Below are 72,089 nucleotides of genomic sequence, written 5' to 3' on the forward strand. Positions count from 1 at the left end.
CTGGTCGCAAGCACTGGATCCACGCTTCTCACGTAAAGCGTGTTCCACTGCCGCTGCCCTACGACGACTGGGTGAAGAAGGGAATTGGTGCCTCCGAATCTGAAATAACTCCAAAATTTGTCCCTTTCAGCGATGCCGATTTGATTTCTGACACTTTGAAACGTGACTCTCCTCTTGAAAAGACTACTTTGAACATTGAACATTTGTCTCCAGCATCAAAAGAAACTTTGCCATCTGCGAACTTAAACTCTGCAACAGCTGCTAGTGATACACTATTTTCCGATCAAACAGTACCAGCAAGGAAAAGATACCACCTTAGAAGCCATAAAACGAACTTATAAAGCAGGCAACTGCATATTGTGATTTTGATATTTATATACATTGGACCTTTTTGCTTTTCAGCCAGGAAGTTTGCTATTGTTTATTGTTTTTAATAAATTGCCTTGCCGTCTGGGTAGCCGTAGGGTCGTGGCTGTGTGCCTAGTTTGAATTTGCAGGGGTCTGACACAAGGTCGATCTTTCTGTTAGTACTGGGAACTCCCAGGGCTGACAGAGGCATTTTCATCTACGTACACATCATCAGTGGTCGCGAGCGGATTGTAGAAGATGGAGCTTCCTGCGCTGCAACGAAAGAATGTGATTTACGTTCGCAGAAACAGACTTAATAGAATTCTTCACAGCAAATGTTTCTTGATGCAATGTGCCATTACATTTTTGATTGTTTTAGCAACATTGGTGGGTGGAATTGTCTTTAGCATAAATTTGATTTTTGTGCCAGTTTCTACAGTGCCTCCCCTTGATCCAGCTATTTCTACTGTTTCTTCTATACACTCTTTTCACTCGTTTCCGGAACATGAGCAAGCTCGACGCTCAGAATTCATTAATAATACTTTTGTACAGCTCTTGCACCAACACCAACTGGTAGTTAACACGACAGACTGCTGGGTGTGTGGCTTGATACCCCACACTATGGATAAAGGTATTCCCTATCTGGTTTTGCCTTTCAGCTACAATGGATCATTTCAGGCCCTTCAAACCATCTTTGCTTATGCCCTTGAAACCTATCCTCCACGTCCACCACGTTCCACTAAATATAACTCTGCCAACAAAGCCTTAGTCCAGGGAATTATTGACATGGTTAAAGACGTCAATAATACTCCATCTTACCCTAGAGACGAATTGCGAGTATATTTAAGTTGGAATACTTCAGAGTATCGCCTTAGTTTAGGAGAAAGCAAGCGTAAAAGCTCAACTCCAATCTGGGTCGTACCTCACCGAGGTCAGGTCTGTTTGCAAGGTAATGGGAGAAATCCGAGAGCTCAGCTAGGGAGGAGTGAGTGCGTAGAGACTTATGTGTTTCCGGCTAACTCTTCCCCTGCCTTCCTTACTGCCAGGGGTACCTACTTCATCTGTCGAGACAGAGCTTATACATGGTTGCCTGCCGACTTCTCAGGATCATGTTATATTGCTCGATTATTGCCTCCGACATACACTGCTTCACCTGATTACCACAGAACGAGAGTAGCTAGAGGTGTTTTCAGTAAGGAAGATACCGCTGGTCAGGAAGCTGGAGACTTCTTCAAAGGCTTCCTTCCGTTCTGGGGGCCTATGGCCAATAGTAGAAACATACGTCAGCTAACACGGGTAGTTGAATCTACTATTACCGAAACTGCTGGTGCCCTTAGCAATCTGACAGCTGAGCTTCAGGCGGATAGGCTCATGACATTGCAGAACCGTATGGTTCTAGATGTTATACTTGCAGATCGAGGTGGGGTATGCAGAATGATCCAATCGAGCTGCTGTGTCTTTATTCCTAATAATGCTCCAACAGTTTACGAGGCGATCTCTAAGTTGCACAAGATTTCGGACTCCATACATGTAGATGAGGGAAACTGGTCCTTTATGGAGTGGGTTTGGACTCTGATCTCAGCGTGGGGATGGAAGGTTCTAATGGTCATTGGTGTCATCTTAATATTACTATTCTCATGTTGTCTGATTATCCAGTGTGGTCCTGCTCTGTGTAGTCTTTGTGCTACAACCTGTTTTAGGAAACCACCTGCGTTTGGAGAAAAGACACGAGAAAGGATGATGATACAACAGCATGTCACTGACCTGATGAGCATAGAACTAGATTCTGACATAGACTGAGTAATTGCCTATGTAAGGGCAAAAGGAGGGTCTGAGGTTCCGTGACGGTTCCGTGACGACTTGAACCCGTGTTTTTAAGTTTGTCGGAAATACATAAAATTAGTATCAGCGAACCGCAAATGATCCATTTAGTATATCCTAGTGTTTTCGCTACGCTACGAGCAAGAGCACTCCTTCCACTGACACATTTCTGATATACACACGGCATCCATCTTAGATCGTGGCCGCCATTTTGTGGTTCCTTGCCCTCACATATGCAATAGCCTCTGATCATTTCATTCACTTCACTTTGATTAAAGACACGTAGCCTTAGCCGGAGATTCACCTCTTACGTGACACGTGCACCTTAAACCAGATCACGCTGTAGCTGCATGACTCGACAAAGGCTGCCTCCTCTGCCCGAGGCCAGTCCTGCCAAACTGGTCTTCGTGTCCATTGTACCTGATCATGATTAGGCGGCCGAAGCCGGTAGCCTTGCCCATTTACAACCCACAAACATCTCTTATCCCGCTTTTCTATCTTCTGCACCTGGCTCTGCTCCTTTCCTTCTGGGCCTTTATTAGGGGGAGGTAACGAACTTTACGATGAGGCGGTCCGGGTCTTGAATGCAATATTGACAAGGGATTGTGATGGACTGGTGGGAACCCCTCTTCGTGATGTTTGGTATCAGATATTATCGACAGTTCCTGTGTAACGCCAAATATTTATTGTTTAGAGACACAAAGGTTTGGGAATGTACCGACATGTGAAATATTTGCCTAGAGCACAATTTTTAGTATATAAGGAGCAACCCACTTTGTACAAATCGAACAGTCTCCTAGATTCTGCCCGTGTGTAGATTCTGTGACTTCTGTGTCCCTGCAGTAATAAACCTTTGGTCTTTGACGCCACCATCGAGAAGCCCGTGTTTCTGTTCATTTGTGCACCAAGGCAGGTGGAACTCCGGGGTCTTCGGGTGTTGTACCCTGACACCTCTGGACGGAACCAAAAAAGTCCAGAACTCCAGTAGAAGGTCATGAGGGAAAACATTTGAAATTTTGGGACACACATGCCAAAAAGAGTGTCCACTTTTCTCCTCTGTTACCAAGTAAAAAAAAATCTTAGCGAAAAAAAAAACATTCACTTTTTGAAAATTTCCACCTTGGGATACCTCTACAGCATTGGCAGGATTCGAACCCTGGCCTGTGAGGGCTGTCCGCACCAAAGGTACAAGACTTACCTTTGAGCTATAGCTCCTTAGTGGTTTACAGGATTGCAGTAGTAACTATAAGCAACATACAGGCCTTGGTGTCCTTCCCTGCGGCTTCCATTGCACATGAAAAGGATGACCATGACATAAGGACAATTTGATAGGCTACTTACATGGAAACCAGTGTGGTCCAGTGGGTAAGTACCTGCCTTCCATGCAGGCAACCAGGGTTCAAATCCCGGGTTCGGCACCAGCTGACTGACGGTGGCAGAGCAGAGGTAAGTTGGAGGTGGGCCTAAATGGCCAATTGGTAAGTAAAATGTGTCTGTGTATTGTGTAAGAGTGAAATCATGCCTAGTGAATGAGGGATTGCAGATTGGTTGGTAAGTAAAATAGGTGTGGCCTGAATAGAGAGAGGTGAAAGAAAGGGAACAGGTGTTGTGAGGAGGAGGAGCCAAGTCAGAGTGGGTGGGGTCAGAGGAGGAGGAGTATAGGAGGAGCTGGGTCAGAGAGGAGGGGTATAGGAGGAGCCTAGTCAGAGTGGGTGGGGTTAGAGAGGAGGGGTTCAGGAGGAGCCTAGTCAGAGTGGGTGGGGTCAGAGAGGAGGAGTATAGGCGGAGCCTGGGCAGAGAGGAGGGGTATAGGAGGAGCCTAGTCAGAGTGGGTGGGGTCAGAGAGGAGGAGTATAGGCGGAGCCTGGGCAGAGAGGAGGAGTATAGGCGGAGCCTGGGCAGAGAGGAGGGGTATAGGAGGAGCCTAGTCAGAGTGGGTGGGTTCAGAGAGCAGAGGAATAGGTGGAGGAGGATCCTGACTTATTGTGGGGTACTGCAAATACTTTTTTACTGCACCCCCCCTATACTCTCTGATTTCTGTTGGGAGGGGGCAGTCAAAATTTGGGGGAGCAGTATTAAAAGGTGCTTGGGCGCAACGTGAAGGCGATGAGGTGCACACAATGGCTTGGCTTCCAGGTACTTTTTGAGGGGCTACCATTAGTTTTTATTGCTCTGATCCTCCCTCATGGGGTGTACTCCAAATGGTTAGGGGCAACGGGGGGGCAAGAAGCTGTTTGACAGTTTCTATTAACAACAGGGGTCACCATACGATTCTGCTGCAGTTATGGTATTGAAAGGTAAAACAAGGAGCATTTGGCTGTATTTTTGCAGGTGGGGTGCCCCAAAATGTTACTGCCAGCAGCAGCCCCCTTCCTCCCCACCCTGCAGATTGGTATAGGTACCTTTAGGACATTTCTGTTGAAAACAGAGGCTATAGCGGATCGTGCTACAAAATCCGAGAGCACTAACACTTGCTAAATAAAGGTGGCATCGGAGCATACGAATGAGGCAGGGAGAGGCTACTGTTGCAATTGGTTTGGTGGTTCATAGAGAATATCCTCAGCATGCGAATAGGCAAAAGTGTGAGGATTGGCAGTGTCTGTAGAGAATTTTGGCATGCTCTTCAGTTGATGTTTTCCTCCTTACGTTGGCCATGAACTACAGAGGAAAGGCCTGGCCTTACTGTTGGGCAAAACATGTATTTATGATTTTAAGAAGTGTAGTCTGGCTGTACTGAGAGGGCCTGTACAGTACTGTAAATGCCTGTATACCCCTGCAATGTGCATCCAACTGTCACTTGAGATTGAGCAGCGAACGAAGCAGCTGGGTTACTGACTGAATGTAAATGGAAGGCACATAGGAAGGGTGTTTGTGGTCACTCAAATGATTGAAACCTGGTTGATGCACTACCAAAGCTGGGGTACCAGGGGGGAACATTTGAGGGGTATTGAGATGGTGGTGTCCAGAGGTCAAAATATGTTTCAGAGACACAGAGCTACTGCGGTCCTGGTCCCACATTGGGGGTAGACAAAAGTCCCTGCTAAAGATTTCTGTCCAACTGTTACCACATTTTGTGAAGCCTGGCTCCCTCTGTAACGATTCCCCAGTGTCTTTCGATCCTACAGATGACTGTAGCAAACTTCCCAAATTTTTTCTTGGACTCATACTCCCAAAGGAGTGCCTGACATTTGGCAGCCTAACGATACTCACATTCTGGGAAAAACCTCACTAATTATGCATATTTATCTACCACACATGGCAAATCCTTACAATTGCAGAACATCATATCGCACTTGTCATCTTTGAGGTACTGTAAGTATTAGGATTTGAGGGAAATATTCATCCTTGCTTGCTCTCTCCCATCTGAAGTCTATGGTGCTGCTGTTCCTTTCTCACATGTCCCTTCAAAGAGACAAGTGACACACAGACTCAATCACTCAGCAAACATATGTGCTTTGACGTTTTCATCTTGATGTTTACCTTCCAAATATTCCCCCTTCACCACAAATACAGGCCTGCCATTCCTCATCCCCTCAGTCAAAGCAGTCCTTCACACCTTAGGCCCTGCAAGACCACCATGAACAAGAATCATGTCAGCAAGCAGAAGAAAAGCCTCAGTGTGCTCTTTTGTTCATACTGCTGCCCTCTAGTAACACTTCATGGCAACTGCAGCATAAGAATGGGACTGAGAAGAGGGCTGTCCTATGCAAATAATATCCTCCCATGCATACTTTCTTCTGAGACGGTCGGCGGCTGGTGCCGTGATACCGCCTCCAACATATGGTCTTCAACCAAATTTTAAAAAAGCCCACCTGCCTTAGACGAAGGATTTTGCCACTCGAAGGAAGCACATGGGGACATCACCCTCATTTAGCAGGGTCTTAAATTGCCTGCTGTCAGCCTGTATACAGAACAAGGGCGTTCGTGGGCGTTCGTGAGCGTTCCTCAAAGGAAGGAGGTGGGTGATTAATTCACAGTGCCAGGGCAGGCCCAGCCCAGCCCAGCCCAGCGCAGCCCAGCCCAGCCCAGCCCAGCCCAGCCCAGCCCAGCCCAGCCCAGCCCAGCCCAGCCCAGCCCAGCCCAGCGCAGCCCAGCCCAGCCCAGCCCGGCACAGCGCACTGCTGTGGAGGTCCATTCCTTCACATCCTGCAGCAGGCATGATGCAGACCTACTAGAGCAAAGGCTTGACTCTGCCCTTGTCTGTCTCTTAAAGGAAACAATCTTTCTAGCTTCTTATTGCACCTAATAAATGGACTCTAGCTTGCCTCAAACTTGACCCATCATTTCATTAGCCAGAGCTCATACTTGACCTTTATTTCTATCCAAGCTCACTGGCACCAAACCCCTGATTTGAGCGAGTGGCTCACACCAAAATGAAAAATCACCATCATCCAACCTATTTTACAATAAGTGTAGCACCTACCTCGCCTTCTTGTGCTCAGTTATAACCCCCAATACCACAATTGCACTCTGCAATTCACCAAACTTAGAGGACAAAGAGTGAAGACATTGATAAAAGAAGATAATGCCTTGTCCCTATTGCACCTACTTGAGAAATAGGGAGGTTGGTAGAAGGTCATGAGGGAAAACATTTGAAATTTTGGGACACACATGCCAAAAAGAGTGTCCACTTTTCTCCTCTGTTACCAAGTAAAAAAAAATCTTAGCGAAAAAAAAAACATTCACTTTTTGAAAATTTCCACCTTGGGATACCTCTACAGCATTGGCAGGATTCGAACCCTGGCCTGTGAGGGCTGTCCGCACCAAAGGTACAAGACTTACCTTTGAGCTATAGCTCCTTAGTGGTTTACAGGATTGCAGTAGTAACTATAAGCAACATACAGGCCTTGGTGTCCTTCCCTGCGGCTTCCATTGCACATGAAAAGGATGACCATGACATAAGGACAATTTGATAGGCTACTTACATGGAAACCAGTGTGGTCCAGTGGGTAAGTGCCTGCCTTCCATGCAGGCAACTAGGGTTCAAATCCTGGGTTCGGCACCAGGTGACTGACGGTGGCAGAGCAGAGGTAAGTTGGAGGTGGGCCTAAATGGCCAATTGGTAAGTAAAATGTGACTGTGTGTTGTGTAAGAGTGAAATCATGCCTAGTGATTGAGGGATTGCAGATTGGTTGGTAAGTAAAATAGGTGTGGCCTGAATAGAGAGAGGTGAAAGAAAGGGAACAGGTGTTAGGAGGAGGAGCCAAGTCAGAGTGGGTGGGGTCAGAGGAGGAGGAGTATAGGAGGAGCTGGGTCAGAGAGGAGGGGTATAGGATGAGCCTAGTCAGAGTGGGTGGGGTTAGAGAGGAGGGGTTCAGGAGGAGCCTAGTCAGAGTGGGTGGGGTCAGAGAGGAGGAGTATAGGCGGAGCCTGGGCAGAGAGGAGGGGTATAGGAGGAGCCTAGTCAGAGTGGGTGGGTTCAGAGAGCAGAGGAATAGGTGGAGGAGGATCCTGACTTATTGTGGGGTACTGCAAATACTTTTTTACTGCACCCCCCCTATACTCTCTGATTTCTGTTGGGAGGGGGCAGTCAAAATTTGGGGGAGCAGTATTAAAAGGTGCTTGGGCGCAACGTGAAGGCGATGAGGTGCACACAATGGCTTGGCTTCCAGGTACTTTTTGAGGGGCTACCATTAGTTTTTATTGCTCTGATCCTCCCTCATGGGGTGTACTCCAAATGGTTAGGGGCAACGGGGGGGCAAGAAGCTGTTTGACAGTTTCTATTAACAACAGGGGTCACCATACGATTCTGCTGCAGTTATGGTATTGAAAGGTAAAACAAGGAGCATTTGGCTGTATTTTTGCAGGTGGGGTGCCCCAAAATGTTACTGCCAGCAGCAGCCCCCTTCCTCCCCACCCTGCAGATTGGTATAGGTACCTTTAGGACATTTCTGTTGAAAACAGAGGCTATAGCGGATCGTGCTACAAAATCCGAGAGCACTAACACTTGCTAAATAAAGGTGGCATCGGAGCATACGAATGAGGCAGGGAGAGGCTACTGTTGCAATTGGTTTGGTGGTTCATAGAGAATATCCTCAGCATGCGAATAGGCAAAAGTGTGAGGATTGGCAGTGTCTGTAGAGAATTTTGGCATGCTCTTCAGTTGATGTTTTCCTCCTTACGTTGGCCATGAACTACAGAGGAAAGGCCTGGCCTTACTGTTGGGCAAAACATGTATTTATGATTTTAAGAAGTGTAGTCTGGCTGTACTGAGAGGGCCTGTACAGTACTGTAAATGCCTGTATACCCCTGCAATGTGCATCCAACTGTCACTTGAGATTGAGCAGCGAACGAAGCAGCTGGGTTACTGACTGAATGTAAATGGAAGGCACATAGGAAGGGTGTTTGTGGTCACTCAAATGATTGAAACCTGGTTGATGCACTACCAAAGCTGGGGTACCAGGGGGGAACATTTGAGGGGTATTGAGATGGTGGTGTCCAGAGGTCAAAATATGTTTCAGAGACACAGAGCTACTGCGGTCCTGGTCCCACATTGGGGGTAGACAAAAGTCCCTGCTAAAGATTTCTGTCCAACTGTTACCACATTTTGTGAAGCCTGGCTCCCTCTGTAACGATTCCCCAGTGTCTTTCGATCCTACAGATGACTGTAGCAAACTTCCCAAATTTTTTCTTGGACTCATACTCCCAAAGGAGTGCCTGACATTTGGCAGCCTAACGATACTCACATTCTGGGAAAAACCTCACTAATTATGCATATTTATCTACCACACATGGCAAATCCTTACAATTGCAGAACATCATATCGCACTTGTCATCTTTGAGGTACTGTAAGTATTAGGATTTGAGGGAAATATTCATCCTTGCTTGCTCTCTCCCATCTGAAGTCTATGGTGCTGCTGTTCCTTTCTCACATGTCCCTTCAAAGAGACAAGTGACACACAGACTCAATCACTCAGCAAACATATGTGCTTTGACGTTTTCATCTTGATGTTTACCTTCCAAATATTCCCCCTTCACCACAAATACAGGCCTGCCATTCCTCATCCCCTCAGTCAAAGCAGTCCTTCACACCTTAGGCCCTGCAAGACCACCATGAACAAGAATCATGTCAGCAAGCAGAAGAAAAGCCTCAGTGTGCTCTTTTGTTCATACTGCTGCCCTCTAGTAACACTTCATGGCAACTGCAGCATAAGAATGGGACTGAGAAGAGGGCTGTCCTATGCAAATAATATCCTCCCATGCATACTTTCTTCTGAGACGGTCGGCGGCTGGTGCCGTGATACCGCCTCCAACATATGGTCTTCAACCAAATTTTAAAAAAGCCCACCTGCCTTAGACGAAGGATTTTGCCACTCGAAGGAAGCACATGGGGACATCACCCTCATTTAGCAGGGTCTTAAATTGCCTGCTGTCAGCCTGTATACAGAACAAGGGCGTTCGTGGGCGTTCGTGAGCGTTCCTCAAAGGAAGGAGGTGGGTGATTAATTCACAGTGCCAGGGCAGGCCCAGCCCAGCCCAGCCCAGCGCAGCCCAGCCCAGCCCAGCCCAGCCCAGCCCAGCCCAGCCCAGCCCAGCCCAGCCCAGCCCAGCCCAGCCCAGCCCAGCCCAGCCCAGCCCAGCGCAGCCCAGCCCAGCCCGGCACAGCGCACTGCTGTGGAGGTCCATTCCTTCACATCCTGCAGCAGGCATGATGCAGACCTACTAGAGCAAAGGCTTGACTCTGCCCTTGTCTGTCTCTTAAAGGAAACAATCTTTCTAGCTTCTTATTGCACCTAATAAATGGACTCTAGCTTGCCTCAAACTTGACCCATCATTTCATTAGCCAGAGCTCATACTTGACCTTTATTTCTATCCAAGCTCACTGGCACCAAACCCCTGATTTGAGCGAGTGGCTCACACCAAAATGAAAAATCACCATCATCCAACCTATTTTACAATAAGTGTAGCACCTACCTCGCCTTCTTGTGCTCAGTTATAACCCCCAATACCACAATTGCACTCTGCAATTCACCAAACTTAGAGGACAAAGAGTGAAGACATTGATAAAAGAAGATAATGCCTTGTCCCTATTGCACCTACTTGAGAAATAGGGAGGTTGGTAGAAGGTCATGAGGGAAAACATTTGAAATTTTGGGACACACATGCCAAAAAGAGTGTCCACTTTTCTCCTCTGTTACCAAGTAAAAAAAAATCTTAGCGAAAAAAAAACATTCACTTTTTGAAAATTTCCACCTTGGGATACCTCTACAGCATTGGCAGGATTCGAACCCTGGCCTGTGAGGGCTGTCCGCAACAAAGGTACAAGACTTACCTTTGAGCTATAGCTCCTTAGTGGTTTACAGGATTGCAGTAGTAACTATAAGCAACATACAGGCCTTGGTGTCCTTCCCTGCGGCTTCCATTGCACATGAAAAGGATGACCATGACATAAGGACAATTTGATAGGCTACTTACATGGAAACCAGTGTGGTCCAGTGGGTAAGTGCCTGCCTTCCATGCAGGCAACCAGGGTTCAAATCCCGGGTTCGGCACCAGGTGACTGACGGTGGCAGAGCAGAGGTAAGTTGGAGGTGGGCCTAAATGGCCAATTGGTAAGTAAAATGTGTCTGTGTGTTGTGTAAGAGTGAAATCATGCCTAGTGATTGAGGGATTGCAGATTGGTTGGTAAGTAAAATAGGTGTGGCCTGAATAGAGAGAGGTGAAAGAAAGGGAACAGGTGTTGTGAGGAGGAGGAGCCAAGTCAGAGTGGGTGGGGTCAGAGGAGGAGGAGTATAGGAGGAGGTGGGTCAGAGAGAAGGGGTATAGGAGGAGCCTAGTCAGAGTGGGTGGGGTTAGAGAGGAGGGGTTCAGGAGGAGCCTAGTCAGAGTGGGTGGGGTCAGAGAGGAGGAGTATAGGCGGAGCCTGGGCAGAGAGGAGGGGTATAGGAGGAGCCTAGTCAGAGTGGGTGGGGTCAGAGAGGAGGAGTATAGGCGGAGCCTGGGCAGAGAGGAGGAGTATAGGCGGAGCCTGGGCAGAGAGGAGGGGTATAGGAGGAGCCTAGTCAGAGTGGGTGGGTTCAGAGAGCAGAGGAATAGGTGGAGGAGGATCCTGACTTATTGTGGGGTACTGCAAATACTTTTTTACTGCACCCCCCCTATACTCTCTGATTTATGTTGGGAGGGGGCAGTCAAAATTTGGGGGAGCAGTATTAAAAGGTGCTTGGGCGCAACGTGAAGGCGATGAGGTGCACACAATGGCTTGGCTTCCAGGTACTTTTTGAGGGGCTACCATTAGTTTTTATTGCTCTGATCCTCCCTCATGGGGTGTACTCCAAATGGTTAGGGGCAACGGGGGGGCAAGAAGCTGTTTGACAGTTTCTATTAACAACAGGGGTCACCATACGATTCTGCTGCAGTTATGGTATTGAAAGGTAAAACAAGGAGCATTTGGCTGTATTTTTGCAGGTGGGGTGCCCCAAAATGTTACTGCCAGCAGCAGCCCCCTTCCTCCCCACCCTGCAGATTGGTATAGGTACCTTTAGGACATTTCTGTTGAAAACAGAGGCTATAGCGGATCGTGCTACAAAATCCGAGAGCACTAACACTTGCTAAATAAAGGTGGCATCGGAGCATACGAATGAGGCAGGGAGAGGCTACTGTTGCAATTGGTTTGGTGGTTCATAGAGAATAACCTCAGCATGCGAATAGGCAAAAGTGTGAGGATTGGCAGTGTCTGTAGAGAATTTTGGCATGCTCTTCAGTTGATGTTTTCCTCCTTACGTTGGCCATGAACTACAGAGGAAAGGCCTGGCCTTACTGTTGGGCAAAACATGTATTTATGATTTTAAGAAGTGTAGTCTGGCTGTACTGAGAGGGCCTGTACAGTACGGTAAATGCCTGTATACCCCTGCAATGTGCATCCAACTGTCACTTGAGATTGAGCAGCGAACGAAGCAGCTGGGTTACTGACTGAATGTAAATGGAAGGCACATAGGAAGGGTGTTTGTGGTCACTCAAATGATTGAAACCTGGTTGATGCACTACCAAAGCTGGGGTACCAGGGGGGAACATTTGAGGGGTATTGAGATGGTGGTGTCCAGAGGTCAAAATATGTTTCAGAGACACAGAGCTACTGCGGTTCTGGTCCCACATTGGGGGTAGACAAAAGTCCCTGCTAAAGATTTCTGTCCAACTGTTACCACATTTTGTGAAGCCTGGCTCCCTCTGTAACGATTCCCCAGTGTCTTTCGATCCTACAGATGACTGTAGCAAACTTCCCAAATTTTTTCTTGGCCTCATACTCCCAAAGGAGTGCCTGACATTTGGCAGCCTAACGATACTCACATTCTGGGAAAAACCTCACTAACTATGCATATTTATCTACCACACATGGCAAATCCTTACAATTGCAGAACATCATATCGCACTTGTCATCTTTGAGGTACTGTAAGTATTAGGATTTGAGGGAAATATTCATCCTTGCTTGCTCTCTCCCATCTGAAGTCTATGGTGCTGCTGTTCCTTTCTCACATGTCCCTTCAAAGAGACAAGTGACACACAGACTCAATCACTCAGCAAACATATGTGCTTTGACGTTTTCATCTTGATGTTTACCTTCCAAATATTCCCCCTTCACCACAAATACAGGCCTGCCATTCCTCATCCCCTCAGTCAAAGCAGTCCTTCACTCCTTAGGCCCTGCAAGACCACCATGAACAAGAATCATGTCAGCAAGCAGAAGAAAAGCCTCAGTGTGCTCTTTTGTTCATACTGCTGCCCTCTAGTAACACTTCATGACAACTGCAGCATAAGAATGGGACTGAGAAGAGGGCTGTCCTATGCAAATAATATCCTCCCATGCATACTTTCTTCTGAGACGGTCGGCGGCTTGTGCCGTGATACCGCCTCCAACATATGGTCTTCAACCAAATTTTAAAAAAGCCCACCTGCCTTAGACGAAGGATTTTGCCACTCGAAGGAAGCACATGGGGACATCACCCTCATTTAGCAGGGTCTTAAATTGCCTGCTGTCAGCCTGTATACAGAACAAGGGCGTTCGTGGGCGTTCGTGAGCGTTCCTCAAAGGAAGGAGGTGTGTGATTAATTCACAGTGCCAGGGCAGGCCCAGCCCAGCGCAGCCCAGCCCAGCGCAGCCCAGCCCGGCACAGCGCACTGCTGTGGAGGTCCATTCCTTCACATCCTGCAGCAGGCATGATGCAGACCTACTAGAGCAAAGGCTTGACTCTGCCCTTGTCTGTCTCTTAAAAGAAACAATCTTTCTAGCTTCTTATTGCACCTAATAAATGGACTCTAGCTTGCCTCAAACTTGACCCATCATTTCATTAGCCAGAGCTCATACTTGACCTTTATTTCTATCCAAGCTCACTGGCACCAAACCCCTGATTTGAGCGAGTGGCTCACACCAAAATGAAAAATCACCATCATCCAACCTATTTTACAATAAGTGTAGCACCTACCTCGCCTTCTTGTGCTCAGTTATAACCCCCAATACCACAATTGCACTCTGCAATTCACCAAACTTAGAGGACAAAGAGTGAAGACATTGATAAAAGAAGATAATGCCTTGTCCCTATTGCACCTACTTGAGAAATAGGGAGGTTGGTAGAAGGTCATGAGGGAAAACATTTGACATTTTGGGACACACATTCCAAAAAGAGTGTCCACTTTTCTCCTCTGTTACCAAGTAAAAAAAAATCTTAGCGAAAAAAAAAACATTCACTTTTTGAAAATTTCCACCTTGGGATACCTCTACAGCATTGGCAGGATTCGAACCCTGGCCTGTGAGGGCTGTCCGCACCAAAGGTACAAGACTTACCTTTGAGCTATAGCTCCTTAGTGGTTTACAGGATTGCAGTAGTAACTGTAAGCAACATACAGGCCTTGGTGTCCTTCCCTGCGGCTTCCATTGCACATGAAAAGGATGACCATGACATAAGGACAATTTGATAGGCTACTTACATGGAAACCAGTGTGGTCCAGTGGGTAAGTGCCTGCCTTCCATGCAGGCAACCAGGGTTCAAATCCCGGGTTCGGCACCAGGTGACTGACGGTGGCAGAGGTAAGTTGGAGGTGGGCCTAAATGGCCAATTGGTAAGTAAAATGTGTCTGTGTGTTGTGTAAGAGTGAAATCATGCCTAGTGAATGAGGGATTGCAGATTGGTTGGTAAGTAAAATAGGTGTGGCCTGAATAGAGAGAGGTGAAAGAAAGGGAACAGGTGTTGTGAGGAGGAGGAGCCAAGTCAGAGTGGGTGGGGTAAGAGGAGGAGGAGTATAGGAGGAGCTGGGTCAGAGAGGAGGGGTATAGGAGGAGCCTAGTCAGAGTGGGTGGGGTTAGAGAGGAGGGGTTCAGGAGGAGCCTAGTCAGAGTGGGTGGGGTCAGAGAGGAGGAGTATAGGCGGAGCCTGGGCAGAGAGGAGGGGTATAGGAGGAGCCTAGTCAGAGTGGGTGGGTTCAGAGAGCAGAGGAATAGGTGGAGGAGGATCCTGACTTATTGTGGGGTACTGCAAATACTTTTTTACTGCACCCCCCCTATACTCTCTGATTTCTGTTGGGAGGGGGCAGTCAAAATTTGGGGGAGCAGTATTAAAAGGTGCTTGGGCGCAACGTGAAGGCGATGAGGTGCACACAATGGCTTGGCTTCCAGGTACTTTTTGAGGGGCTACCATTAGTTTTTATTGCTCTGATCCTCCCTCATGGGGTGTACTCCAAATGGTTAGGGGCAACGGGGGGGCAAGAAGCTGTTTGACAGTTTCTTTTAACAACAGGGGTCACCATACGATTCTGCTGCAGTTATGGTATTGAAAGGTAAAACAAGGAGCATTTGGCTGTATTTTTGCAGGTGGGGTGCCCCAAAATGTTACTGCCAGCAGCAGCCCCCTTCCTCCCCACCCTGCAGATTGGTATAGGTACCTTTAGGACATTTCTGTTGAAAACAGAGGCTATAGCGGATCGTGCTACAAAATCCGAGAGCACTAACACTTGCTAAATAAAGGTGGCATCGGAGCATACGAATGAGGCAGGGAGAGGCTACTGTTGCAATTGGTTTGGTGGTTCATAGAGAATATCCTCAGCATGCGAATAGGCAAAAGTGTGAGGATTGGCAGTGTCTGTAGAGAATTTTGGCATGCTCTTCAGTTGATGTTTTCCTCCTTACGTTGGCCATGAACTACAGAGGAAAGGCCTGGCCTTACTGTTGGGCAAAACATGTATTTATGATTTTAAGAAGTGTAGTCTGGCTGTACTGATAGGGCCTGTACAGTACGGTAAATGCCTGTATACCCCTGCAATGTGCATCCAACTGTCACTTGAGATTGAGCAGCGAACGAAGCAGCTGGGTTACTGACTGAATGTAAATGGAAGGCACATAGGAAGGGTGTTTGTGGTCACTCAAATGATTGAAACCTGGTTGATGCACTACCAAAGCTGGGGTACCAGGGGGGAACATTTGAGGGGTATTGAGATGGTGGTGTCCAGAGGTCAAAATATGTTTCAGAGACACAGAGCTACTGCGGTCCTGGTCCCACATTGGGGGTAGACAAAAGTCCCTGCTAAAGATTTCTGTCCAACTGTTACCACATTTTGTGAAGCCTGGCTCCCTCTGTAACGATTCCCCAGTGTCTTTCGATCCTACAGATGACTGTAGCAAACTTCCCAAATTTTTTCTTGGACTCATACTCCCAAAGGAGTGCCTGACATTTGGCAGCCTAACGATACTCACATTCTGGGAAAAACCTCACTAACTATGCATATTTATCTACCACACATGGCAAATCCTTACAATTGCAGAACATCATATCACACTTGTCATCTTTGAGGTACTGTAAGTATTAGGATTTGAGGGAAATATTCATCCTTGCTTGCTCTCTCCCATCTGAAGTCTATGGTGCTGCTGTTCCTTTCTCACATGTCCCTTCAAAGAGACAAGTGACACACAGACTCAATCACTCAGCAAACATATGTGCTTTGACGTTTTCATCTTGATGTTTACCTTCCAAATATTCCCCCTTCACCACAAATACAGGCCTGCCATTCCTCATCCCCTCAGTCAAAGCAGTCCTTCACTCCTTAGGCCCTGCAAGACCACCATGAACAAGAATCATGTCAGCAAGCAGAAGAAAAGCCTCAGTGTGCTCTTTTGTTCATACTGCTGCCCTCTAGTAACACTTCATGGCAACTGCAGCATAAGAATGGGACTGAGAAGAGGGCTGTCCTATGCAAATAATATCCTCCCATGCATACTTTCTTCTGAGACGGTCGGCGGCTGGTGCCGTGATACCGCCTCCAACATATGGTCTTCAACCAAATTTTAAAAAAGCCCACCTGCCTTAGACGAAGGATTTTGCCACTCGAAGGAAGCACATGGGGACATCACCCTCATTTAGCAGGGTCTTAAATTGCCTGCTGTCAGCCTGTATACAGAACAAGGGCGTTCGTGGGCGTTCGTGAGCGTTCCTCAAAGGAAGGAGGTGGGTGATTAATTCACAGTGCCAGGGCAGGCCCAGCCCAGCCCAGCCCAGCCCAGCCCAGCCCAGCGCAGCGCAGCGCAGCCCAGCGCAGCGCAGCCCAGCGCAGCCCAGCCCGGCCCAGCCCGGCACAGCGCACTGCTGTGGAGGTCCATTCCTTCACATCCTGCAGCAGGCATGATGCAGACCTACTAGAGCAAAGGCTTGACTCTGCCCTTGTCTGTCTCTTAAAGGAAACAATCTTTCTAGCTTCTTATTGCACCTAATAAATGGACTCTAGCTTGCCTCAAACTTGACCCATCATTTCATTAGCCAGAGCTCATACTTGACCTTTATTTCTATCCAAGCTCACTGGCACCAAACCCCTGATTTGAGCGAGTGGCTCACACCAAAATGAAAAATCACCATCATCCAACCTATTTTACAATAAGTGTAGCACCTACCTCGCCTTCTTGTGCTCAGTTATAACCCCCAATACCACAATTGCACTCTGCAATTCACCAAACTTAGAGGACAAAGAGTGAAGACATTGATAAAAGAAGATAATGCCTTGTCCCTATTGCACCTACTTGAGAAATAGGGAGGTTGGTAGAAGGTCATGAGGGAAAACATTTGAAATTTTGGGACACACATGCCAAAAAGAGTGTCCACTTTTCTCCTCTGTTACCAAGTAAAAAAAAATCTTAGCGAAAAAAAAAACATTCACTTTTTGAAAATTTCCACCTTGGGATACCTCTACAGCATTGGCAGGATTCGAACCCTGGCCTGTGAGGGCTGTCCGCACCAAAGGTACAAGACTTACCTTTGAGCTATAGCTCCTTAGTGGTTTACAGGATTGCAGTAGTAACTATAAGCAACATACAGGCCTTGGTGTCCTTCCCTGCGGCTTCCATTGCACATGAAAAGGATGACCATGACATAAGGACAATTTGATAGGCTACTTACATGGAAACCAGTGTGGTCCAGTGGGTAAGTACCTGCCTTCCATGCAGGCAACCAGGGTTCAAATCCCGGGTTCGGCACCAGCTGACTGACGGTGGCAGAGCAGAGGTAAGTTGGAGGTGGGCCTAAATGGCCAATTGGTAAGTAAAATGTGTCTGTGTGTTGTGTAAGAGTGAAATCATGCCTAGTGAATGAGGGATTGCAGATTGGTTGGTAAGTAAAATAGGTGTGGCCTGAATAGAGAGAGGTGAAAGAAAGGGAACAGGTGTTGTGAGGAGGAGGAGCCAAGTCAGAGTGGGTGGGGTCAGAGGAGGAGGAGTATAGGAGGAGGTGGGTCAGAGAGAAGGGGTATAGGAGGAGCCTAGTCAGAGTGGGTGGGGTTAGAGAGGAGGGGTTCAGGAGGAGCCTAGTCAGAGTGGGTGGGGTCAGAGAGGAGGAGTATAGGCGGAGCCTGGGCAGAGAGGAGGGGTATAGGAGGAGCCTAGTCAGAGTGGGTGGGGTCAGAGAGGAGGAGTATAGGCGGAGCCTGGGCAGAGAGGAGGAGTATAGGCGGAGCCTGGTCAGAGTGGGTGGGTTCAGAGAGCAGAGGAATAGGTGGAGGAGGATCCTGACTTATTGTGGGGTACTGCAAATACTTTTTTACTGCACCCCCCCTATACTCTCTGATTTATGTTGGGAGGGGGCAGTCAAAATTTGGGGGAGCAGTATTAAAAGGTGCTTGGGCGCAACGTGAAGGCGATGAGGTGCACACAATGGCTTGGCTTCCAGGTACTTTTTGAGGGGCTACCATTAGTTTTTATTGCTCTGATCCTCCCTCATGGGGTGTACTCCAAATGGTTAGGGGCAACGGGGGGGCAAGAAGCTGTTTGACAGTTTCTATTAACAACAGGGGTCACCATACGATTCTGCTGCAGTTATGGTATTGAAAGGTAAAACAAGGAGCATTTGGCTGTATTTTTGCAGGTGGGGTGCCCCAAAATGTTACTGCCAGCAGCAGCCCCCTTCCTCCCCACCCTGCAGATTGGTATAGGTACCTTTAGGACATTTCTGTTGAAAACAGAGGCTATAGCGGATCGTGCTACAAAATCCGAGAGCACTAACACTTGCTAAATAAAGGTGGCATCGGAGCATACGAATGAGGCAGGGAGAGGCTACTGTTGCAATTGGTTTGGTGGTTCATAGAGAATAACCTCAGCATGCGAATAGGCAAAAGTGTGAGGATTGGCAGTGTCTGTAGAGAATTTTGGCATGCTCTTCAGTTGATGTTTTCCTCCTTACGTTGGCCATGAACTACAGAGGAAAGGCCTGGCCTTACTGTTGGGCAAAACATGTATTTATGATTTTAAGAAGTGTAGTCTGGCTGTACTGAGAGGGCCTGTACAGTACGGTAAATGCCTGTATACCCCTGCAATGTGCATCCAACTGTCACTTGAGATTGAGCAGCGAACGAAGCAGCTGGGTTACTGACTGAATGTAAATGGAAGGCACATAGGAAGGGTGTTTGTGGTCACTCAAATGATTGAAACCTGGTTGATGCACTACCAAAGCTGGGGTACCAGGGGGGAACATGAGGGGTATTGAGATGGTGGTGTCCAGAGGTCAAAATATGTTTCAGAGACACAGAGCTACTGCGGTCCTGGTCCCACATTGGGGGTAGACAAAAGTCCCTGCTAAAGATTTCTGTCCAACTGTTACCACATTTTGTGAAGCCTGGCTCCCTCTGTAACGATTCCCCAGTGTCTTTCGATCCTACAGATGACTGTAGCAAACTTCCCAAATTTTTTCTTGGACTCATACTCCCAAAGGAGTGCCTGACATTTGGCAGCCTAACGATACTCACATTCTGGGAAAAACCTCACTAACTATGCATATTTATCTACCACACATGGCAAATCCTTACAATTGCAGAACATCATATCGCACTTGTCATCTTTGAGGTACTGTAAGTATTAGGATTTGAGGGAAATATTCATCCTTGCTTGCTCTCTCCCATCTGAAGTCTATGGTGCTGCTGTTCCTTTCTCACATGTCCCTTCAAAGAGACAAGTGACACACAGACTCAATCACTCAGCAAACATATGTGCTTTGACGTTTTCATCTTGATGTTTACCTTCCAAATATTCCCCCTTCACCACAAATACAGGCCTGCCATTCCTCATCCCCTCAGTCAAAGCAGTCCTTCACTCCTTAGGCCCTGCAAGACCACCATGAACAAGAATCATGTCAGCAAGCAGAAGAAAAGCCTCAGTGTGCTCTTTTGTTCATACTGCTGCCCTCTAGTAACACTTCATGGCAACTGCAGCATAAGAATGGGACTGAGAAGAGGGCTGTCCTATGCAAATAATATCCTCCCATGCATACTTTCTTCTGAGACGGTCGGCGGCTTGTGCCGTGATACCGCCTCCAACATATGGTCTTCAACCAAATTTTAAAAAAGCCCACCTGCCTTAGACGAAGGATTTTGCCACTCGAAGGAAGCACATGGGGACATCACCCTCATTTAACAGGGTCTTAAATTGCCTGCTGTCAGCCTGTATACAGAACAAGGGCGTTCGTGGGCGTTCGTGAGCGTTCCTCAAAGGAAGGAGGTGGGTGATTAATTCACAGTGCCAGGGCAGGCCCAGCCCAGCCCAGCCCAGCCCAGCCCAGCGCAGCCCAGCCCAGCCCGGCACAGCGCACTGCTGTGGAGGTCCATTCCTTCACATCCTGCAGCAGGCATGATGCAGACCTACTAGAGCAAAGGCTTGACTCTGCCCTTGTCTGTCTCTTAAAGGAAACAATCTTTCTAGCTTCTTATTGCACCTAATAAATGGACTCTAGCTTGCCTCAAACTTGACCCATCATTTCATTAGCCAGAGCTCATACTTGACCTTTATTTCTATCCAAGCTCACTGGCACCAAACCCCTGATTTGAGCGAGTGGCTCACACCAAAATGAAAAATCACCATCATCCAACCTATTTTACAATAAGTGTAGCACCTACCTCGCCTTCTTGTGCTCAGTTATAACCCCCAATACCACAATTGCACTCTGCAATTTACCAAACTTAGAGGACAAAGAGTGAAGACATTGATAAAAGAAGATAATGCCTTGTCCCTATTGCACCTACTTGAGAAATAGGGAGGTTGGTAGAAGGTCATGAGGGAAAACATTTGAAATTTTGGGACACACATGCCAAAAAGAGTGTCCACTTTTCTCCTCTGTTACCAAGTAAAAAAAAATCTTAGCGAAAAAAAAAACATTCACTTTTTGAAAATTTCCACCTTGGGATACCTCTACAGCATTGGCAGGATTCGAACCCTGGCCTGTGAGGGCTGTCCGCACCAAAGGTACAAGACTTACCTTTGAGCTATAGCTCCTTAGTGGTTTACAGGATTGCAGTAGTAACTATAAGCAACATACAGGCCTTGGTGTCCTTCCCTGCGGCTTCCATTGCACATGAAAAGGATGACCATGACATAAGGACAATTTGATAGGCTACTTACATGGAAACCAGTGTGGTCCAGTGGGTAAGTGCCTGCCTTCCATGCAGGCAACCAGGGTTCAAATCCTGGGTTCGGCACCAGGTGACTGACGGTGGCAGAGCAGAGGTAAGTTGGAGGTGGGCCTAAATGGCCAATTGGTAAGTAAAATGTTTCTGTGTGTTGTGTAAGAGTGAAATCATGCCTAGTGATTGAGGGATTGCAGATTGGTTGGTAAGTAAAATAGGCGTGGCCTGAATAGAGAGAGGTGAAAGAAAGGGAACAGGTGTTAGGAGGAGGAGCCAAGTCAGAGTGGGTGGGGTTAGAGAGGAGGGGTTCAGGAGGAGCCTAGTCAGAGTGGGTGGGGTCAGAGAGGAGGAATATAGGTGGAGCCTGGGCAGAGAGGAGGGGTATAGGATGAGCCTAGTCAGAGTGGGTGGGGTCAGAGAGGAGGAGTATAGGCGGAGCCTGGGCAGAGAGGAGGAGTATAGGCAGAGCCTGGGCAGAGAGGAGGGGTATAGGAGGAGCCTAGACAGAGTGGGTGGGTTCAGAGAGCAGAGGAATAGGTGGAGGAGGATCCTGACTTATTGTGGGGTACTGCAAATACTTTTTTACTGCACCCCCCCTATACTCTCTGATTTCTGTTGGGAGGGGGCAGTCAAAATTTGGGGGAGCAGTATTAAAAGGTGCTTGGGCGCAACGTGAAGGCGATGAGGTGCACACAATGGCTTGGCTTCCAGGTACTTTTTGAGGGGCTACCATTAGTTTTTATTGCTCTGATCCTCCCTCATGGGGTGTACTCCAAATGGTTAGGGGCAACGGGGGGGCAAGAAGCTGTTTGACAGTTTCTATTAACAACAGGGGTCACCATACGATTCTGCTGCAGTTATGGTATTGAAAGGTAAAACAAGGAGCATTTGGCTGTATTTTTGCAGGTGGGGTGCCCCAAAATGTTACTGCCAGCAGCAGCCCCCTTCCTCCCCACCCTGCAGATTGGTATAGGTACCTTTAGGACATTTCTGTTGAAAACAGAGGCTATAGCGGATCGTGCTACAAAATCCGAGAGCACTAACACTTGCTAAATAAAGGTGGCATCGGAGCATACGAATGAGGCAGGGAGAGGCTACTGTTGCAATTGGTTTGGTGGTTCATAGAGAATAACCTCAGCATGCGAATAGGCAAAAGTGTGAGGATTGGCAGTGTCTGTAGAGAATTTTGGCATGCTCTTCAGTTGATGTTTTCCTCCTTACGTTGGCCATGAACTACAGAGGAAAGGCCTGGCCTTACTGTTGGGCAAAACATGTATTTATGATTTTAAGAAGTGTAGTCTGGCTGTACTGAGAGGGCCTGTACAGTACGGTAAATGCCTGTATACCCCTGCAATGTGCATCCAACTGTCACTTGAGATTGAGCAGCGAACGAAGCAGCTGGGTTACTGACTGAATGTAAATGGAAGGCACATAGGAAGGGTGTTTGTGGTCACTCAAATGATTGAAACCTGGTTGATGCACTACCAAAGCTGGGGTACCAGGGGGGAACATTTGAGGGGTATTGAGATGGTGGTGTCCAGAGGTCAAAATATGTTTCAGAGACACAGAGCTACTGCGGTTCTGGTCCCACATTGGGGGTAGACAAAAGTCCCTGCTAAAGATTTCTGTCCAACTGTTACCACATTTTGTGAAGCCTGGCTCCCTCTGTAACGATTCCCCAGTGTCTTTCGATCCTACAGATGACTGTAGCAAACTTCCCAAATTTTTTCTTGGCCTCATACTCCCAAAGGAGTGCCTGACATTTGGCAGCCTAACGATACTCACATTCTGGGAAAAACCTCACTAACTATGCATATTTATCTACCACACATGGCAAATCCTTACAATTGCAGAACATCATATCGCACTTGTCATCTTTGAGGTACTGTAAGTATTAGGATTTGAGGGAAATATTCATCCTTGCTTGCTCTCTCCCATCTGAAGTCTATGGTGCTGCTGTTCCTTTCTCACATGTCCCTTCAAAGAGACAAGTGACACACAGACTCAATCACTCAGCAAACATATGTGCTTTGACGTTTTCATCTTGATGTTTACCTTCCAAATATTCCCCCTTCATCACAAATACAGGCCTGCCATTCCTCATCCCCTCAGTCAAAGCAGTCCTTCACTCCTTAGGCCCTGCAAGACCACCATGAACAAGAATCATGTCAGCAAGCAGAAGAAAAGCCTCAGTGTGCTCTTTTGTTCATACTGCTGCCCTCTAGTAACACTTCATGGCAACTGCAGCATAAGAATGGGACTGAGAAGAGGGCTGTCCTATGCAAATAATATCCTCCCATGCATACTTTCTTCTGAGACGGTCGGCGGCTTGTGCCGTGATACCGCCTCCAACATATGGTCTTCAACCAAATTTTAAAAAAGCCCACCTGCCTTAGACGAAGGATTTTGCCACTCGAAGGAAGCACATGGGGACATCACCCTCATTTAGCAGGGTCTTAAATTGCCTGCTGTCAGCCTGTATACAGAACAAGGGCGTTCGTGGGCGTTCGTGAGCGTTCCTCAAAGGAAGGAGGTGTGTGATTAATTCACAGTGCCAGGGCAGGCCCAGCCCAGCGCAGCCCAGCCCAGCGCAGCCCAGCCCGGCACAGCGCACTGCTGTGGAGGTCCATTCCTTCACATCCTGCAGCAGGCATGATGCAGACCTAATAGAGCAAAGGCTTGACTCTGCCCTTGTCTGTCTCTTAAAAGAAACAATCTTTCTAGCTTCTTATTGCACCTAATAAATGGACTCTAGCTTGCCTCAAACTTGACCCATCATTTCATTAGCCAGAGCTCATACTTGACCTTTATTTCTATCCAAGCTCACTGGCACCAAACCCCTGATTTGAGCGAGTGGCTCACACCAAAATGAAAAATCACCATCATCCAACCTATTTTACAATAAGTGTAGCACCTACCTCGCCTTCTTGTGCTCAGTTATAACCCCCAATACCACAATTGCACTCTGCAATTCACCAAACTTAGAGGACAAAGAGTGAAGACATTGATAAAAGAAGATAATGCCTTGTCCCTATTGCACCTACTTGAGAAATAGGGAGGTTGGTAGAAGGTCATGAGGGAAAACATTTGACATTTTGGGACACACATTCCAAAAAGAGTGTCCACTTTTCTCCTCTGTTACCAAGTAAAAAAAAATCTTAGCGAAAAAAAAAACATTCACTTTTTGAAAATTTCCACCTTGGGATACCTCTACAGCATTGGCAGGATTCGAACCCTGGCCTGTGAGGGCTGTCCGCACCAAAGGTACAAGACTTACCTTTGAGCTATAGCTCCTTAGTGGTTTACAGGATTGCAGTAGTAACTGTAAGCAACATACAGGCCTTGGTGTCCTTCCCTGCGGCTTCCATTGCACATGAAAAGGATGACCATGACATAAGGACAATTTGATAGGCTACTTACATGGAAACCAGTGTGGTCCAGTGGGTAAGTGCCTGCCTTCCATGCAGGCAACCAGGGTTCAAATCCCGGGTTCGGCACCAGGTGACTGACGGTGGCAGAGCAGAGGTAAGTTGGAGGTGGGCCTAAATGGCCAATTGGTAAGTAAAATGTGTCTGTGTGTTGTGTAAGAGTGAAATCATGCCTAGTGAATGAGGGATTGCAGATTGGTTGGTAAGTAAAATAGGTGTGGCCTGAATAGAGAGAGGTGAAAGAAAGGGAACAGGTGTTGTGTGGAGAAGGAGGAGCCAAGTCAGAGTGCGTGGGGTCAGAGGAGGAGGAGTATAGGAGGAGCTGGGTCAGAGAGGAGGGGTATAGGAGGAGCCTAGTCAGAGTGGGTGGGGTTAGAGAGGAGGGGTTCAGGAGGAGCCTAGTCAGAGTGGGTGGGGTCAGAGAGGAGGAGTATAGGCGGAGCCTGGGCAGAGAGGAGGGGTATAGGAGGAGCCTAGTCAGAGTGGGTGGGGTCAGAGAGGAGGGGTATAGGCAGAGCCTGGGCAGAGAGGAGGGGTATAGGAGGAGCCTAGTCAGAGTGGGTGGGTTCAGAGAGAAGAGGAATAGGTGGAGGAGGATCTTGACTTATTGTGGGGTACTGCAAATACTTTTTTACTGCACCCCCCCATACTCTCTGATTTCTGTTGGGAGGGGGCAGTCAAAATTTGGGGGAGCAGGTTTAAAAGGTGCTTGGGCGCAACGTGAAGGCGATGAGGTGCACACAATGGCTTGGCTTCCAGGTACTTTTTGAGGGGCTACCATTAGTTTTTATTGCTCTGATCCTCCCTCATGGGGTGTACTCCAAATGGTTAGGGGCAACGGGGGGGCAAGAAGCTGTTTGACAGTTTCTATTAACAACAGGGGTCACCATACGATTCTGCTGCAGTTATGGTATTGAAAGGTAAAACAAGGAGCATTTGGCTGTATTTTTGCAGGTGGGGTGCCCCAAAATGTTACTGCCAGCAGCAGCAGCAGCCCCCTTCCTCCCCACCCTGCAGATTGGTATAGGTACCTTTAGGACATTTCTGTTGAAAACAGAGGCTATAGCGGATCGTGCTACAAAATCCGAGAGCACTAACACTTGCTAAATAAAGGTGGCATCGGAGCATACGAATGAGGCAGGGAGAGGCTACTGTTGCAATTGGTTTGGTGGTTCATAGAGAATAACCTCAGCATGCGAATAGGCAAAAGTGTGAGGATTGGCAGTGTCTGTAGAGAATTTTGGCATGCTCTTCAGTTGATGTTTTCCTCCTTACGTTGGCCATGAACTACAGAGGAAAGGCCTGGCCTTACTGTTGGGCAAAACATGTATTTATGATTTTAAGAAGTGTAGTCTGGCTGTACTGAGAGGGCCTGTACAGTACGGTAAATGCCTGTATACCCCTGCAATGTGCATCCAACTGTCACTTGAGATTGAGCAGCGAACGAAGCAGCTGGGTTACTGACTGAATGTAAATGGAAGGCACATAGGAAGGGTGTTTGTGGTCACTCAAATGATTGAAACCTGGTTGATGCACTACCAAAGCTGGGGTACCAGGGGGGAACATTTGAGGGGTATTGAGATGGTGGTGTCCAGAGGTCAAAATATGTTTCAGAGACACAGAGCTACTGCGGTTCTGGTCCCACATTGGGGGTAGACAAAAGTCCCTGCTAAAGATTTCTGTCCAACTGTTACCACATTTTGTGAAGCCTGGCTCCCTCTGTAACGATTCCCCAGTGTCTTTCGATCCTACAGATGACTGTAGCAAACTTCCCAAATTTTTTCTTGGCCTCATACTCCCAAAGGAGTGCCTGACATTTGGCAGCCTAACGATACTCACATTCTGGGAAAAACCTCACTAACTATGCATATTTATCTACCACACATGGCAAATCCTTACAATTGCAGAACATCATATCGCACTTGTCATCTTTGAGGTACTGTAAGTATTAGGATTTGAGGGAAATATTCATCCTTGCTTGCTCTCTCCCATCTGAAGTCTATGGTGCTGCTGTTCCTTTCTCACATGTCCCTTCAAAGAGACAAGTGACACACAGACTCAATCACTCAGCAAACATATGTGCTTTGACGTTTTCATCTTGATGTTTACCTTCCAAATATTCCCCCTTCATCACAAATACAGGCCTGCCATTCCTCATCCCCTCAGTCAAAGCAGTCCTTCACTCCTTAGGCCCTGCAAGACCACCATGAACAAGAATCATGTCAGCAAGCAGAAGAAAAGCCTCAGTGTGCTCTTTTGTTCATACTGCTGCCCTCTAGTAACACTTCATGGCAACTGCAGCATAAGAATGGGACTGAGAAGAGGGCTGTCCTATGCAAATAATATCCTCCCATGCATACTTTCTTCTGAGACGGTCGGCGGCTTGTGCCGTGATACCGCCTCCAACATATGGTCTTCAACCAAATTTTAAAAAAGCCCACCTGCCTTAGACGAAGGATTTTGCCACTCGAAGGAAGCACATGGGGACATCACCCTCATTTAGCAGGGTCTTAAATTGCCTGCTGTCAGCCTGTATACAGAACAAGGGCGTTCGTGGGCGTTCGTGAGCGTTCCTCAAAGGAAGGAGGTGTGTGATTAATTCACAGTGCCAGGGCAGGCCCAGCCCAGCGCAGCCCAGCCCAGCGCAGCCCAGCCCGGCACAGCGCACTGCTGTGGAGGTCCATTCCTTCACATCCTGCAGCAGGCATGATGCAGACCTAATAGAGCAAAGGCTTGACTCTGCCCTTGTCTGTCTCTTAAAAGAAACAATCTTTCTAGCTTCTTATTGCACCTAATAAATGGACTCTAGCTTGCCTCAAACTTGACCCATCATTTCATTAGCCAGAGCTCATACTTGACCTTTATTTCTATCCAAGCTCACTGGCACCAAACCCCTGATTTGAGCGAGTGGCTCACACCAAAATGAAAAATCACCATCATCCAACCTATTTTACAATAAGTGTAGCACCTACCTCGCCTTCTTGTGCTCAGTTATAACCCCCAATACCACAATTGCACTCTGCAATTCACCAAACTTAGAGGACAAAGAGTGAAGACATTGATAAAAGAAGATAATGCCTTGTCCCTATTGCACCTACTTGAGAAATAGGGAGGTTGGTAGAAGGTCATGAGGGAAAACATTTGACATTTTGGGACACACATTCCAAAAAGAGTGTCCACTTTTCTCCTCTGTTACCAAGTAAAAAAAAATCTTAGCGAAAAAAAAAACATTCACTTTTTGAAAATTTCCACCTTGGGATACCTCTACAGCATTGGCAGGATTCGAACCCTGGCCTGTGAGGGCTGTCCGCACCAAAGGTACAAGACTTACCTTTGAGCTATAGCTCCTTAGTGGTTTACAGGATTGCAGTAGTAACTGTAAGCAACATACAGGCCTTGGTGTCCTTCCCTGCGGCTTCCATTGCACATGAAAAGGATGACCATGACATAAGGACAATTTGATAGGCTACTTACATGGAAACCAGTGTGGTCCAGTGGGTAAGTGCCTGCCTTCCATGCAGGCAACCAGGGTTCAAATCCCGGGTTCGGCACCAGGTGACTGACGGTGGCAGAGCAGAGGTAAGTTGGAGGTGGGCCTAAATGGCCAATTGGTAAGTAAAATGTGTCTGTGTGTTGTGTAAGAGTGAAATCATGCCTAGTGAATGAGGGATTGCAGATTGGTTGGTAAGTAAAATAGGTGTGGCCTGAATAGAGAGAGGTGAAAGAAAGGGAACAGGTGTGTGTGGAGAAGGAGGAGCCAAGTCAGAGTGCGTGGGGTCAGAGGAGGAGGAGTATAGGAGGAGCTGGGTCAGAGAGGAGGGGTATAGGAGGAGCCTAGTCAGAGTGGGTGGGGTTAGAGAGGAGGGGTTCAGGAGGAGCCTAGTCAGAGTGGGTGGGGTCAGAGAGGAGGAGTATAGGCGGAGCCTGGGCAGAGAGGAGGGGTATAGGAGGAGCCTAGTCAGAGTGGGTGGGGTCAGAGAGGAGGGGTATAGGCAGAGCCTGGGCAGAGAGGAGGGGTATAGGAGGAGCCTAGTCAGAGTGGGTGGGTTCAGAGAGAAGAGGAATAGGTGGAGGAGGATCTTGACTTATTGTGGGGTACTGCAAATACTTTTTTACTGCACCCCCCCATACTCTCTGATTTCTGTTGGGAGGGGGCAGTCAAAATTTGGGGGAGCAGGTTTAAAAGGTGCTTGGGCGCAACGTGAAGGCGATGAGGTGCACACAATGGCTTGGCTTCCAGGTACTTTTTGAGGGGCTACCATTAGTTTTTATTGCTCTGATCCTCCCTCATGGGGTGTACTCCAAATGGTTAGGGGCAACGGGGGGGCAAGAAGCTGTTTGACAGTTTCTATTAACAACAGGGGTCACCATACGATTCTGCTGCAGTTATGGTATTGAAAGGTAAAACAAGGAGCATTTGGCTGTATTTTTGCAGGTGGGGTGCCCCAAAATGTTACTGCCAGCAGCAGCAGCAGCCCCCTTCCTCCCCACCCTGCAGATTGGTATAGGTACCTTTAGGACATTTCTGTTGAAAACAGAGGCTATAGCGGATCGTGCTACAAAATCCGAGAGCACTAACACTTGCTAAATAAAGGTGGCATCGGAGCATACGAATGAGGCAGGGAGAGGCTACTGTTGCAATTGGTTTGGTGGTTCATAGAGAATATCCTCAGCATGCGAATAGGCAAAAGTGTGAGGATTGGCAGTGTCTGTAGAGAATTTTGGCATGCTCTTCAGTTGATGTTTTCCTCCTTACGTTGGCCATGAACTACAGAGGAAAGGCCTGGCCTTACTGTTGGGCAAAACATGTATTTATGATTTTAAGAAGTGTAGTCTGGCTGTACTGAGAGGGCCTGTACAGTACGGTAAATGCCTGTATACCCCTGCAATGTGCATCCAACTGTCACTTGAGATTGAGCAGCGAACGAAGCAGCTGGGTTACTGACTGAATGTAAATGGAAGGCACATAGGAAGGGTGTTTGTGGTCACTCAAATGATTGAAACCTGGTTGATGCACTACCAAAGCTGGGGTACCAGGGGGGAACATGAGGGGTATTGAGATGGTGGTGTCCAGAGGTCAAAATATGTTTCAGAGACACAGAGCTACTGCGGTCCTGGTCCCACATTGGGGGTAGACAAAAGTCCCTGCTAAAGATTTCTGTCCAACTGTTACCACATTTTGTGAAGCCTGGCTCCCTCTGTAACGATTCCCCAGTGTCTTTCGATCCTACAGATGACTGTAGCAAACTTCCCAAATTTTTTCTTGGACTCATACTCCCAAAGGAGTGCCTGACATTTGGCAGCCTAACGATACTCACATTCTGGGAAAAACCTCACTAACTATGCATATTTATCTACCACACATGGCAAATCCTTACAATTGCAGAACATCATATCGCACTTGTCATCTTTGAGGTACTGTAAGTATTAGGATTTGAGGGAAATATTCATCCTTGCTTGCTCTCTCCCATCTGAAGTCTATGGTGCTGCTGTTCCTTTCTCACATGTCCCTTCAAAGAGACAAGTGACACACAGACTCAATCACTCAGCAAACATATGTGCTTTGACGTTTTCATCTTGATGTTTACCTTCCAAATATTCCCCCTTCACCACAAATACAGGCCTGCCATTCCTCATCCCCTCAGTCAAAGCAGTCCTTCACTCCTTAGGCCCTGCAAGACCACCATGAACAAGAATCATGTCAGCAAGCAGAAGAAAAGCCTCAGTGTGCTCTTTTGTTCATACTGCTGCCCTCTAGTAACACTTCATGGCAACTGCAGCATAAGAAAGGGACTGAGAAGAGGGCTGTCCTATGCAAATAATATCCTCCCATGCATACTTTCTTCTGAGACGGTCGGCGGCTTGTGCCGTGATACCGCCTCCAACATATGGTTTTCAACCAAATTTTAAAAAAGCCCACCTGCCTTAGACGAAGGATTTTGCCACTCGAAGGAAGCACATGGGGACATCACCCTCATTTAGCAGGGTCTTAAATTGCCTGCTGTCAGCCTGTATACAGAACAAGGGCGTTCGTGGGCGTTCGTGAGCGTTCCTCAAAGGAAGGAGGTGTGTGATTAATTCACAGTGCCAGGGCAGGCCCAGCCCAGCGCAGCCCAGCCCAGCGCAGCCCAGCCCGGCACAGCGCACTGCTGTGGAGGTCCATTCCTTCACATCCTGCAGCAGGCATGATGCAGACCTAATAGAGCAAAGGCTTGACTCTGCCCTTGTCTGTCTCTTAAAAGAAACAATCTTTCTAGCTTCTTATTGCACCTAATAAATGGACTCTAGCTTGCCTCAAACTTGACCCATCATTTCATTAGCCAGAGCTCATACTTGACCTTTATTTCTATCCAAGCTCACTGGCACTAAGCATGAGCGAATTTTGCGGATCTCGCGTTCGCGAATTTTGCGGATTTGCGGATTCGCAATCCGCAAAATCCGCGAATTCCCGCGAATTTGCGGATTTTTTTTTTTGTGTTCGCCCGTGTTTCTGCAAGTTCGCGAGGGTTTTGTACACTTTCGCAAATTGCGAACTTACCTGTCGGGTCGCAAGTTTCGCGAACTTGTTGTTTCTACGTGTCCAGCCTGTTTGGGACACTCTTCTTCATCACTGCCACTCTCTGTCACCACTGCCACTCTCTGACTACTCATGCCACCCTCTGGCCCACCCATCTCCACACCCTCTGGTTGTCCAGTGTACATTATTTTCGGCAAAGCAAATCACACCTTCCCTGCCTCAAGTGACCTGAATTAATTTGGGGCTGATTAATGTGTCACAGAATATTTTTTTAGCTGGCACCTGCTTCCTTAGTGCGCCCTGATTAGTGATCTTTTGCACTTGCTAAGTGCTTTCATTGTTGCAAAATTAGTTACAACACCTGCCCTGCCCCAATTGACAATAATGAATTAGGGGCTGATTAATGGATTTTAACTTCCAGCCTGGCTCCTGCTTGTCTCCCTTAGCTGTAATTCAGGACCTTTGTGGCATATGTGTAACTATTCTGAGGTTCAGAGCAGGGTCACATAATAGTTTCAACTGGCAACTGAACTCTGGAGGGGCCCCTCAGGAAGCACTACAGGAAATGGCTACTAATGATGAGCCTGAACTTTTGAACCTGGTAAGTAGTTACTTTCAGTTTTGCTAAGATCGTATTTCTGCAATTTTGCACTTATTCGCGGGGCGCGAACTCACGCGAACTCACGCGAACAGTGCGAGCAGTGCGAGCAAAATCCGCTGCTCGCGGATTTGCGGATTTTGCGGGAGATTCGCAAATCTCGCGGATTGCGGATTTCCCGAAAATCCGCAAAATCCGCGAGCGGAACGGATTTTCCGCCCATGCCTAACTGGCACCAAACCCCTGATTTGAGCGAGTGGCTCACACCAAAATGAAAAATCACCATCATCCAACCTATTTTACAATAAGTGTAGCACCTACCTCGCCTTCTTGTGCTCAGTTATAACCCCCAATACCACAATTGCACTCTGCAATTCACCAAACTTAGAGGACAAAGAGTGAAGACATTGATAAAAGAAGATAATGCCTTGTCCCTATTGCACCTACTTGAGAAATAGGGAGGTTGGTAGAAGGTCATGAGGGAAAACATTTGACATTTTGGGACACACATTCCAAAAAGAGTGTCCACTTTTCTCCTCTGTTACCAAGTAAAAAAAAATCTTAGCGAAAAAAAAAACATTCACTTTTTGAAAATTTCCACCTTGGGATACCTCTACAGCATTGGCAGGATTCGAACCCTGGCCTGTGAGGGCTGTCCGCACCAAAGGTACAAGACTTACCTTTGAGCTATAGCTCCTTAGTGGTTTACAGGATTGCAGTAGTAACTGTAAGCAACATACAGGCCTTGGTGTCCTTCCCTGCGGCTTCCATTGCACATGAAAAGGATGACCATGACATAAGGACAATTTGATAGGCGACTTACATGGAAACCAGTGTGGTCCAGTGGGTAAGTGCCTGCCTTCCATGCAGGCAACCAGGGTTCAAATCCCGGGTTCGGCACCAGGTGACTGACGGTGGCAGAGCAGAGGTAAGTTGGAGGTGGGCCTAAATGGCCAATTGGTAAGTAAAATGTGTCTGTGTGTTGTGTAAGAGTGAAATCATGCCTAGTGAATGAGGGATTGCAGATTGGTTGGTAAGTAAAATAGGTGTGGCCTGAATAGAGAGAGGTGAAAGAAAGGGAACAGGTGTTGTGTGGAGAAGGAGGAGCCAAGTCAGAGTGCGTGGGGTCAGAGGAGGAGGAGTATAGGAGGAGCTGGGTCAGAGAGGAGGGGTATAGGAGGAGCCTAGTCAGAGTGGGTGGGGTTAGAGAGGAGGGGTTCAGGAGGAGCCTAGTCAGAGTGGGTGGGGTCAGAGAGGAGGGGTATAGGCAGAGCCTGGGCAGAGAGGAGGGGTATAGGAGGAGCCTAGTCAGAGTGGGTGGGTTCAGAGAGAAGAGGAATAGGTGGAGGAGGATCCTGACTTATTGTGGGGTACTGCAAATACTTTTTTACTGCACCCCCCCATACTCTCTGATTTCTGTTGGGAGGGGGCAGTCAAAATTTGGGGGAGCAGGTTTAAAAGGTGCTTGGGCGCAACGTGAAGGCGATGAGGTGCACACAATGGCTTGGCTTCTAGGTACTTTTTGAGGGGCTACCATTAGTTTTTATTGCTCTTATCCTCCCTCATGGGGTGTACCCCAATGGTTAGGGGCAACGGGGGGGCAAGAAGCTGTTTGACAGTTTCTATTAACAACAGGGGTCACCATACGATTCTGCTGCAGTTATGGTATTGAAAGGTAAAACAAGGAGCATTTGGCTGTATTTTTGCAGGTGGGGTGCCCCAAAATGTTACTGCCAGCAGCAGCAGCCCCTTCCTCCCCACCCTGCAGATTGGTATAGGTACCTTTAGGACATTTCTGTTGAAAACAGAGGCTATAGCGGATCGCGCTACAAAATCCGAGAGCACTAACACTTGCTAAATAAAGGTGGCATCGGAGCATACGAATGAGGCAGGGAGAGGCTACTGTTGCAATTGGTTTGGTGGTTCATAGAGAATAACCCCAGCATGCGAATAGGCAAAAGTGTGAGGATTGGCAGTGTCTGTAGAGAATTTTGGCATGCTCTTCAGTTGATGTTTTCCTCCTTACGTTGGCCATGAACTACAGAGGAAAGGCCTGGCCTTACTGTTGGGCAAAACATGTATTTATGATTTCAAGAAGTGTAGTCTGGCTGTACTGAGAGGGCCTGTACAGTACGGTAAATGCCTGTATACCCCTGCAATGTGCATCCAACTGTCACTTGAGATTGAGCAGCGAACGAAGCAGCTGGGTTACTGACTGAATGTAAATGGAAGGCATATAGGAAGGGTGTTTGTGGTCACTCAAATGATTGAAACCTGGTTGCTGCACTACCAAAGCTGGGGTACCAGGGGGGAACATTTGAGGGGTATTGAGATGGTGGTGTCCAGAGGTCAAAATATGTTTCAGAGACACAGAGCTACTGCGGTCCTGGTCCCACATTGGGGGTAGACAAAAGTCCCTGCTAAAGATTTCTGTCCAACTGTTACCACATTTTGTGAAGCCTGGCTCCCTCTGTAACGATTCCCCAGTGTCTTTCGATCCTACAGATGACTGTAGCAAACTTCCCAAATTTTTTCTTGGCCTCATACTCCCAAAGGAGTGCCTGACATTTGGCAGCCTAACGATACTCACATTCTGGGAACAACCTCACTAACTATGCATATTTATCTACCACACATGGCAAATCCTTACAATTGCAGAACATCATATCGCACTTGTCATCTTTGAGGTACTGTAAGTATTAGGATTTGAGGGAAATATTCATCCTTGCTTGCTCTCTCCCATCTGAAGTCTATGGTGCTGCTGTTCCTTTCTCACATGTCCCTTCAAAGAGACAAGTGACACACAGACTCAATCACTCAGCAAACATATGTGCTTTGACGTTTTCATCTTGATGTTTACCTTCCAAATATTCCCCCTTCACCACAAATACAGGCCTGCCATTCCTCATCCCCTCAGTCAAAGCAGTACTTCACTCCTTAGGCCCTGCAAGACCACCATGAACAAGAATCATGTCAGCAAGCAGAAGAAAAGCCTCAGTGTGCTCTTTTGTTCATACTGCTGCCCTCTAGTAACACTTCATGGCAACTGCAGCATAAGAATGGGACTGAGAAGAGGGCTGTCCTATGCAAATAATATCCTCCCATGCATACTTTCTTCTGAGACGGTCGGCGGCTTGTGCCGTGATACCGCCTCCAACATATGGTCTTCAACCAAATTTTAAAAAAGCCCACCTGCCTTAGACGAAGGATTTTGCCACTCGAAGGAAGCACATGGGGACATCACCCTCATTTAGCAGGGTCTTAAATTGCCTGCTGTCAGCCTGTATACAGAACAAGGGCGTTCGTGGGCGTTCGTGAGCGTTCCTCAAAGGAAGGAGGTGGGTGATTAATTCACAGTGCCAGGGCAGGCCCAGCCCAGCCCAGCCCAGCCCAGCCCAGCCCAGCCCAGCGCAGCCCAGCGCAGCCCAGCCCGGCACAGCGCACTGCTGTGGAGGTCCATTCCTTCACATCCTGCAGCAGGCATGATGCAGACCTACTAGAGCAAAGGCTTGACTCTGCCCTTGTCTGTCTCTTAAAGGAAACAATCTTTCTAGCTTCTTATTGCACCTAATAAATGGACTCTAGCTTGCCTCAAACTTGACCCATCATTTCATTAGCCAGAGCTCATACTTGACCTTTATTTCTATCCAAGCTCACTGGCACCAAACCCCTGATTTGAGCGAGTGGCTCACACCAAAATGAAAAATCACCATCATCCAACCTATTTTACAATAAGTGTAGCACCTACCTCGCCTTCTTGTGCTCAGTTATAACCCCCAATACCACAATTGCACTCTGCAATTCACCAAACTTAGAGGACAAAGAGTGAAGACGTTGATAAAAGAAGATAATGCCTTGTCCCTAATGCACCTACTTGAGAAATAGGGAGGTTGGTAGAAGGTCATGAGGGAAAACATTTGAAATTTTGGGACACACATGCCAAAAAGAGTGTCCACTTTTCTCCTCTGTTACCAAGTAAAAAAAAATCTTAGCGAAAAAAAAAACATTCACTTTTTGAAAATTTCCACCTTGGGATACCTCTACAGCATTGGCAGGATTCGAACCCTGGCCTGTGAGGGCTGTCCGCACCAAAGGTACAAGACTTACCTTTGAGATATAGCTCCTTAGAGGTTTACAGGATTGCAGTAGTAACTATAAGCAACATACAGGCCTTGGTGTCCTTCCCTGCGGCTTCCATTGCACATGAAAAGGATGACCATGACATAAGGACAATTTGATAGGCTACTTACATGGAAACCAGTGTGGTCCAGTGGGTAAGTGCCTGCCTTCCATGCAGGCAACCAGGGTTCAAATCCCGGGTTCGGCACCAGGTGACTGACGGTGGCAGAGCAGAGGTAAGTTGGAGGTGGGCCTAAATGGCCAATTGGTAAGTAAAATGTGTCTGTGTGTTGTGTAAGAGTGAAATCATGCCTAGTGAATGAGGGATTGCAGATTGGTTGGTAAGTAAAATAGGTGTGGCCTGAATAGAGAGAGGTGAAAGAAAGGGAACAGGTGTTGTGTGGAGGAGGAGGAGCCAAGTCAGAGTGGGTGGGGTCAGAGAGGAGGAGTATAGGCGGAGCCTGGGCAGAGAGGAGGGGTATAGGAGGAGCCTAGTCAGAGTGGGTGGGTTCAGAGAGCAGAGGAATAGGTGGAGGAGGATCCTGACTTATTGTGGGGTACTGCAAATACTTTTTTACTGCACCCCCCCTATACTCTCTGATTTCTGTTGGGAGGGGGCAGTCAAAATTTGGGGGAGCAGTATTAAAAGGTGCTGGGCGCAACGTGAAGGCGATGAGGTGCACACAATGGCTGGCTTCCAGGTACTTTTTGAGGGGCTACCATTAGTTTTTATTGCTCTGATCCTCCCTCATGGGGTGTACTCCAAATGGTTAGGGGCAACGGGGGGGGCAAGAAGCTGTTTGACAGTTTCTATTAACAACAGGGGTCACCATACGATTCTGCTGCAGTTATGGTATTGAAAGGTAAAACAAGGAGCATTTGGCTGTATTTTTGCAGGTGGGGTGCCCCAAAATGTTACTGCCAGCAGCAGCAGCAGCCCCCTTCCTCCCCACCCTGCAGATTGGTATAGGTACCTTTAGGACATTTCTGTTGAAAACAGAGGCTATAGCGGATCGTGCTACAAAATCCGAGAGCACTAACACTTGCTAAATAAAGGTGGCATCGGAGCATACGAATGAGGCAGGGAGAGGCTACTGTTGCAATTGGTTTGGTGGTTCATAGAGAATAACCTCAGCATGCGACTAGGCAAAAGTGTGAGGATTGGCAGTGTCTGTAGAGAATTTTGGCATGCTCTTCAGTTGATGTTTTCCTCCTTACGTTGGCCATGAACTACAGAGGAAAGGCCTGGCCTTACTGTTGGGCAAAACATGTATTTATGATTTTAAGAAGTGTAGTCTGGCTGTACTGAGAGGGCCTGTACAGTACGGTAAATGCCTGTATACCCCTGCAATGTGCATCCAACTGTCACTTGAGATTGAGCAGCGAACGAAGCAGCTGGGTTACTGACTGAATGTAAATGGAAGGCACATAGGAAGGGTGTTTGTGGTCACTCAAATGATTGAAACCTGGTTGATGCACTACCAAAGCTGGGGTCCCAGGGGGGAACATTTGAGGGGTATTGAGATGGTGGTGTCCAGAGGTCAAAATATGTTTCAGAGACACAGAGCTACTGCGGTCCTGGTCCCACATTGGGGGTAGGCAAAAGTCCCTGCTAAAGATTTCTGTCCAACTGTTACCACATTTTGTGAAGCCTGGCTCCCTCTGTAACGATTCCCCAGTGTCTTTCGATCCTACAGATGACTGTAGCAAACTTCCCAAATTTTTTCTTGGCCTCATACTCCCAAAGGAGTGCCTGACATTTGGCAGCCTAACGATACTCACATTCTGGGAAAAACCTCACTAACTATGCATATTTATCTACCACACATGGCAAATCCTTACAATCGCAGAACATCATATCGCACTTGTCATCTTTGAGGTACTGTAAGTATTAGGATTTGAGGGAAATATTCATCCTTGCTTGCTCTCTCCCATCTGAAGTCTATGGTGCTGCTGTTCCTTTCTCACATGTCCCTTCAAAGAGACAAGTGACACACAGACTCAATCACTCAGCAAACATATGTGCTTTGACGTTTTCATCTTGATGTTTACCTTCCAAATATTCCCCCTTCACCACAAATACAGGCCTGCCATTCCTCATCCCCTCAGTCAAAGCAGTCCTTCACTCCTTAGGCCCTGCAAGACCACCATGAACAAGAATCATGTCAGCAAGCAGAAGAAAAGCCTCAGTGTGCTCTTTTGTTCATACTGCTGCCCTCTAGTAACACTTCATGGCAACTGCAGCATAAGAATGGGACTGAGAAGAGGGCTGTCCTATGCAAATAATATCCTCCCATGCATACTTTCTTCTGAGACGGTCGGCGGCTTGTGCCGTGATACCGCCTCCAACATATGGTCTTCAACCAAATTTTAAAAAAGCCCACCTGCCTTAGACGAAGGATTTTGCCACTCGAAGGAAGCACATGGGGACATCACCCTCATTTAGCAGGGTCTTAAATTGCCTGCTGTCAGCCTGTATACAGAACAAGGGCGTTCATGGGCGTTCGTGAGCGTTCCTCAAAGGAAGGAGGTGTGTGATTAATTCACAGTGCCAGGGCAGGCCCAGCCCAGCGCAGCCCAGCCCAGCCCAGCGCAGCCCAGCCCAGCCCGGCACAGCGCACTGCTGTGGAGGTCCATTCCTTCACATCCTGCAGCAGGCATGATGCAGACCTAATAGAGCAAAGGCTTGACTCTGCCCTTGTCTGTCTCTTAAAAGAAACAATCTTTCTAGCTTCTTATTGCACCTAATAAATGGACTCTAGCTTGCCTCAAACTTGACCCATCATTTCATTAGCCAGAGCTCATACTTGACCTTTATTTCTATCCAAGCTCACTGGCACCAAACCCCTGATTTGAGCGAGTGGCTCACACCAAAATGAAAAATCACCATCATCCAACCTATTTTACAATAAGTGTAGCACCTACCTCGCCTTCTTGTGCTCAGTTATAACCCCCAATACCACAATTGCACTCTGCAATTCACCAAACTTAGAGGACAAAGAGTGAAGACATTGATAAAAGAAGATAATGCCTTGTCCCTATTGCACCTACTTGAGAAATAGGGAGGTTGGTAGAAGGTCATGAGGGAAAACATTTGACATTTTGGGACACACATTCCAAAAAGAGTGTCCACTTTTCTCCTCTGTTACCAAGTAAAAAAAAATCTTAGCGAAAAAAAAACCATTCACTTTTTGAAAATTTCCACCTTGGGATACCTCTACAGCATTGGCAGGATTCGAACGCTGGCCTGTGAGGGCTGTCCGCACCAAAGGTACAAGACTTACCTTTGAGCTATAGCTCCTTAGTGGTTTACAGGATTGCAGTAGTAACTGTAAGCAACATACAGGCCTTGGTGTCCTTCCCTGCGGCTTCCATTGCACATGAAAAGGATGACCATGACATAAGGACAATTTGATAGGCTACTTACATGGAAACCAGTGTGGTCCAGTGGGTAAGTGCCTGCCTTCCATGCAGGCAACCAGGGTTCAAATCCCGGGTTCGGCACCAGGTGACTGACGGTGGCAGAGCAGAGGTAAGTTGGAGGTGGGCCTAAATGGCCAATTGGTAAGTAAAATGTGTCTGTGTGTTGTGTAAGAGTGAAATCATGCCTAGTGAATGAGGGATTGCAGATTGGTTGGTAAGTAAAATAGGTGTGGCCTGAATAGAGAGAGGTGAAAGAAAGGGAACAGGTGTTGTGTGGAGAAGGAGGAGCCAAGTCAGAGTGCGTGGGGTCAGAGGAGGAGGAGTATAGGAGGAGCTGGGTCAGAGAGGAGGGGTATAGGAGGAGCCTAGTCAGAGTGGGTGGGGTTAGAGAGGAGGGGTTCAGGAGGAGCCTAGTCAGAGTGGGTGGGGTCAGAGAGGAGGAGTATAGGCGGAGCCTGGGCAGAGAGGAGGGGTATAGGAGGAGCCTAGTCAGAGTGGGTGGGGTCAGAGAGGAGGGGTATAGGCAGAGCCTGGGCAGAGAGGAGGGGTATAGGAGGAGCCTAGTCAGAGTGGGTGGGTTCAGAGAGAAGAGGGATAGGTGGAGGAGGATCCTGACTTATTGTGGGGTACTGCAAATACTTTTTTACTGCACCCCCCCATACTCTCTGATTTCTGTTGGGAGGGGGCAGTCAAAATTTGGGGGAGCAGGTTTAAAAGGTGCTTGGGCGCAACGTGAAGGCGATGAGGTGCACACAATGGCTTGGCTTCCAGGTACTTTTTGAGGGGCTACCATTAGTTTTTATTGCTCTGATCCTCCCTCATGGGGTGTACTCCAAATGGTTAGGGGCAACGGGGGGGCAAGAAGCTGTTTGACAGTTTCTATTAACAACAGGGGTCACCATACGATTCTGCTGCAGTTATGGTATTGAAAGGTAAAACAAGGAGCATTTGGCTGTATTTTTGCAGGTGGGGTGCCCCAAAATGTTACTGCCAGCAGCAGCAGCAGCCCCCTTCCTCCCCACCCTGCAGATTGGTATAGGTACCTTTAGGACATTTCTGTTGAAAACAGAGGCTATAGCGGATCATGCTACAAAATCCGAGAGCACTAACACTTGCTAAATAAAGGTGGCATCGGAGCATACGAATGAGGCAGGGAGAGGCTACTGTTGCAATTGGTTTGGTGGTTCATAGAGAATATCCTCAGCATGCGAATAGGCAAAAGTGTGAGGATTGGCAGTGTCTGTAGAGAATTTTGGCATGCTCTTCAGTTGATGTTTTCCTCCTTACGTTGGCCATGAACTACAGAGGAAAGGCCTGGCCTTACTGTTGGGCAAAACATGTATTTATGATTTTAAGAAGTGTAGTCTGGCTGTACTGAGAGGGCCTGTACAGTACGGTAAATGCCTGTATACCCCTGCAATGTGCATCCAACTGTCACTTGAGATTGAGCAGCGAACGAAGCAGCTGGGTTACTGACTGAATGTAAATGGAAGGCACATAGGAAGGGTGTTTGTGGTCACTCAAATGATTGAAACCTGGTTGATGCACTACCAAAGCTGGGGTACCAGGGGGGAACATGAGGGGTATTGAGATGGTGGTGTCCAGAGGTCAAAATATGTTTCAGAGACACAGAGCTACTGCGGTCCTGGTCCCACATTGGGGGTAGACAAAAGTCCCTGCTAAAGATTTCTGTCCAACTGTTACCACATTTTGTGAAGCCTGGCTCCCTCTGTAACGATTCCCCAGTGTCTTTCGATCCTACAGATGACTGTAGCAAACTTCCCAAATTTTTTCTTGGACTCATACTCCCAAAGGAGTGCCTGACATTTGGCAGCCTAACGATACTCACATTCTGGGAAAAACCTCACTAACTATGCATATTTATCTACCACACATGGCAAATCCTTACAATTGCAGAACATCATATCGCACTTGTCATCTTTGAGGTACTGTAAGTATTAGGATTTGAGGGAAATATTCATCCTTGCTTGCTCTCTCCCATCTGAAGTCTATGGTGCTGCTGTTCCTTTCTCACATGTCCCTTCAAAGAGACAAGTGACACACAGACTCAATCACTCAGCAAACATATGTGCTTTGACGTTTTCATCTTGATGTTTACCTTCCAAATATTCCCCCTTCACCACAAATACAGGCCTGCCATTCCTCATCCCCTCAGTCAAAGCAGTCCTTCACTCCTTAGGCCCTGCAAGACCACCATGAACAAGAATCATGTCAGCAAGCAGAAGAAAAGCCTCAGTGTGCTCTTTTGTTCATACTGCTGCCCTCTAGTAACACTTCATGGCAACTGCAGCATAAGAAAGGGACTGAGAAGAGGGCTGTCCTATGCAAATAATATCCTCCCATGCATACTTTCTTCTGAGACGGTCGGCGGCTTGTGCCGTGATACCGCCTCCAACATATGGTTTTCAACCAAATTTTAAAAAAGCCCACCTGCCTTAGACGAAGGATTTTGCCACTCGAAGGAAGCACATGGGGACATCACCCTCATTTAGCAGGGTCTTAAATTGCCTGCTGTCAGCCTGTATACAGAACAAGGGCGTTCGTGGGCGTTCGTGAGCGTTCCTCAAAGGAAGGAGGTGTGTGATTAATTCACAGTGCCAGGGCAGGCCCAGCCCAGCGCAGCCCAGCCCAGCCCGGCACAGCGCACTGCTGTGGAGGTCCATTCCTTCACATCCTGCAGCAGGCATGATGCAGACCTAATAGAGCAAAGGCTTGACTCTGCCCTTGTCTGTCTCTTAAAAGAAACAATCTTTCTAGCTTCTTATTGCACCTAATAAATGGACTCTAGCTTGCCTCAAACTTGACCCATCATTTCATTAGCCAGAGCTCATACTTGACCTTTATTTCTATCCAAGCTCACTGGCACTAAGCATGAGCGAATTTTGCGGATCTCGCGTTCGCGAATTTTGCGGATTTGCGGATTCGCAATCCGCAAAATCCGCGAATTCCCGCGAATTTGCGGATTTTTTTTTTTTTGTGTTCGCCCGTGTTTCTGCAAGTTCGCGAGGGTTTTGTACACTTTCGCAAATTGCGAACTTACCTGTCGGGTCGCAAGTTTCGCGAACTTGTTGTTTCTACGTGTCCAGCCTGTTTGGGACACTCTTCTTCATCACTGCCACTCTCTGTCACCACTGCCACTCTCTGACTACTCATGCCACCCTCTGGCCCACCCATCTCCACACCCTCTGGTTGTCCAGTGTACATTATTTTCGGCAAAGCAAATCACACCTTCCCTGCCTCAAGTGACCTGAATTAATTTGGGGCTGATTAATGTGTCACAGAATATTTTTTTAGCTGGCACCTGCTTCCTTAGTGCGCCCTGATTAGTGATCTTTTGCACTTGCTAAGTGCTTTCATTGTTGCAAAATTAGTTACAACACCTGCCCTGCCCCAACTGACAATAATGAATTAGGGGCTGATTAATGGATTTTAACTTCCAGCCTGGCTCCTGCTTGTCTCCCTTAGCTGTAATTCAGGACCTTTGTGGCATATGTGTAACTATTCTGAGGTTCAGAGCAGGGTCACATAATAGTTTCAACTGGCAACTGAACTCTGGAGGGGCCCCTCAGGAAGCACTACAGGAAATGGCTACTAATGATGAGCCTGAACTTTTGAACCTGGTAAGTAGTTACTTTCAGTTTTGCTAAGATCGTATTTCTGCAATTTTGCACTTATTCGCGGGGCGCGAACTCACGCGAACTCACGCGAACTCACGCGAACAGTGCGAGCAGTGCGAGCAAAATCCGCTGCTCGCGGATTTGCGGATTTTGCGGGAGATTCGCAAATCTCGCGGATTGCGGATTTCCCGAAAATCCGCAAAATCCGCGAGCGGAACGGATTTTCCGCCCATGCCTAACTGGCACCAAACCCCTAATTTGAGCGAGTGGCTCACACCAAAATGAAAAATCACCATCATCCAACCTATTTTACAATAAGTGTAGCACCTACCTCGCCTTCTTGTGCTCAGTTATAACCCCCAATACCACAATTGCACTCTGCAATTCACCAAACTTAGAGGACAAAGAGTGAAGACATTGATAAAAGAAGATAATGCCTTGTCCCTATTGCACCTACTTGAGAAATAGGGAGGTTGGTAGAAGGTCATGAGGGAAAACATTTGACATTTTGGGACACACATTCCAAAAAGAGTGTCCACTTTTCTCCTCTGTTACCAAGTAAAAAAAAATCTTAGCGAAAAAAAAAACATTCACTTTTTGAAAATTTCCACCTTGGGATACCTCTACAGCATTGGCAGGATTCGAACCCTGGCCTGTGAGGGCTGTCCGCACCAAAGGTACAAGACTTACCTTTGAGCTATAGCTCCTTAGTGGTTTACAGGATTGCAGTAGTAACTGTAAGCAACATACAGGCCTTGGTGTCCTTCCCTGCGGCTTCCATTGCACATGAAAAGGATGACCATGACATAAGGACAATTTGATAGGCGACTTACATGGAAACCAGTGTGGTCCAGTGGGTAAGTGCCTGCCTTCCATGCAGGCAACCAGGGTTCAAATCCCGGGTTCGGCACCAGGTGACTGACGGTGGCAGAGCAGAGGTAAGTTGGAGGTGGGCCTAAATGGCCAATTGGTAAGTAAAATGTGTCTGTGTGTTGTGTAAGAGTGAAATCATGCCTAGTGAATGAGGGATTGCAGATTGGTTGGTAAGTAAAATAGGTGTGGCCTGAATAGAGAGAGGTGAAAGAAAGGGAACAGGTGTTGTGTGGAGAAGGAGGAGCCAAGTCAGAGTGTGTGGGGTCAGAGGAGGAGGAGTATAGGAGGAGCTGGGTCAGAGAGGAGGGGTATAGGAGGAGCCTAGTCAGAGTGGGTGGGGTTAGAGAGGAGGGGTTCAGGAGGAGCCTAGTCAGAGTGGGTGGGGTCAGAGAGGAGGGGTATAGGCAGAGCCTGGGCAGAGAGGAGGGGTATAGGAGGAGCCTAGTCAGAGTGGGTGGGTTCAGAGAGAAGAGGAATAGGTGGAGGAGGATCCTGACTTATTGTGGGGTACTGCAAATACTTTTTTACTGCACCCCCCCATACTCTCTGATTTCTGTTGGGAGGGGGCAGTCAAAATTTGGGGGAGCAGGTTTAAAAGGTGCTTGGGCGCAACGTGAAGGTGATGAGGTGCACACAATGGCTTGGCTTCCAGGTACTTTTTGAGGGGCTACCATTAGTTTTTATTGCTCTGATCCTCCCTCATGGGGTGTACCCCAATGGTTAGGGGCAACGGGGGGGCAAGAAGCTGTTTGACAGTTTCTATTAACAACAGGGGTCACCATACGATTCTGCTGCAGTTATGGTATTGAAAGGTAAAACAAGGAGCATTTGGCTGTATTTTTGCAGGTGGGGTGCCCCAAAATGTTACTGCCAGCAGCAGCAGCAGCCCCCTTCCTCCCCACCCTGCAGATTGGTATAGGTACCTTTAGGACATTTCTGTTGAAAACAGAGGCTATAGCGGATCGCGCTACAAAATCCGAGAGCACTAACACTTGCTAAATAAAGGTGGCATCGGAGCATACGAATGAGGCAGGGAGCGGCTACTGTTGCAATTGGTTTGGTGGTTCATAGAGAATAACCCCAGCATGCGAATAGGCAAAAGTGTGAGGATTGGCAGTGTCTGTAGAGAATTTTGGCATGCTCTTCAGTTGATGTTTTCCTCCTTACGTTGGCCATGAACTACAGAGGAAAGGCCTGGCCTTACTGTTGGGCAAAACATGTATTTATGATTTCAAGAAGTGTAGTCTGGCTGTACTGAGAGGGCCTGTACAGTACGGTAAATGCCTGTATACCCCTGCAATGTGCATCCAACTGTCACTTGAGATTGAGCAGCGAACGAAGCAGCTGGGTTACTGACTGAATGTAAATGGAAGGCACATAGGAAGGGTGTTTGTGGTCACTCAAATGATTGAAACCTGGTTGCTGCACTACCAAAGCTGGGGTACCAGGGGGGAACATTTGAGGGGTATTGAGATGGTGGTGTCCAGAGGTCAAAATATGTTTCAGAGACACAGAGCTACTGCGGTCCTGGTCCCACATTGGGGGTAGACAAAAGTCCCTGCTAAAGATTTCTGTCCAACTGTTACCACATTTTGTGAAGCCTGGCTCCCTCTGTAACGATTCCCCAGTGTCTTTCGATCCTACAGATGACTGTAGCAAACTTCCCAAATTTTTTCTTGGCCTCATACTCCCAAAGGAGTGCCTGACATTTGGCAGCCTAACGATACTCACATTCTGGGAACAACCTCACTAACTATGCATATTTATCTACCACACATGGCAAATCCTTACAATTGCAGAACATCATATCGCACTTGTCATCTTTGAGGTACTGTAAGTATTAGGATTTGAGGGAAATATTCATCCTTGCTTGCTCTCTCCCATCTGAAGTCTATGGTGCTGCTGTTCCTTTCTCACATGTCCCTTCAAAGAGACAAGTGACACACAGACTCAATCACTCAGCAAACATATGTGCTTTGACGTTTTCATCTTGATGTTTACCTTCCAAATATTCCCCCTTCACCACAAATACAGGCCTGCCATTCCTCATCCCCTCAGTCAAAGCAGTACTTCACTCCTTAGGCCCTGTAAGACCACCATGAACAAGAATCATGTCAGCAAGCAGAAGAAAAGCCTCAGTGTGCTCTTTTGTTCATACTGCTGCCCTCTAGTAACACTTCATGGCAACTGCAGCATAAGAATGGGACTGAGAAGAGGGCTGTCCTATGCAAATAATATCCTCCCATGCATACTTTCTTCTGAGACGGTCGGCGGCTTGTGCCGTGATACCGCCTCCAACATATGGTCTTCAACCAAATTTTAAAAAAGCCCACCTGCCTTAGACGAAGGATTTTGCCACTCGAAGGAAGCACATGGGGACATCACCCTCATTTAGCAGGGTCTTAAATTGCCTGCTGTCAGCCTGTATACAGAACAAGGGCGTTCGTGGGCGTTCGTGAGCGTTCCTCAAAGGAAGGAGGTGGGTGATTAATTCACAGTGCCAGGGCAGGCCCAGCCCAGCCCAGCCCAGCCCAGCCCAGCCCAGCCCAGCGCAGCCCAGCGCAGCCCAGCCCGGCACAGCGCACTGCTGTGGAGGTCCATTCCTTCACATCCTGCAGCAGGCATGATGCAGACCTACTAGAGCAAAGGCTTGACTCTGCCCTTGTCTGTCTCTTAAAGGAAACAATCTTTCTAGCTTCTTATTGCACCTAATAAATGGACTCTAGCTTGCCTCAAACTTGACCCATCATTTCATTAGCCAGAGCTCATACTTGACCTTTATTTCTATCCAAGCTCACTGGCACCAAACCCCTGATTTGAGCGAGTGGCTCACACCAAAATGAAAAATCACCATCATCCAACCTATTTTACAATAAGTGTAGCACCTACCTCGCCTTCTTGTGCTCAGTTATAACCCCCAATACCACAATTGCACTCTGCAATTCACCAAACTTAGAGGACAAAGAGTGAAGACGTTGATAAAAGAAGATAATGCCTTGTCCCTAATGCACCTACTTGAGAAATAGGGAGGTTGGTAGAAGGTCATGAGGGAAAACATTTGAAATTTTGGGACACACATGCCAAAAAGAGTGTCCACTTTTCTCCTCTGTTACCAAGTAAAAAAAAATCTTAGCGAAAAAAAAAACATTCACTTTTTGAAAATTTCCACCTTGGGATACCTCTACAGCATTGGCAGGATTCGAACCCTGGCCTGTGAGGGCTGTCCGCACCAAAGGTACAAGACTTACCTTTGAGATATAGCTCCTTAGTGGTTTACAGGATTGCAGTAGTAACTATAAGCAACATACAGGCCTTGGTGTCCTTCCCTGCGGCTTCCATTGCACATGAAAAGGATGACCATGACATAAGGACAATTTGATAGGCTACTTACATGGAAACCAGTGTGGTCCAGTGGGTAAGTGCCTGCCTTCCATGCAGGCAACCAGGGTTCAAATCCCGGGTTCGGCACCAGGTGACTGACGGTGGCAGAGCAGAGGTAAGTTGGAGGTGGGCCTAAATGGCCAATTGGTAAGTAAAATGTGTCTGTGTGTTGTGTAAGAGTGAAATCATGCCTAGTGAATGAGGGATTGCAGATTGGTTGGTAAGTAAAATAGGTGTGGCCTGAATAGAGAGAGGTGAAAGAAAGGGAACAGGTGTTGTGTGGAGGAGGAGGAGCCAAGTCAGAGTGGGTGGGGTCAGAGGAGGAGGAGTATAGGAGGAGCTGGGTCAGAGAGGAGGGGTATAGGAGGAGCCTAGTCAGAGTGGGTGGGGTTAGAGAGGAGGGGTTCAGGAGGAGCCTAGTCAGAGTGGGTGGGGTCAGAGAGGAGGAGTATAGGCAGAGCCTGGGCAGAGAGGAGGGGTATAGGAGGAGCCTAGTCAGAGTGGGTGGGTTCAGAGAGCAGAGGAATAGGTGGAGGAGGATCCTGACTTATTGTGGGGTACTGCAAATACTTTTTTACTGCACCCCCCCTATACTCTCTGATTTCTGTTGGGAGGGGGCAGTCAAAATTTGGGGGAGCAGTATTAAAAGGTGCTGGGCGCAACGTGAAGGCGATGAGGTGCACACAATGGCTTGGCTTCCAGGTACTTTTTGAGGGGCTACCATTAGTTTTTATTGCTCTGATCCTCCCTCATGGGGTGTACTCCAAATGGTTAGGGGCAACGGGGGGGCAAGAAGCTGTTTGACAGTTTCTATTAACAACAGGGGTCACCATACGATTCTGCTGCAGTTATGGTATTGAAAGGTAAAACAAGGAGCATTTGGCTGTATTTTTGCAGGTGGGGTGCCCCAAAATGTTACTGCCAGCAGCAGCAGCAGCCCCCTTCCTCCCCACCCTGCAGATTGGTATAGGTACCTTTAGGACATTTCTGTTGAAAACAGAGGCTATAGCGGATCGTGCTACAAAATCCGAGAGCACTAACACTTGCTAAATAAAGGTGGCATCGGAGCATACGAATGAGGCAGGGAGAGGCTACTGTTGCAATTGGTTTGGTGGTTCATAGAGAATAACCTCAGCATGCGACTAGGCAAAAGTGTGAGGATTGGCAGTGTCTGTAGAGAATTTTGGCATGCTCTTCAGTTGATGTTTTCCTCCTTACGTTGGCCATGAACTACAGAGGAAAGGCCTGGCCTTACTGTTGGGCAAAACATGTATTTATGATTTTAAGAAGTGTAGTCTGCCTGTACTGAGAGGGCCTGTACAGTACGGTAAATGCCTGTATACCCCTGCAATGTGCATCCAACTGTCACTTGAGATTGAGCAGCGAACGAAGCAGCTGGGTTACTGACTGAATGTAAATGGAAGGCACATAGGAAGGGTGTTTGTGGTCACTCAAATGATTGAAACCTGGTTGATGCACTACCAAAGCTGGGGTCCCAGGGGGGAACATTTGAGGGGTATTGAGATGGTGGTGTCCAGAGGTCAAAATATGTTTCAGAGACACAGAGCTACTGCGGTCCTGGTCCCACATTGGGGGTAGGCAAAAGTCCCTGCTAAAGATTTCTGTCCAACTGTTACCACATTTTGTGAAGCCTGGCTCCCTCTGTAACGATTCCCCAGTGTCTTTCGATCCTACAGATGACTGTAGCAAACTTCCCAAATTTTTTCTTGGCCTCATACTCCCAAAGGAGTGCCTGACATTTAGCAGCCTAACGATACTCACATTCTGGGAAAAACCTCACTAACTATGCATATTTATCTACCACACATGGCAAATCCTTACAATCGCAGAACATCATATCGCACTTGTCATCTTTGAGGTACTGTAAGTATTAGGATTTGAGGGAAATATTCATCCTTGCTTGCTCTCTCCCATCTGAAGTCTATGGTGCTGCTGTTCCTTTCTCACATGTCCCTTCAAAGAGACAAGTGACACACAGACTCAATCACTCAGCAAACATATGTGCTTTGACGTTTTCATCTTGATGTTTACCTTCCAAATATTCCCCCTTCACCACAAATACAGGCCTGCCATTCCTCATCCCCTCAGTCAAAGCAGTCCTTCACTCCTTAGGCCCTGCAAGACCACCATGAACAAGAATCATGTCAGCAAGCAGAAGAAAAGCCTCAGTGTGCTCTTTTGTTCATACTGCTGCCCTCTAGTAACACTTCATGGCAACTGCAGCATAAGAATGGGACTGAGAAGAGGGCTGTCCTATGCAAATAATATCCTCCCATGCATACTTTCTTCTGAGACGGTCGGCGGCTTGTGCCGTGATACCGCCTCCAACATATGGTCTTCAACCAAATTTTAAAAAAGCCCACCTGCCTTAGACGAAGGATTTTGCCACTCGAAGGAAGCACATGGGGACATCACCCTCATTTAGCAGGGTCTTAAATTGCCTGCTGTCAGCCTGTATACAGAACAAGGGCGTTCGTGGGCGTTCGTGAGCGTTCCTCAAAGGAAGGAGGTGGGTGATTAATTCACAGTGCCAGGGCAGGCCCAGCCCAGCCCAGCCCAGCCAACGCAGCCCAGCCCAGCGCAGCCCAGCCCGGCACAGCGCACTGCTGTGGAGGTCCATTCCTTCACATCCTGCAGCAGGCATGATGCAGACCTACTAGAGCAAAGGCTTGACTCTGCCCTTGTCTGTCTCTTAAAGGAAACAATCTTTCTAGCTTCTTATTGCACCTAATAAATGGACTCTAGCTTGCCTCAAACTTGACCCATCATTTCATTAGCCAGAGCTCATACTTGACCTTTATTTCTATCCAAGCTCACTGGCACCAAACCCCTGATTTGAGCGAGTGGCTCACACCAAAATGAAAAATCACCATCATCCAACCTATTTTACAATAAGTGTAGACCCTACCTCGCCTTCTTGTGCTCAGTTATAACCCCCAATACCACAATTGCACTCTGCAATTCACCAAACTTAGAGGACAAAGAGTGAAGACATTGATAAAAGAAGATAATGCCTTGTCCCTAATGCACCTACTTGAGAAATAGGGAGGTTGGTAGAAGGTCATGAGGGAAAACATTTGAAATTTTGGGACACACATGCCAAAAAGAGTGTCCACTTTTCTCCTCTGTTACCAAGTAAAAAAAAAATCTTAGCGAAAAAAAAAACATTCACTTTTTGAAAATTTCCACCTTGGGATACCTCTACAGCATTGGCAGGATTCGAACCCTGGCCTGTGAGGGCTGTCCGCACCAAAGGTACAAGACTTACCTTTGAGCTATAGCTCCTTAGTGGTTTACAGGATTGCAGTAGTAACTATAAGCAACATACAGGCCTTGGTGTCCTTCCCTGCGGCTTCCATTGCACATGAAAAGGATGACCATGACATAAGGACAATTTGATAGGCTACTTACATGGAAACCAGTGTGGTCCAGTGGGTAAGTGCCTGCCTTCCATGCAGGCAACCAGGGTTCAAATCCCGGGTTCGGCACCAGGTGACTGACGGTGGCAGAGCAGAGGTAAGTTGGAGGTGGGCCTAAATGGCCAATTGGTAAGTAAAATGTGTCTGTGTGTTGTGTAAGAGTGAAATCATGCCTAGTGAAAGAGGGATTGCAGATTGGTTGGTAAGTAAAATAGGTGTGGCCTGAATAGAGAGAGGTGAAAGAAAGGGAACAGGTGTTGTGAGGAGGAGCCAAGTCAGAGTGGGTGGGGTCAGAGGAGGAGGAGTATAGGAGGAGCTGGGTCAGAGAGGAGGGGTATAGGAGGAGCTTAGTCAGAGTGGGTGGGGTTAGAGAGGAGGGGTTCAGGAGGAGCCTAGTGAGAGTGGGTGGGGTCAGAGAGGAGGAGTATAGGTGGAGCCTGGGCAGAGAGGAGGGGTATAGGAGGAGCTTAGTCAGAGTGGGTGGGGTCAGAGAGGAGGAGTATAGGCGGAGCCTGGGCAGAGAGGAGGGGTATAGGAGGAGCCTAGTCAGAGTGGGTGGGTTCAGAGAGAAGAGGAATAGGTGGAGGAGGATCCTGACTTATTGTGGGGTACTGCAAATACTTTTTTACTGCACCCCCCCATACTCTCTGATTTCTGTTGGGAGGGGGCAGTCAAAATTTGGGGGAGCAGGTTTAAAAGGTGCTTGGGCGCAACGTGAAGGCGATGAGGTGCACACAATGGCTTGGCTTCCAGGTACTTTTTGAGGGGCTACCATTAGTTTTTATTGCTCTGATCCTCCCTCATGGGGTGTACCCCAAATGGTTAGGGGCAACGGGGGGGGCAAGAAGCTGTTTGACAGTTTCTATTAACAACAGGGGTCACCATACGATTCTGCTGCAGTTATGGTATTGAAAGGTAAAACAAGGAGCATTTGGCTGTATTTTTGCAGGTGGGGTGCCCCAAAATGTTACTGCCAGCAGCAGCAGCAGCCCCCTTCCTCCCCACCCTGCAGATTGGTATAGGTACCTTTAGGACATTTCTGTTGAAAACAGAGGCTATAGCGGATCGCGCTACAAAATCCGAGAGCACTAACACTTGCTAAATAAAGGTGGCATCGGAGCATACGAATGAGGCAGGGAGAGGCTACTGTTGCAATTGGTTTGGTGGTTCATAGAGAATAACCCCAGCATGCGAATAGGCAAAAGTGTGAGGATTGGCAGTGTCTGTAGAGAATTTTGGCATGCTCTTCAGTTGATGTTTTCCTCCTTACGTTGGCCATGAACTACAGAGGAAAGGCCTGGCCTTACTGTTGGGCAAAACATGTATTTATGATTTCAAGAAGTGTAGTCTGGCTGTACTGAGAGGGCCTGTACAGTACGGTAAATGCCTGTATACCCCTGCAATGTGCATCCAACTGTCACTTGAGATTGAGCAGCGAACGAAGCAGCTGGGTTACTGACTGAATGTAAATGGAAGGCACATAGGAAGGGTGTTTGTGGTCACTCAAATGATTGAAACCTGGTTGCTGCACTACCAAAGCTGGGGTACCAGGGGGGAACATTTGAGGGGTATTGAGATGGTGGTGTCCAGAGGTCAAAATATGTTTCAGAGACACAGAGCTACTGCGGTCCTGGTCCCACATTGGGGGTAGACAAAAGTCCCTGCTAAAGATTTCTGTCCAACTGTTACCACATTTTGTGAAGCCTGGCTCCCTCTGTAACGATTCCCCAGTGTCTTTCGATCCTACAGATGACTGTAGCAAACTTCCCAAATTTTTTCTTGGCCTCATACTCCCAAAGGAGTGCCTGACATTTGGCAGCCTAACGATACTCACATTCTGGGAACAACCTCACTAACTATGCATATTTATCTACCACACATGGCAAATCCTTACAAATGCAGAACATCATATCGCACTTGTCATCTTTGAGGTACTGTAAGTATTAGGATTTGAGGGAAATATTCATCCTTGCTTGCTCTCTCCCATCTGAAGTCTATGGTGCTGCTGTTCCTTTCTCACATGTCCCTTCAAAGAGACAAGTGACACACAGACTCAATCACTCAGCAAACATATGTGCTTTGACGTTTTCATCTTGATGTTTACCTTCCAAATATTCCCCCTTCACCACAAATACAGGCCTGCCATTCCTCATCCCCTCAGTCAAAGCAGTACTTCACTCCTTAGGCCCTGCAAGACCACCATGAACAAGAATCATGTCAGCAAGCAGAAGAAAAGCCTCAGTGTGCTCTCTTGTTCATACTGCTGCCCTCTAGTAACACTTCATGGCAACTGCAGCATAAGAATGGGACTGAGAAGAGGGCTGTCCTATGCAAATAATATCCTCCCATGCATACTTTCTTCTGAGACGGTCGGCGGCTTGTGCCGTGATACCGCCTCCAACATATGGTCTTCAACCAAATTTTAAAAAAGCCCACCTGCCTTAGACGAAGGATTTTGCCACTCGAAGGAAGCACATGGGGACATCACCCTCATTTAGCAGGGTCTTAAATTGCCTGCTGTCAGCCTGTATACAGAACAAGGGCGTTCGTGGGCGTTCGTGAGCGTTCCTCAAAGGAAGGAGGTGGGTGATTAATTCACAGTGCCAGGGCAGGCCCAGCCCAGCCCAGCCCAGCCCAGCCCAGCCCAGCCCAGCCCAGCCCAGCCCAGCGCAGCCCAGCCCGGCACAGCGCACTGCTGTGGAGGTCCATTCCTTCACATCCTGCAGCAGGCATGATGCAGACCTACTAGAGCAAAGGCTTGACTCTGCCCTTGTCTGTCTCTTAAAGGAAACAATCTTTCTAGCTTCTTATTGCACCTAATAAATGGACTCTAGCTTGCCTCAAACTTGACCCATCATTTCATTAGCCAGAGCTCATACTTGACCTTTATTTCTATCCAAGCTCACTGGCACCAAACCCCTGATTTGAGCGAGTGGCTCACACCAAAATGAAAAATCACCATCATCCAACCTATTTTACAATAAGTGTAGCACCTACCTCGCCTTCTTGTGCTCAGTTATAACCCCCAATACCACAATTGCACTCTGCAATTCACCAAACTTAGAGGACAAAGAGTGAAGACGTTGATAAAAGAAGATAATGCCTTGTCCCTAATGCACCTACTTGAGAAATAGGGAGGTTGGTAGAAGGTCATGAGGGAAAACATTTGAAATTTTGGGACACACATGCCAAAAAGAGTGTCCACTTTTCTCCTCTGTTACCAAGTAAAAAAAAATCTTAGCGAAAAAAAAAACATTCACTTTTTGAAAATTTCCACCTTGAGATACCTCTACAGCATTGGCAGGATTCGAACCCTGGCCTGTGAGGGCTGTCCGCACCAAAGGTACAAGACTTACCTTTGAGCTATAGCTCCTTAGTGGTTTACAGGATTGCAGTAGTAACTATAAGCAACATACAGGCCTTGGTGTCCTTCCCTGCGGCTTCCATTGCACATGAAAAGGATGACCATGACATAAGGACAATTTGATAGGCTACTTACATGGAAACCAGTGTGGTCCAGTGGGTAAGTGCCTGCCTTCCATGCAGGCAACCAGGGTTCAAATCCCGGGTTCGGCACCAGGTGACTGACGGTGGCAGAGCAGAGGTAAGTTGGAGGTGGGCCTAAATGGCCAATTGGTAAGTAAAATGTGTCTGTGTGTTGTGTAAGAGTGAAATCATGCCTAGTGAATGAGGGATTGCAGATTGGTTGGTAAGTAAAATAGGTGTGGCCTGAATAGAGAGAGGTGAAATAAAGGGAACAGGTGTTGTGTGGAGGAGGAGGAGCCAAGTCAGAGTGGGTGGGGTCAGAGGAGGAGGAGTATAGGAGGAGCTGGGTCAGAGAGGAGGGGTATAGGAGGAGCCTAGTCAGAGTGGGTGGGGTTAGAGAGGAGGGGTTCAGGAGGAGCCTAGTCAGAGTGGGTGGGGTTAGAGAGGAGGGGTATAGGAGGAGCTTAGTCAGAGTGGGTGGGGTCAGAGTGGAGGAGTATAGGCGGAGCCTGGGCAGAGAGGAGGGGTATAGGAGGAGCCTAGTCAGAGTGGGTGGGTTCAGAGAGCAGAGGAATAGGTGGAGGAGGATCCTGACTTATTGTGGGGTACTGCAAATACTTTTTTACTGCACCCCCCCTATACTCTCTGATTTCTGTTGGGAGGGGGCAGTCAAAATTTGGGGGAGCAGTATTAAAAGGGGCTGGGCGCAACGTGAAGGCGATGAGGTGCACACAATGGCTTGGCTTCCAGGTACTTTTTGAGGGGCTACCATTAGTTTTTATTGCTCTGATCCTCCCTCATGGGGTGTACTCCAAATGGTTAGGGGCAACGGGGGGGGCAAGAAGCTGTTTGACAGTTTCTATTAACAACAGGGGTCACCATACGATTCTGCTGCAGTTATGGTATTGAAAGGTAAAACAAGGAGCATTTGGCTGTATTTTTGCAGGTGGGGTGCCCCAAAATGTTACTGCCAGCAGCAGCAGCAGCCCCCTTCCTCCCCACCCTGCAGATTGGTATAGGTACCTTTAGGACATTTCTGTTGAAAACAGAGGCTATAGCGGATCGTGCTACAAAATCCGAGAGCACTAACACTTGCTAAATAAAGGTGGCATCGGAGCATACGAATGAGGCAGGGAGAGGCTACTGTTGCAATTGGTTTGGTGGTTCATAGAGAATAACCTCAGCATGCGACTAGGCAAAAGTGTGAGGATTGGCAGTGTCTGTAGAGAATTTTGGCATGCTCTTCAGTTGATGTTTTCCTCCTTACGTTGGCCATGAACTACAGAGGAAAGGCCTGGCCTTACTGTTGGGCAAAACATGTATTTATGATTTTAAGAAGTGTAGTCTGGCTGTACTGAGAGGGCCTGTACAGTACGGTAAATGCCTGTATACCCCTGCAATGTGCATCCAACTGTCACTTGAGATTGAGCAGCGAACGAAGCAGCTGGGTTACTGACTGAATGTAAATGGAAGGCACATAGGAAGGGTGTTTGTGGTCACTCAAATGATTGAAACCTGGTTGATGCACTACCAAAGCTGGGGTCCCAGGGGGGAACATTTGAGGGGTATTGAGATGGTGGTGTCCAGAGGTCAAAATATGTTTCAGAGACACAGAGCTACTGCGGTCCTGGTCCCACATTGGGGGTAGGCAAAAGTCCCTGCTAAAGATTTCTGTCCAACTGTTACCACATTTTGTGAAGCCTGGCTCCCTCTGTAACGATTCCCCAGTGTCTTTCGATCCTACAGATGACTGTAGCAAACTTCCCAAATTTTTTCTTGGCCTCATACTCCCAAAGGAGTGCCTGACATTTGGCAGCCTAACGATACTCACATTCTGGGAAAAACCTCACTAACTATGCATATTTATCTACCACACATGGCAAATCCTTACAATCGCAGAACATCATATCGCACTTGTCATCTTTGAGGTACTGTAAGTATTAGGATTTGAGGGAAATATTCATCCTTGCTTGCTCTCTCCCATCTGAAGTCTATGGTGCTGCTGTTCCTTTCTCACATGTCCCTTCAAAGAGACAAGTGACACACAGACTCAATCACTCAGCAAACATATGTGCTTTGACGTTTTCATCTTGATGTTTACCTTCCAAATATTCCCCCTTCACCACAAATACAGGCCTGCCATTCCTCATCCCCTCAGTCAAAGCAGTCCTTCACTCCTTAGGCCCTGCAAGACCACCATGAACAAGAATCATGTCAGCAAGCAGAAGAAAAGCCTCAGTGTGCTCTTTTGTTCATACTGCTGCCCTCTAGTAACACTTCATGGCAACTGCAGCATAAGAATGGGACTGAGAAGAGGGCTGTCCTATGCAAATAATATCCTCCCATGCATACTTTCTTCTGAGACGGTCGGCGGCTTGTGCCGTGATACCGCCTCCAACATATGGTCTTCAACCAAATTTTAAAAAAGCCCACCTGCCTTAGACGAAGGATTTTGCCACTCGAAGGAAGCACATGGGGACATCACCCTCATTTAGCAGGGTCTTAAATTGCCTGCTGTCAGCCTGTATACAGAACAAGGGCGTTCGTGGGCGTTCGTGAGCGTTCCTCAAAGGAAGGAGGTGTGTGATTAATTCACAGTGCCAGGGCAGGCCCAGCCCAGCGCAGCCCAGCCCAGCCCAGCGCAGCCCAGCCCGGCACAGCGCACTGCTGTGGAGGTCCATTCCTTCACATCCTGCAGCAGGCATGATGCAGACCTAATAGAGCAAAGGCTTGACTCTGCCCTTGTCTGTCTCTTAAAAGAAACAATCTTTCTAGCTTCTTATTGCACCTAATAAATGGACTCTAGCTTGCCTCAAACTTGACCCATCATTTCATTAGCCAGAGCTCATACTTGACCTTTATTTCTATCCAAGCTCACTGGCACCAAACCCCTGATTTGAGCGAGTGGCTCACACCAAAATGAAAAATCACCATCATCCAACCTATTTTACAATAAGTGTAGCACCTACCTCGCCTTCTTGTGCTCAGTTATAACCCCCAATACCACAATTGCACTCTGCAATTCACCAAACTTAGAGGACAAAGAGTGAAGACATTGATAAAAGAAGATAATGCCTTGTCCCTATTGCACCTACTTGAGAAATAGGGAGGTTGGTAGAAGGTCATGAGGGAAAACATTTGACATTTTGGGACACACATTCCAAAAAGAGTGTCCACTTTTCTCCTCTGTTACCAAGTAAAAAAAAATCTTAACGAAAAAAAAAACATTCACTTTTTGAAAATTTCCACCTTGGGATACCTCTACAGCATTGGCAGGATTCGAACCCTGGCCTGTGAGGGCTGTCCGCACCAAAGGTACAAGACTTACCTTTGAGCTATAGCTCCTTAGTGGTTTACAGGATTGCAGTAGTAACTGTAAGCAACATACAGGCCTTGGTGTCCTTCCCTGCGGCTTCCATTGCACATGAAAAGGATGACCATGACATAAGGACAATTTGATAGGCTACTTACATGGAAACCAGTGTGGTCCAGTGGGTAAGTGCCTGCCTTCCATGCAGGCAACCAGGGTTCAAATCCTGGGTTCGGCACCAGGTGACTGACGGTGGCAGAGCAGAGGTAAGTTGGAGGTGGGCCTAAATGGCCAATTGGTAAGTAAAATGTGTCTGTGTGTTGTGTAAGAGTGAAATCATGCCTAGTGAATGAGGGATTGCAGATTGGTTGGTAAGTAAAATAGGTGTGGCCTGAATAGAGAGAGGTGAAAGAAAGGGAACGGTGTTGTGTGGAGAAGGAGGAGCCAAGTCAGAGTGCGTGGGGTCAGAGGAGGAGGAGTATAGGAGGAGCTGGGTCAGAGAGGAGGGGTATAGGAGGAGCCTAGTCAGAGTGGGTGGGGTTAGAGAGGAGGGGTTCAGGAGGAGCCTAGTCAGAGTGGGTGGGGTCAGAGAGGAGGAGTATAGGCGGAGCCTGGGCAGAGAGGAGGGGTATAGGAGGAGCCTAGTCAGAGTGGGTGGGGTCAGAGAGGAGGGGTATAGGCAGAGCCTGGGCAGAGAGGAGGGGTATAGGAGGAGCCTAGTCAGAGTGGGTGGGTTCAGAGAGAAGAGGGATAGGTGGAGGAGGATCCTGACTTATTGTGGGGTACTGCAAATACTTTTTTACTGCACCCCCCCATACTCTCTGATTTCTGTTGGGAGGGGGCAGTCAAAATTTGGGGGAGCAGGTTTAAAAGGTGCTTGGGCGCAACGTGAAGGCGATGAGGTGCACACAATGGCTTGGCTTCCAGGTACTTTTTGAGGGGCTACCATTAGTTTTTATTGCTCTGATCCTCCCTCATGGGGTGTACTCCAAATGGTTAGGGGCAACGGGGGGGCAAGAAGCTGTTTGACAGTTTCTATTAACAACAGGGGTCACCATACGATTCTGCTGCAGTTATGGTATTGAAAGGTAAAACAAGGAGCATTTGGCTGTATTTTTGCAGGTGGGGTGCCCCAAAATGTTACTGCCAGCAGCAGCAGCAGCCCCCTTCCTCCCCACCCTGCAGATTGGTATAGGTACCTTTAGGACATTTCTGTTGAAAACAGAGGCTATAGCGGATCGTGCTACAAAATCCGAGAGCACTAACACTTGCTAAATAAAGGTGGCATCGGAGCATACGAATGAGGCAGGGAGAGGCTACTGTTGCAATTGGTTTGGTGGTTCATAGAGAATATCCTCAGCATGCGAATAGGCAAAAGTGTGAGGATTGGCAGTGTCTGTAGAGAATTTTGGCATGCTCTTCAGTTGATGTTTTCCTCCTTACGTTGGCCATGAACTACAGAGGAAAGGCCTGGCCTTACTGTTGGGCAAAACATGTATTTATGATTTTAAGAAGTGTAGTCTGGCTGTACTGAGAGGGCCTGTACAGTACGGTAAATGCCTGTATACCCCTGCAATGTGCATCCAACTGTCACTTGAGATTGAGCAGCGAACGAAGCAGCTGGGTTACTGACTGAATGTAAATGGAAGGCACATAGGAAGGGTGTTTGTGGTCACTCAAATGATTGAAACCTGGTTGATGCACTACCAAAGCTGGGGTACCAGGGGGGAACATGAGGGGTATTGAGATGGTGGTGTCCAGAGGTCAAAATATGTTTCAGAGACACAGAGCTACTGCGGTCCTGGTCCCACATTGGGGGTAGACAAAAGTCCCTGCTAAAGATTTCTGTCCAACTGTTACCACATTTTGTGAAGCCTGGCTCCCTCTGTAACGATTCCCCAGTGTCTTTCGATCCTACAGATGACTGTAGCAAACTTCCCAAATTTTTTCTTGGACTCATACTCCCAAAGGAGTGCCTGACATTTGGCAGCCTAACGATACTCACATTCTGGGAAAAACCTCACTAACTATGCATATTTATCTACCACACATGGCAAATCCTTACAATTGCAGAACATCATATCGCACTTGTCATCTTTGAGGTACTGTAAGTATTAGGATTTGAGGGAAATATTCATCCTTGCTTGCTCTCTCCCATCTGAAGTCTATGGTGCTGCTGTTCCTTTCTCACATGTCCCTTCAAAGAGACAAGTGACACACAGACTCAATCACTCAGCAAACATATGTGCTTTGACGTTTTCATCTTGATGTTTACCTTCCAAATATTCCCCCTTCACCACAAATACAGGCCTGCCATTCCTCATCCCCTCAGTCAAAGCAGTCCTTCACTCCTTAGGCCCTGCAAGACCACCATGAACAAGAATCATGTCAGCAAGCAGAAGAAAAGCCTCAGTGTGCTCTTTTGTTCATACTGCTGCCCTCTAGTAACACTTCATGGCAACTGCAGCATAAGAAAGGGACTGAGAAGAGGGCTGTCCTATGCAAATAATATCCTCCCATGCATACTTTCTTCTGAGACGGTCGGCGGCTTGTGCCGTGATACCGCCTCCAACATATGGTTTTCAACCAAATTTTAAAAAAGCCCACCTGCCTTAGACGAAGGATTTTGCCACTCGAAGGAAGCACATGGGGACATCACCCTCATTTAGCAGGGTCTTAAATTGCCTGCTGTCAGCCTGTATACAGAACAAGGGCGTTCGTGGGCGTTCGTGAGCGTTCCTCAAAGGAAGGAGGTGTGTGATTAATTCACAGTGCCAGGGCAGGCCCAGCCCAGCGCAGCCCAGCCCAGCGCAGCCCAGCCCGGCACAGCGCACTGCTGTGGAGGTCCATTCCTTCACATCCTGCAGCAGGCATGATGCAGACCTAATAGAGCAAAGGCTTGACTCTGCCCTTGTCTGTCTCTTAAAAGAAACAATCTTTCTAGCTTCTTATTGCACCTAATAAATGGACTCTAGCTTGCCTCAAACTTGACCCATCATTTCATTAGCCAGAGCTCATACTTGACCTTTATTTCTATCCAAGCTCACTGGCACTAAGCATGAGCGAATTTTGCGGATCTCGCGTTCGCGAATTTTGCGGATTTGCGGATTCGCAATCCGCAAAATCCGCGAATTCCCGCGAATTTGCGGATTTTTTTTTTTTTGTGTTCGCCCGTGTTTCTGCAAGTTCGCGAGGGTTTTGTACACTTTCGCAAATTGCGAACTTACCTGTCGGGTCGCAAGTTTCGCGAACTTGTTGTTTCTACGTGTCCAGCCTGTTTGGGACACTCTTCTTCATCACTGCCACTCTCTGTCACCACTGCCACTCTCTGACTACTCATGCCACCCTCTGGCCCACCCATCTCCACACCCTCTGGTTGTCCAGTGTACATTATTTTCGGCAAAGCAAATCACACCTTCCCTGCCTCAAGTGACCTGAATTAATTTGGGGCTGATTAATGTGTCACAGAATATTTTTTTAGCTGGCACCTGCTTCCTTAGTGCGCCCTGATTAGTGATCTTTTGCACTTGCTAAGTGCTTTCATTGTTGCAAAATTAGTTACAACACCTGCCCTGCCCCAACTGACAATAATGAATTAGGGGCTGATTAATGGATTTTAACTTCCAGCCTGGCTCCTGCTTGTCTCCCTTAGCTGTAATTCAGGACCTTTGTGGCATATGTGTAACTATTCTGAGGTTCAGAGCAGGGTCACATAATAGTTTCAACTGGCAACTGAACTCTGGAGGGGCCCCTCAGGAAGCACTACAGGAAATGGCTACTAATGATGAGCCTGAACTTTTGAACCTGGTAAGTAGTTACTTTCAGTTTTGCTAAGATCGTATTTCTGCAATTTTGCACTTATTCGCGGGGCGCGAACTCACGCGAACTCACGCGAACAGTGCGAGCAGTGCGAGCAAAATCCGCTGCTCGCGGATTTGCGGATTTTGCGGGAGATTCGCAAATCTCGCGGATTGCGGATTTCCCGAAAATCCGCAAAATCCGCGAGCGGAACGGATTTTCCGCCCATGCCTAACTGGCACCAAACCCCTAATTTGAGCGAGTGGCTCACACCAAAATGAAAAATCACCATCATCCAACCTATTTTACAATAAGTGTAGCACCTACCTCGCCTTCTTGTGCTCAGTTATAACCCCCAATACCACAATTGCACTCTGCAATTCACCAAACTTAGAGGACAAAGAGTGAAGACATTGATAAAAGAAGATAATGCCTTGTCCCTATTGCACCTACTTGAGAAATAGGGAGGTTGGTAGAAGGTCATGAGGGAAAACATTTGACATTTTGGGACACACATTCCAAAAAGAGTGTCCACTTTTCTCCTCTGTTACCAAGTAAAAAAAAATCTTAGCGAAAAAAAAAACATTCACTTTTTGAAAATTTCCACCTTGGGATACCTCTACAGCATTGGCAGGATTCGAACCCTGGCCTGTGAGGGCTGTCCGCACCAAAGGTACAAGACTTACCTTTGAGCTATAGCTCCTTAGTGGTTTACAGGATTGCAGTAGTAACTGTAAGCAACATACAGGCCTTGGTGTCCTTCCCTGCGGCTTCCATTGCACATGAAAAGGATGACCATGACATAAGGACAATTTGATAGGCGACTTACATGGAAACCAGTGTGGTCCAGTGGGTAAGTGCCTGCCTTCCATGCAGGCAACCAGGGTTCAAATCCCGGGTTCGGCACCAGGTGACTGACGGTGGCAGAGCAGAGGTAAGTTGGAGGTGGGCCTAAATGGCCAATTGGTAAGTAAAATGTGTCTGTGTGTTGTGTAAGAGTGAAATCATGCCTAGTGAATGAGGGATTGCAGATTGGTTGGTAAGTAAAATAGGTGTGGCCTGAATAGAGAGAGGTGAAAGAAAGGGAACAGGTGTTGTGTGGAGAAGGAGGAGCCAAGTCAGAGTGCGTGGGGTCAGAGGAGGAGGAGTATAGGAGGAGCTGGGTCAGAGAGGAGGGGTATAGGAGGAGCCTAGTCAGAGTGGGTGGGGTTAGAGAGGAGGGGTTCAGGAGGAGCCTAGTCAGAGTGGGTGGGGTCAGAGAGGAGGGGTATAGGCAGAGCCTGGGCAGAGAGGAGGGGTATAGGAGGAGCCTAGTCAGAGTGGGTGGGTTCAGAGAGAAGAGGAATAGGTGGAGGAGGATCCTGACTTATTGTGGGGTACTGCAAATACTTTTTTACTGCACCCCCCCATACTCTCTGATTTCTGTTGGGAGGGGGCAGTCAAAATTTGGGGGAGCAGGTTTAAAAGGTGCTTGGGCGCAACGTGAAGGCGATGAGGTGCACACAATGGCTTGGCTTCCAGGTACTTTTTGAGGGGCTACCATTAGTTTTTATTGCTCTGATCCTCCCTCATGGGGTGTACCCCAATGGTTAGGGGCAACGGGGGGGCAAGAAGCTGTTTGACAGTTTCTATTAACAACAGGGGTCACCATACGATTCTGCTGCAGTTATGGTATTGAAAGGTAAAACAAGGAGCATTTGGCTGTATTTTTGCAGGTGGGGTGCCCCAAAATGTTACTGCCAGCAGCAGCAGCAGCCCCCTTCCTCCCCACCCTGCAGATTGGTATAGGTACCTTTAGGACATTTCTGTTGAAAACAGAGGCTATAGCGGATCGCGCTACAAAATCCGAGAGCACTAACACTTGCTAAATAAAGGTGGCATCGGAGCATACGAATGAGGCAGGGAGAGGCTACTGTTGCAATTGGTTTGGTGGTTCATAGAGAATAACCCCAGCATGCGAATAGGCAAAAGTGTGAGGATTGGCAGTGTCTGTAGAGAATTTTGGCATGCTCTTCAGTTGATGTTTTCCTCCTTACGTTGGCCATGAACTACAGAGGAAAGGCCTGGCCTTACTGTTGGGCAAAACATGTATTTATGATTTCAAGAAGTGTAGTCTGGCTGTACTGAGAGGGCCTGTACAGTACGGTAAATGCCTGTATACCCCTGCAATGTGCATCCAACTGTCACTTGAGATTGAGCAGCGAACGAAGCAGCTGGGTTACTGACTGAATGTAAATGGAAGGCACATAGGAAGGGTGTTTGTGGTCACTCAAATGATTGAAACCTGGTTGCTGCACTACCAAAGCTGGGGTACCAGGGGGGAACATTTGAGGGGTATTGAGATGGTGGTGTCCAGAGGTCAAAATATGTTTCAGAGACACAGAGCTACTGCGGTCCTGGTCCCACATTGGGGGTAGACAAAAGTCCCTGCTAAAGATTTCTGTCCAACTGTTACCACATTTTGTGAAGCCTGGCTCCCTCTGTAACGATTCCCCAGTGTCTTTCGATCCTACAGATGACTGTAGCAAACTTCCCAAATTTTTTCTTGGCCTCATACTCCCAAAGGAGTGCCTGACATTTGGCAGCCTAACGATACTCACATTCTGGGAACAACCTCACTAACTATGCATATTTATCTACCACACATGGCAAATCCTTACAATTGCAGAACATCATATCGCACTTGTCATCTTTGAGGTACTGTAAGTATTAGGATTTGAGGGAAATATTCATCCTTGCTTGCTCTCTCCCATCTGAAGTCTATGGTGCTGCTGTTCCTTTCTCACATGTCCCTTCAAAGAGACAAGTGACACACAGACTCAATCACTCAGCAAACATATGTGCTTTGACGTTTTCATCTTGATGTTTACCTTCCAAATATTCCCCCTTCACCACAAATACAGGCCTGCCATTCCTCATCCCCTCAGTCAAAGCAGTACTTCACTCCTTAGGCCCTGCAAGACCACCATGAACAAGAATCATGTCAGCAAGCAGAAGAAAAGCCTCAGTGTGCTCTTTTGTTCATACTGCTGCCCTCTAGTAACACTTCATGGCAACTGCAGCATAAGAATGGGACTGAGAAGAGGGCTGTCCTATGCAAATAATATCCTCCCATGCATACTTTCTTCTGAGACGGTCGGCGGCTTGTGCCGTGATACCGCCTCCAACATATGGTCTTCAACCAAATTTTAAAAAAGCCCACCTGCCTTAGACGAAGGATTTTGCCACTCGAAGGAAGCACATGGGGACATCACCCTCATTTAGCAGGGTCTTAAATTGCCTGCTGTCAGCCTGTATACAGAACAAGGGCGTTCGTGGGCGTTCGTGAGCGTTCCTCAAAGGAAGGAGGTGTGTGATTAATTCACAGTGCCAGGGCAGGCCCAGCCCAGCGCAGCCCAGCCCAGCGCAGCCCAGCCCGGCACAGCGCACTGCTGTGGAGGTCCATTCCTTCACATCCTGCAGCAGGCATGATGCAGACCTAATAGAGCAAAGGCTTGACTCTGCCCTTGTCTGTCTCTTAAAAGAAACAATCTTTCTAGCTTCTTATTGCACCTAATAAATGGACTCTAGCTTGCCTCAAACTTGACCCATCATTTCATTAGCCAGAGCTCATACTTGACCTTTATTTCTATCCAAGCTCACTGGCACCAAACCCCTGATTTGAGCGAGTGGCTCACACCAAAATGAAAAATCACCATCATCCAACCTATTTTACAATAAGTGTAGCACCTACCTCGCCTTCTTGTGCTCAGTTATAACCCCCAATACCACAATTGCACTCTGCAATTCACCAAACTTAGAGGACAAAGAGTGAAGACATTGATAAAAGAAGATAATGCCTTGTCCCTATTGCACCTACTTGAGAAATAGGGAGGTTGGTAGAAGGTCATGAGGGAAAACATTTGACATTTTGGGACACACATTCCAAAAAGAGTGCCCACTTTTCTCCTCTGTTACCAAGTAAAAAAAAATCTTAGCGAAAAAAAAAACATTCACTTTTTGAAAATTTCCACCTTGGGATACCTCTACAGCATTGGCAGGATTCGAACCCTGGCCTGTGAGGGCTGTCCGCACCAAAGGTACAAGACTTACCTTTGAGCTATAGCTCCTTAGTGGTTTACAGGATTGCAGTAGTAACTGTAAGCAACATACAGGCCTTGGTGTCCTTCCCTGCGGCTTCCATTGCACATGAAAAGGATGACCATGACATAAGGACAATTTGATAGGCTACTTACATGGAAACCAGTGTGGTCCAGTGGGTAAGTGCCTGCCTTCCATGCAGGCAACCAGGGTTCAAATCCCGGGTTCGGCACCAGGTGACTGACGGTGGCAGAGCAGAGGTAAGTTGGAGGTGGGCCTAAATGGCCAATTGGTAAGTAAAATGTGTCTGTGTGTTGTGTAAGAGTGAAATCATGCCTAGTGAATGAGGGATTGCAGATTGGTTGGTAAGTAAAATAGGTGTGGCCTGAATAGAGAGAGGTGAAAGAAAGGGAACAGGTGTTGTGTGGAGAAGGAGGAGCCAAGTCAGAGTGCGTGGGGTCAGAGGAGGAGGAGTATAGGAGGAGCTGGGTCAGAGAGGAGGGGTATAGGAGGAGCCTAGTCAGAGTGGGTGGGGTTAGAGAGGAGGGGTTCAGGAGGAGCCTAGTCAGAGTGGGTGGGGTCAGAGAGGAGGAGTATAGGCGGAGCCTGGGCAGAGAGGAGGGGTATAGGAGGAGCCTAGTCAGAGTGGGTGGGGTCAGAGAGGAGGGGTATAGGCAGAGCCTGGGCAGAGAGGAGGGGTATAGGAGGAGCCTAGTCAGAGTGGGTGGGTTCAGAGAGAAGAGGGATAGGTGGAGGAGGATCCTGACTTATTGTGGGGTACTGCAAATACTTTTTTACTGCACCCCCCCATACTCTCTGATTTCTGTTGGGAGGGGGCAGTCAAAATTTGGGGGAGCAGGTTTAAAAGGTGCTTGGGCGCAACGTGAAGGCGATGAGGTGCACACAATGGCTTGGCTTCCAGGTACTTTTTGAGGGGCTACCATTAGTTTTTATTGCTCTGATCCTCCCTCATGGGGTGTACTCCAAATGGTTAGGGGCAACGGGGGGGCAAGAAGCTGTTTGACAGTTTCTATTAACAACAGGGGTCACCATACGATTCTGCTGCAGTTATGGTATTGAAAGGTAAAACAAGGAGCATTTGGCTGTATTTTTGCAGGTGGGGTGCCCCAAAATGTTACTGCCAGCAGCAGCAGCAGCCCCCTTCCTCCCCACCCTGCAGATTGGTATAGGTACCTTTAGGACATTTCTGTTGAAAACAGAGGCTATAGCGGATCGTGCTACAAAATCCGAGAGCACTAACACTTGCTAAATAAAGGTGGCATCGGAGCATACGAATGAGGCAGGGAGAGGCTACTGTTGCAATTGGTTTGGTGGTTCATAGAGAATATCCTCAGCATGCGAATAGGCAAAAGTGTGAGGATTGGCAGTGTCTGTAGAGAATTTTGGCATGCTCTTCAGTTGATGTTTTCCTCCTTACGTTGGCCATGAACTACAGAGGAAAGGCCTGGCCTTACTGTTGGGCAAAACATGTATTTATGATTTTAAGAAGTGTAGTCTGGCTGTACTGAGAGGGCCTGTACAGTACGGTAAATGCCTGTATACCCCTGCAATGTGCATCCAACTGTCACTTGAGATTGAGCAGCGAACGAAGCAGCTGGGTTACTGACTGAATGTAAATGGAAGGCACATAGGAAGGGTGTTTGTGGTCACTCAAATGATTGAAACCTGGTTGATGCACTACCAAAGCTGGGGTACCAGGGGGGAACATGAGGGGTATTGAGATGGTGGTGTCCAGAGGTCAAAATATGTTTCAGAGACACAGAGCTACTGCGGTCCTGGTCCCACATTGGGGGTAGACAAAAGTCCCTGCTAAAGATTTCTGTCCAACTGTTACCACATTTTGTGAAGCCTGGCTCCCTCTGTAACGATTCCCCAGTGTCTTTCGATCCTACAGATGACTGTAGCAAACTTCCCAAATTTTTTCTTGGACTCATACTCCCAAAGGAGTGCCTGACATTTGGCAGCCTAACGATACTCACATTCTGGGAAAAACCTCACTAACTATGCATATTTATCTACCACACATGGCAAATCCTTACAATTGCAGAACATCATATCGCACTTGTCATCTTTGAGGTACTGTAAGTATTAGGATTTGAGGGAAATATTCATCCTTGCTTGCTCTCTCCCATCTGAAGTCTATGGTGCTGCTGTTCCTTTCTCACATGTCCCTTCAAAGAGACAAGTGACACACAGACTCAATCACTCAGCAAACATATGTGCTTTGACGTTTTCATCTTGATGTTTACCTTCCAAATATTCCCCCTTCACCACAAATACAGGCCTGCCATTCCTCATCCCCTCAGTCAAAGCAGTCCTTCACTCCTTAGGCCCTGCAAGACCACCATGAACAAGAATCATGTCAGCAAGCAGAAGAAAAGCCTCAGTGTGCTCTTTTGTTCATACTGCTGCCCTCTAGTAACACTTCATGGCAACTGCAGCATAAGAAAGGGACTGAGAAGAGGGCTGTCCTATGCAAATAATATCCTCCCATGCATACTTTCTTCTGAGACGGTCGGCGGCTTGTGCCGTGATACCGCCTCCAACATATGGTTTTCAACCAAATTTTAAAAAAGCCCACCTGCCTTAGACGAAGGATTTTGCCACTCGAAGGAAGCACATGGGGACATCACCCTCATTTAGCAGGGTCTTAAATTGCCTGCTGTCAGCCTGTATACAGAACAAGGGCGTTCGTGGGCGTTCGTGAGCGTTCCTCAAAGGAAGGAGGTGTGTGATTAATTCACAGTGCCAGGGCAGGCCCAGCCCAGCGCAGCCCAGCCCAGCGCAGCCCAGCCCGGCACAGCGCACTGCTGTGGAGGTCCATTCCTTCACATCCTGCAGCAGGCATGATGCAGACCTAATAGAGCAAAGGCTTGACTCTGCCCTTGTCTGTCTCTTAAAAGAAACAATCTTTCTAGCTTCTTATTGCACCTAATAAATGGACTCTAGCTTGCCTCAAACTTGACCCATCATTTCATTAGCCAGAGCTCATACTTGACCTTTATTTCTATCCAAGCTCACTGGCACTAAGCATGAGCGAATTTTGCGGATCTCGCGTTCGCGAATTTTGCGGATTTGCGGATTCGCAATCCGCAAAATCCGCGAATTCCCGCGAATTTGCGGATTTTTTTTTTTTGTGTTCGCCCGTGTTTCTGCAAGTTCGCGAGGGTTTTGTACACTTTCGCAAATTGCGAACTTACCTGTCGGGTCGCAAGTTTCGCGAACTTGTTGTTTCTACGTGTCCAGCCTGTTTGGGACACTCTTCTTCATCACTGCCACTCTCTGTCACCACTGCGACTCTCTGACTACTCATGCCACCCTCTGGCCCACCCATCTCCACACCCTCTGGTTGTCCAGTGTACATTATTTTCGGCAAAGCAAATCACACCTTCCCTGCCTCAAGTGACCTGAATTAATTTGGGGCTGATTAATGTGTCACAGAATATTTTTTTAGCTGGCACCTGCTTCCTTAGTGCGCCCTGATTAGTGATCTTTTGCACTTGCTAAGTGCTTTCATTGTTGCAAAATTAGTTACAACACCTGCCCTGCCCCAACTGACAATAATGAATTAGGGGCTGATTAATGGATTTTAACTTCCAGCCTGGCTCCTGCTTGTCTCCCTTAGCTGTAATTCAGGACCTTTGTGGCATATGTGTAACTATTCTGAGGTTCAGAGCAGGGTCACATAATAGTTTCAACTGGCAACTGAACTCTGGAGGGGCCCCTCAGGAAGCACTACAGGAAATGGCTACTAATGATGAGCCTGAACTTTTGAACCTGGTAAGTAGTTACTTTCAGTTTTGCTAAGATCGTATTTCTGCAATTTTGCACTTATTCGCGGGGCGCGAACTCACGCGAACTCACGCGAACAGTGCGAGCAGTGCGAGCAAAATCCGCTGCTCGCGGATTTGCGGATTTTGCGGGAGATTCGCAAATCTCGCGGATTGCGGATTTCCCGAAAATCCGCAAAATCCGCGAGCGGAACGGATTTTCCGCCCATGCCTAACTGGCACCAAACCCCTAATTTGAGCGAGTGGCTCACACCAAAATGAAAAATCACCATCATCCAACCTATTTTACAATAAGTGTAGCACCTACCTCGCCTTCTTGTGCTCAGTTATAACCCCCAATACCACAATTGCACTCTGCAATTCACCAAACTTAGAGGACAAAGAGTGAAGACATTGATAAAAGAAGATAATGCCTTGTCCCTATTGCACCTACTTGAGAAATAGGGAGGTTGGTAGAAGGTCATGAGGGAAAACATTTGACATTTTGGGACACACATTCCAAAAAGAGTGTCCACTTTTCTCCTCTGTTACCAAGTAAAAAAAAATCTTAGCGAAAAAAAAAACATTCACTTTTTGAAAATTTCCACCTTGGGATACCTCTACAGCATTGGCAGGATTCGAACCCTGGCCTGTGAGGGCTGTCCGCACCAAAGGTACAAGACTTACCTTTGAGCTATAGCTCCTTAGTGGTTTACAGGATTGCAGTAGTAACTGTAAGCAACATACAGGCCTTGGTGTCCTTCCCTGCGGCTTCCATTGCACATGAAAAGGATGACCATGACATAAGGACAATTTGATAGGCGATTTACATGGAAACCAGTGTGGTCCAGTGGGTAAGTGCCTGCCTTCCATGCAGGCAACCAGGGTTCAAATCCCGGGTTCGGCACCAGGTGACTGACGGTGGCAGAGCAGAGGTAAGTTGGAGGTGGGCCTAAATGGCCAATTGGTAAGTAAAATGTGTCTGTGTGTTGTGTAAGAGTGAAATCATGCCTAGTGAATGAGGGATTGCAGATTGGTTGGTAAGTAAAATAGGTGTGGCCTGAATAGAGAGAGGTGAAAGAAAGGGAACAGGTGTTGTGTGGAGAAGGAGGAGCCAAGTCAGAGTGCGTGGGGTCAGAGGAGGAGGAGTATAGGAGGAGCTGGGTCAGAGAGGAGGGGTATAGGAGGAGCCTAGTCAGAGTGGGTGGGGTTAGAGAGGAGGGGTTCAGGAGGAGCCTAGTCAGAGTGGGTGGGGTCAGAGAGGAGGGGTATAGGCAGAGCCTGGGCAGAGAGGAGGGGTATAGGAGGAGCCTAGTCAGAGTGGGTGGGTTCAGAGAGAAGAGGAATAGGTGGAGGAGGATCCTGACTTATTGTGGGGTACTGCAAATACTTTTTTACTGCACCCCCCCATACTCTCTGATTTCTGTTGGGAGGGGGCAGTCAAAATTTGGGGGAGCAGGTTTAAAAGGTGCTTGGGCGCAACGTGAAGGCGATGAGGTGCACACAATGGCTTGGCTTCCAGGTACTTTTTGAGGGGCTACCATTAGTTTTTATTGCTCTGATCCTCCCTCATGGGGTGTACCCCAATGGTTAGGGGCAACGGGGGGGCAAGAAGCTGTTTGACAGTTTCTATTAACAACAGGGGTCACCATACGATTCTGCTGCAGTTATGGTATTGAAAGGTAAAACAAGGAGCATTTGGCTGTATTTTTGCAGGTGGGGTGCCCCAAAATGTTACTGCCAGCAGCAGCAGCAGCCCCCTTCCTCCCCACCCTGCAGATTGGTATAGGTACCTTTAGGACATTTCTGTTGAAAACAGAGGCTATAGCGGATCGCGCTACAAAATCCGAGAGCACTAACACTTGCTAAATAAAGGTGGCATCGGAGCATACGAATGAGGCAGGGAGAGGCTACTGTTGCAATTGGTTTGGTGGTTCATAGAGAATAACCCCAGCATGCGAATAGGCAAAAGTGTGAGGATTGGCAGTGTCTGTAGAGAATTTTGGCATGCTCTTCAGTTGATGTTTTCCTCCTTACGTTGGCCATGAACTACAGAGGAAAGGCCTGGCCTTACTGTTGGGCAAAACATGTATTTATGATTTCAAGAAGTGTAGTCTGGCTGTACTGAGAGGGCCTGTACAGTACGGTAAATGCCTGTATACCCCTGCAATGTGCATCCAACTGTCACTTGAGATTGAGCAGCGAACGAAGCAGCTGGGTTACTGACTGAATGTAAATGGAAGGCACATAGGAAGGGTGTTTGTGGTCACTCAAATGATTGAAACCTGGTTGCTGCACTACCAAAGCTGGGGTACCAGGGGGGAACATTTGAGGGGTATTGAGATGGTGGTGTCCAGAGGTCAAAATATGTTTCAGAGACACAGAGCTACTGCGGTCCTGGTCCCACATTGGGGGTAGACAAAAGTCCCTGCTAAAGATTTCTGTCCAACTGTTACCACATTTTGTGAAGCCTGGCTCCCTCTGTAACGATTCCCCAGTGTCTTTCGATCCTACAGATGACTGTAGCAAACTTCCCAAATTTTTTCTTGGCCTCATACTCCCAAAGGAGTGCCTGACATTTGGCAGCCTAACGATACTCACATTCTGGGAACAACCTCACTAACTATGCATATTTATCTACCACACATGGCAAATCCTTACAATTGCAGAACATCATATCGCACTTGTCATCTTTGAGGTACTGTAAGTATTAGGATTTGAGGGAAATATTCATCCTTGCTTGCTCTCTCCCATCTGAAGTCTATGGTGCTGCTGTTCCTTTCTCACATGTCCCTTCAAAGAGACAAGTGACACACAGACTCAATCACTCAGCAAACATATGTGCTTTGACGTTTTCATCTTGATGTTTACCTTCCAAATATTCCCCCTTCACCACAAATACAGGCCTGCCATTCCTCATCCCCTCAGTCAAAGCAGTACTTCACTCCTTAGGCCCTGCAAGACCACCATGAACAAGAATCATGTCAGCAAGCAGAAGAAAAGCCTCAGTGTGCTCTTTTGTTCATACTGCTGCCCTCTAGTAACACTTCATGGCAACTGCAGCATAAGAATGGGACTGAGAAGAGGGCTGTCCTATGCAAATAATATCCTCCCATGCATACTTTCTTCTGAGACGGTCGGCGGCTTGTGCCGTGATACCGCCTCCAACATATGGTCTTCAAC

The sequence above is a fragment of the Lissotriton vulgaris genome, chromosome 3_1, assembly GCF_964263255.1.
Source record: "Lissotriton vulgaris chromosome 3_1, aLisVul1.2, whole genome shotgun sequence".
In the NCBI taxonomy this organism is placed as follows: domain Eukaryota; kingdom Metazoa; phylum Chordata; class Amphibia; order Caudata; family Salamandridae; genus Lissotriton; species Lissotriton vulgaris.